At 30.7% G+C, this 72,089-nt stretch overlaps 3 protein-coding genes across 5 annotated transcripts in view; 1 reads left to right on the forward strand and 2 right to left on the reverse strand.

Moving 5' to 3' along the window:
• Positions 1 to 1,688: 1,688 nt before the first annotated feature.
• LOC129976129 (retinaldehyde-binding protein 1-like) lies at positions 1,689 to 20,250 on the reverse strand. Of its 2 annotated transcripts, none has more exons than XM_056089530.1 (6): positions 20,187 to 20,235; positions 14,196 to 14,354; positions 10,713 to 10,955; positions 8,028 to 8,221; positions 5,355 to 5,465; positions 1,689 to 2,078 (listed from the first exon to the last, which is right to left on the reverse strand). In XM_056089530.1, the coding sequence occupies exons 2-6, from the start codon at positions 14,350 to 14,352 to the stop codon at positions 1,911 to 1,913; spliced, it is 873 nt and encodes a 290-aa protein (XP_055945505.1). In that variant the 5' UTR covers positions 14,353 to 14,354; positions 20,187 to 20,235; the 3' UTR covers positions 1,689 to 1,910. The 2 variants fall into 2 exon arrangements, with proteins under 2 accessions (XP_055945505.1, XP_055945504.1); XM_056089529.1 differs by having other exon boundaries at positions 1,690 to 2,078; positions 14,196 to 14,358; positions 20,187 to 20,250.
• An 8,478-nt stretch (positions 20,251 to 28,728) lies between these two features.
• On the reverse strand, positions 28,729 to 39,212 carry LOC129976487 (uncharacterized). 2 transcript variants are annotated; one of them, XM_056090095.1, is made up of 5 exons: positions 39,018 to 39,212; positions 34,324 to 34,628; positions 32,864 to 33,074; positions 29,737 to 29,878; positions 28,729 to 28,957 (listed from the first exon to the last, which is right to left on the reverse strand). In XM_056090095.1, the coding sequence occupies exons 2-5, from the start codon at positions 34,617 to 34,619 to the stop codon at positions 28,767 to 28,769; spliced, it is 840 nt and encodes a 279-aa protein (XP_055946070.1). In that variant the 5' UTR covers positions 34,620 to 34,628; positions 39,018 to 39,212; the 3' UTR covers positions 28,729 to 28,766. The 2 variants fall into 2 exon arrangements, with proteins under 2 accessions (XP_055946070.1, XP_055946071.1); XM_056090096.1 differs by lacking the exon at positions 39,018 to 39,212 and adding an exon at positions 35,116 to 35,201.
• A 24,601-nt stretch (positions 39,213 to 63,813) lies between these two features.
• LOC129976493 (alcohol dehydrogenase class-3-like) overlaps positions 63,814 to 72,089 on the forward strand; it is a 13,957-nt gene continuing 5,681 nt past the window's right edge. Inside the window, exons 1-4 of the mRNA XM_056090100.1 lie at positions 63,814 to 63,939; positions 67,147 to 67,248; positions 69,812 to 69,953; positions 70,604 to 70,691. Of these exons, the coding sequence (XP_055946075.1) occupies positions 63,928 to 63,939; positions 67,147 to 67,248; positions 69,812 to 69,953; positions 70,604 to 70,691 (344 nt within the window). The 5' untranslated portion in view covers positions 63,814 to 63,927. The remainder of the gene's footprint in view (positions 63,940 to 67,146; positions 67,249 to 69,811; positions 69,954 to 70,603; positions 70,692 to 72,089) is intronic.

Consider the following 72,089-nt stretch of genomic DNA (forward strand, 5'->3'; position numbering starts at 1 on the left):
GCTCACTTCTGCTCCCTAGCAGTTCTTGGGGGTAACAGCTAATGCAGTTCCTCTCGGATCACTTCGCGATCCAAGTTTGCTTCGCTCGCTCACCATCTACTAAATCACTTTAGTCTAGCAACAGATGTATTCACATCCAATTTCTTCCAAAATATGATAAAACAATGAAAGAAATAAAAAATGTGAAGCAAAAAGTACACTCGCAAAAATCACCTGCATCAAAGTTCTTTGTGTGCAGAATTATATTCTCTTATATGCTTCCGATAGTTTCGATTGAATCACTGATCAGCGAGTCTCTCAAAATTTCCAGTGGAATCAATAGATGTTCTAAAACAATTTTTTATCATGACAACATTTCGTGTATTTGGCACTTGAATTTACTTCTTTTTCCCAGTAACGTGCTTGGAAAAAAGAACAGAGTCCTGACTTAGTCCCACAATTATGCTCTTGTAGTTCGGAAACTTCGCTCCGTACACATAAACGTTTAACCCTATCTCGTTCATTACGACTGGATCTTCTTATGAATGATTCTTGAGCATTTTCATTCGATCTGACTTCTCTTTTTCGACGATTTCGTTTAAGCAGCGATACGGTGCGACTTAAACTCATAGTAAAAAATTTTGTCCGTTTTTTGACCGTTCATTTTTTTTTTTTTTTTTTGTTTAAATATTTTTCAAATCGATGCAAGTATAGCGTTCGCTTGATATCTTATCAAACCGCGTGTTGGTGTTCCCGGACGAGGTCGAAGTGTTGTCAAACGGGGATTAACAAATTCGGCCTGATTTTAAGTCCATAACGTTTGATATATGTATATTCAGTACAGATGATATCTTCTTTTTACCGATTTCAATTTTTTTTCTGGGAAATTCTCCTCATTTTTATTAGTAAATATTTTTTTCACTAAAAGAATTTCTAGATGTAAATTGAACGACTGACTTATCACTGGCGTAAACAAAATAAAGGAAATTTATCTAACAATCCACCCCCCCCATCCCTTCTCTAGCAAAAATTCATCATCTTTCAGTTTAACTGCTGATTATTGTATCGTCTTTTAGTCTTCTATTGTTTCACATTTTAACACTAGATTCTATTGAATCACACATGCACACGCACACACTCATTTGTTATTCATTTTCATTTTACTTATTATATAAGACTTCACATAATTCACATAATACATAATATTTTTTGAATAAATAGGCTTGTTTAATAAAATCGTATGATATTATTTTGTGTGCAACTAACCGCTAGAGCATCCATCATTAGGACAGAAAAGAAATACAACCTATTTCTTAGTGGAAGGGCTAAGTAATATATTTCTTAAATTTTCTTTAAAATTCTGAACAATTTATTTAATAAACTTCTAAACTATAAAATTTTGTTTTACACCTCTTTCTTTGTTGGAAAAAAAAATGAGCACCACTTCTTCCCATTTTCAAGCCATTTTTAAGACTTAACTTTCATAACTTTTAGGGTTCACTGTAACTTTGTCTCATAGGTCTGTTTATTTTATAATATTTCTTTTTAAAAAAAATCGACCCAAATGTAGTTATATACTATAAATCAAAGCGAATTGTATTCTCATCAGGATAGAAAAAATGTTTTACAATATGTAAAGTGTAAGTTTTTTTTTCTGTATAAATAAGACTATGTTAACACTGAATAATGTTAACTATGTTTCAAATGTATTTTGACTTATAAAGTTTAAAACTGTGATATTTGCGATAAGAACTCTGCATGTTGAAAATTATTACAATAAGAAAAGATTTTAAGTACACAATCTGAAGTATTTAAATTTTCTGAAAGAGTCACTAAATATATTAAAAAGAAGTAATAAACGTGTCTTTGTGTTTCTTAAAATAAAAAATAGTATGAGAAACATACATTAAAAAAAAAAGAAAAGAAATATTTCAATAACGGTTGGGTTGTCCACATAAAGTAAATTTTTCTTGATCCTTGTTCGCTCTTCTAATCCAGTTAATCGTCTCACTTTCTCGAACATTTCCTCCGAAATCGACGGGCAAAACGCAGCGTGGGAAGTAATCGAGAAGCTCTTCTTTATTCTTATGAAAATGTACCTGAAAAAAAATGCAAATATTTTCATGGGTTTTTTTTAAATATTATAATCATTGAAGAAAGCAATTTTAAGGAGTAAAAAAAATATAATTACAATATTCTATTGCGTGGTGTCTGAAAATGTGATTTGCAACATCAATGGAGTAACAATTTTTTTCTTAAAATTTTTGAAATTTTTAACATTTTCTTGATTATCTGAAACAATCAAGAAGACATTTATCATTCACATTTCTCAAAAATTCAATTCATTACACTGCTTCATTTTCTTATTTATAAAAATTTGCAACTTTTGTTTTTCCTGAAATATCTCAACATTTCTGAAATATAACATTTTTCAAAAATTCAGTTCATGAAGTTTGATTCATTTTCTTATCTATCGAAATTTGTACATTTATTTTTCTGAAATATAGGACACTTAGTGCATCATTAATTGTTAAAATAATTTAGCGTCATTAAGTTTTAGTATAAATGAAAAAAAAATCCAAAATAAGCCAGAATCACATAGGAAAGTCTCATTGGGAATCCCCACCCCCCAAATGATCGACAGGATTCATAAAGATGCAGAAACAGCGAGTAAGTGGAAAGCGGTACTTTATAATTGGACTATGCTTTAAATTTCACAATAATTGCAAACTGAACCATACGACTCCATACTTCTAAAGAATGTCAAGAGACATCTTTTTATCCATGTATAAAGTCTCATTTTTGCTTTACCAGCCCGATATGACTTTAGATGAATTTTTAGAAAGCATTTTAAGTAAAATTCTGCGTATTCTCTGTCTTTCTAAAAATATTTTTAATATTTATATTACTACTCAGTGTAGCTGACAATCCTTTTCATAATGCACAACCACATAATGAGTCATCTCAATCCATGTCAATACCTCTATCACCTGTTATGCCCGGAGGTTAGGAATTTCGAGTTTATGAACTCCGTGACCTTCCTTCAAATTCCCATTTTCTTCTGTTTGCTTCTTCGGACAATAACCTTCGACTCTCCCCTTTATTAAACAGACAGGAAAATCAGACACATGGTGGCCACTCGTGACTGTTTGTGGCAAAATCTACATCATTTCAGGTGCTTCTAAATTTTTAATACACTTTTTATAAAGATGTCTTGATAAAAGGATGATTAAAATAGTTATGCATAGAATATTCATATGTAGCACAGTCATCTCTTCACATACAAATTGACTTCACTTCCTCATTAGATGGCACATCTTATTTGGGACAATTATTTTTATTTTCATCCATAGAATAATATAAAGGCATTTGAGGTAAGGATACGTTTTCAAGTGATTTTTACATTTTTAATTAATTAATAACTTCTTTTAATTGCAGGTTAAAAATTAAAAATTGAGTAATAGAATACTCGATTCAGATCCGTCATTGTACGCGAAGGGGTTCAGAAAAACGAATGTATGCAACTGAGAGGATGAAATTCATTTCTTGGGAAGAATAACAGCTTGCAATAGCTTCGAGGGAAAAAAGTATTTCACCATGCCAAAAAAAGAAGATAGGAAAGCTCATATCTAAGATCTAAATGTGTGTTTTTTTTTTTTAATAAAATGCATTGATATTTGCTTTTCCGTCTTCATAGTATAGTGGAAGTATCGTCATCGTTTAAATGTCTGAATTCGAGATTTTGACGAATCTTCACATTTTATACCACCTGGAATGCGAATAGAAATATCCGTCTGTCTGTGGCAAAGATAAATGAAAAATCCTTTGAGCTAGACGGCTGAAATTTGGTATGTGATCTTTGCACCAAATTTGTAGAATTCTATCAAATTTTGAGTCAATTCCGCTCTGACGGAGTCCGTCTGTCCAAACGCAATTAAACAAGATAATTACAAAACGAAGGGAACTAGAGCGGGGAAATTAAGTACACACATTCAACATTTATAGTATAAATTTCTGTCAAATTTTGAGCTACATTCAACCCCGGATGGATTGTCTATGGAGCTGTACTTTCCGAAACATACAAACTCGATCATTCAAAAACATAATTTCTTAAATATTATAATAAATAAATATATTAAATTTTCTATGAGATTTTTTGACCACAAATGAAGCTGTGAATCTTCAATCGACTGCGAAAAACGTGTTTAAAACGAAAATTTGATTTTTGGATACTATTAACGTATGCCAGAGATTCATCGCCAAATAACTCGCCAAGGATGTCACAATAGATTGAGTAAAAATGCTGAATTCCCGCCAAAGGTGAATATTTCGTAGCTATTGCGCACGAATGCCTTGTAAGGCGTTCTCTGGCATGACACGTTTCTCAGAGAGTGTACGAGAAAGTTTGAGGGAAACCACTTTTCACTGGTTTTAATCCTAAATGCATATTGAAAAATAAATACATGGGGAACTTAATATTTAAGTAGTCCATTTTTCACAAGTAAATATTTCATAAAATAGTAAGTTTATACATATATTTATAAAATATTTTCTTCAACCTTCTTAGAAACAACATCTTTGTATCTTTTCAGCCTTCTATATGGTTCGTGTCCGAACTATAGTCAATTTTTGCAGCGCGCGTGCCCTTATTCGCCTCAGATTCGAAACGCATCTTAAATCCTGCTCTTTGTTGCCATTCGTATAAAAATTATTATAGGTCGGGAACTGCGTTAAAAAATAGATTTTTGGCGAGAACATGGAATAATTTTTAATTTATTATTTTGGATTTCTGAAAACTTTCTTTTATAATACTTTTTGAATTTAGTTTCCACATTCATTTTATATAGCTTCCATGGCAAGAGTATGCAGTTGTTCATTTAAGATGATACGGCATTCAGGCGGAATCTGTGTTTCTAGCAATATAATACAAGCGAGAATGAAATATAACTAAATTTTTTTTCTCCAAAATGATACCTCAGAGCGAGAAAATATCAAGAGGCTCATAAAAAAAATCGACTCAAATATTAACCATCTTTTCAAGGTCAGTAAAAGAAACTGAGAACAGTTTTTTACAAATAATTTTGTAAATTTTTAATAATGAGAAATGGGTTTCGAATAAAAAAGAAGATAAATCATACTTACTTTCCTTTAATTAAAAGTCAAAAATGAGTTATGTGTTATTTTGATGCCAAATGAGAGAAATGGTGCTTGCCTCCCTGTCGGATTAGTCTCCCACCCCCCGTCGGCAAACCTCTGTCGCCATCCACGCTCTTTATGCTTTATCCGTTTGTGAAGAAGTTTTTACTACTCTATCAGGCAAAGTATGTAAGACTTTCCTTATTAACTTATTTTATTATTTTATGAAATGAACTTACTCTGCTTTTTATTTTTTCTGTTAAAATAGGCCTGAGGAAACGCCAAGCAATTTTCATGAGAGGGGATTGGGTGATGATATGCACTGCCTTATATCTTGCTGGAGCAGAATTCTGGAAATAAAAAAAAAATTAAAGGCAAACATTTCATATATTCTTTAAATCTTACATATTTCATTGAGAAAGTTCAATTTTTACAGCTGAAAATCTATTCTCCCCAATTTTAGATTAAAACAGACGAAATATTTAATATTTCTCTTCTTTTCTTATATAGAAAATATGCAAAGAAAAGGCATTTTAATCGTCCAAGTATTCGAGCTCAAAGTTTTGACGTCATAATGCTTCAGCTCCTTTTGGATTAATTTTTTTTTTATTTAACTAAACGTTTCATACTTATAAATATAAACTTTGTAATTGATTTTTCATTTTTTTTTTCCTGATGTGCTACAATTTTCGAATTTTATAGAGTTGTGCCAAAGCACTCATTTAATATTTTCAGTTACTGGACCGACCTGACTCATTTTGGTTCCACGCGAGGGTCATTACACCTTGTATTAACCCTTCAGCTGCGTATCCCGCGATTTCCGTGGCTTGGCAATCAGTCTATTTTCTGTTGCATCCCGCATTTTAAGCAGTTTAGACCGTTCATTTTTACGATGACAGATTTTTATTATATTATATAATTATCGTGTACATTTAGTATAAATTCACTTTCGTTGAAAAATATCTGGACTTATTTGCAAACATCGCCTCTAAATAGTGATTTTAAAGAATGGCGCAGCCAGAGGGTGAATATTGAGTAAAAAATTATTAGAAATACTGACTTCTAGGACATGGATAATGTTGCATTGCTACACCGCCAACTTTTTCATTGCATAAATTCTTTCAATCATTCTTTTTATTCTGTATTTCATGCCTAAATATGCTTACAATCTGAGAACAATTCCACATTAAAATGTTTCGAGTTTCAACTGAAGAGCGAGATTGCAAGTTGGGTGAATATAGGGTGTGTGCCTGCAGCGGCGTTCCACCGAAAAAGAGATTATTAATATTCCTCTCTTGAAAGAAGTAATAGGTAGGGATTTATAGCAATAGTAGCTGTTACCCCCTGCTTCCAGATGTAAAGAGCAAGAAATTTCATCTACAAACACAAGAGCGCGCACTAAAAAAAACTGAAGTGTCAGTCAGTTAGTACTCACAGAGCAGTTTCGATGATTGAATTCAGTCCATATTCATGTTTCTAAAGTTCAAATGTAAACGGAGATTTCCCGCAATACTGAGTGATGACTAAGTAAAAGACCCATAGAGGCGACAACAGAATGTTATCAATGAAGTTTGTAGATATTGGAAGGCTTCATTACTTAAAGAGAAACTTGAAGATTGGTTTTGTTTGCAGTTATTTTTCCCAAAGCATTTCTGAAGGAGAGATAGTGTTTAACTAATTGCAGAAAAGTCCTCAACTTGGCCCTATAATAAAAATACTTTCTTCACGAGAGTATCAGGTGTTCAATATCATTAATGCTATTACATTTGTGACAAAAGGAATAATCTTGGAGGTTAAAACGATTCAAAAGTCCTGGTATTATAATTTTTCTGTTATTTAATCTAGCCAAAACATCTTTCGTCCTGTCAAAGAAATACTGCCACTTCTCTTTAATCTGTCTCTGTCTGTCTATCCGTCTGCATGCTTGTGAACTGATAACTCAAAAATTACCAAAAGAAAGTGTAGCACATGTAAAGAAATGGATTTTTTTCTCGTCTGTATTGTCGTTTTTAAACATTATACATAGAATTCAAAACTTTAACTACCTCATCGGAATGGATTAGCAAATCTAAAATGACAGAACTTTCAGTAAGTTTTTGCTTTCTAGTGTGAGAAGTAAAGAGAAAGTATTGCAATCGTAAAACAAATTCAAACTCTGCCTGTGACAAAAAGGAATGAAAAATGGTTTCAGCCAAACAGATGACATTTAGTGAGCGGTCTTTTTGTAGATTTCTATCCAATTTTGAACAAAGTCCGTTCAGAAATGTCTGTCCGACTGTTCGAATATAAGTTAACACGATAAATGCAAAACAAGGCTAATGAAATCGATACAATTCGGGACACTTATCTTATTTCTATAGAGTAGAACTAATCAAATTTTAATTCAAACCCAACAAAGGACACATGGTGAATGTGAGACGAAAATCTCTCCATCTGTAGTTTGACAAGCATGTAAATATTATAACTCAATAAACGCAGCGACATAAATGTATTAAATTTGTGACTGCAAGCGTCGTTCTATATCAAATTCCGGTGTCAATCGCTTGGGAAAATCGCTGCTTAAACACAAATTCGATTTTCGAATACTAATAACGGCATGTCAGGATGTGATTGTCAAAATCACTGGCCACGAATAACCCGACAGATTCAGTAAAATTACTAAATTCATGCCAAAGGTCAATAATTAGTAATTATTGTACGCCAATGGCACGCCAGGCGCTTTCTGGGATAACACCTTTATGAGAGAGTAGGCGAGAAAGTGTTTGAGGAGCCCATTCCAGGTGATTTCAAAAGATAAATATGTGAATTGAAGAGATAAATATCTAATAGGAACTTTAAGAAGGATGAATCGCTTGTGGTAGCTATGCTATTCTACCACTTAGCATTTCAAATGAAATAATGCCGCAACTCACCACAGTACCGTTATAAAGCAGCAGCATGTTTTGGGGTGTGATGTACTTGATGTGTCTCGTCGAGAGTCCTTCCAGATCGTACAGCACTTTGAATCCATTAATCTGATTCATCGGATCGCGCAGAGCTTGGATGAGGAACATCACTATTATTTGCTTTAACTGTTTAAGCGGCAGTTCCGTGGGATCCCATTTTCCTGTCCGGAAAGATAAGATTTTATTTTTCTGGATGATGCTCTAATATTTACAACCTATTTAAATTTTGTTACATGAGGGTGAATGAAAATGGAAAAGGAGGCACAGGATGAAAGGGCGCAGTTTATTGTTAAAAATAATTGCCAAAATGATTCGATCACTCGTCCCACTGGTTTATAAAGCCGTGGATATCTTGTTCGTAAAAGTTATTTGCTTGATATTGAAATCAGTTTCGAAAAGTGGAACCTGATTTTGTTGTCCGAAGGAAAATAAAAGACTTTCTCATTGATTTTCTCAGCTTAAGAAACATTTCGGAATCACTTGATGGATTGCGTCGATATACCGGGCGTTGCAAACTGTCCACCCATGCAATTCATTCAGTTGTGAAGGACGATGCAATGACTTGAAGTAAAATAAGCCGCGATGAAGCAGAAACGCTTTTGCTCATCCGAATGATCGACTGGGAGAGTCATTCGTATTTCCACTTCATTCATAATGCATTTCTCGCAACCCTAAACCTTCTGCCCCTGAAAAAACGAATAACGTCTTGTTGCTCTTCTTCAGTAACAAAGAGGATACAGACGCATATAAAACACTTACTGACTGCCTGCTGGACGACACTCGGTGGCGGATTAGGGCATTTTGTGACCTCGAGCTATGAGGATTAATTGAATTTCGCATTTTAACATATCTTTTAACTTACCATCAAGTTTATATATTACTTTATGCTATTTTTTTTATTATTTAAGTAGCTTTTTGAAAGTGTACATGTTATTATTTATTTATTACTAGTTGCCTCAAGCGACCCGCTTGATAACCAATTTTTGCGGTTCACCGGAGATATTGGTTCTATTTCATTTCTGTCAAATCATTTAGGTGAAATTTCACGTCTATCAAAGCGCCAGACATTAAACCCGCGTTATTAAATAAGTCTTGCATGCGTTCTATTCATCGTACATATAAACTATTCTGATGGAGACCCGTTCCAAGACATCACAGCGCTGTTATGTCCGATTCCTATTTATTATTTGTAGTATCGTCACTTCGCTTTTTTATTCGTCTTTCAAACGACATAGATATGAAACACGATGCTCCTTCAACTTTCAGCAATGGAATAAAATCCCGCGATCAAATATTGGATGAAAAAAAATGAAAACAATTTTTGTTTCATTCACATATGGCTTCATATAAGGTTGTCATGTAAAAACAAAGAAAATGTCCAAATTCTATTGCAAAAAAGATGGGAATAGTAATTGATTTATTTATTATTATTTTTTACGTGTTTCACCTGATCTTTTGCATATTAAACGAACGTGACGTGAAAAGACAGGAAATAATGCTTTTCATTTCATTTCTCTCTGCTGACTTTTAAAATAACAGTCAGACAATAATATTGACGAAATAGAGCGTTTTTGAGTCCTAAATATGTATCTTTGCTTTTCTTTCTAAATTATGATTCATTAATAGAAAGGGGGAAATGAAATAAAGGAAATATCATTTATGAATCATAATCCTTATATTGGATTTTTGTCAATAGATGTCGCAGATGGTATTTAACTCTTATTTTGTAATATAGATTTAAGCAGAGATAAGTTAGAACAATTTGTATTTGGAAAAAAACGAAGAAAAGGAAATAATAATAATAGTAAAGTCAGGGTGCCGTGATGAACGTTGTTTTTATCTTATTCAATTCAATCTAATGTTGTTTTTGGTTTTCTTGCAGGTATATTGCATTTTAATTTATTTAAAAAGTTGTTCATTTAACTGGGCCACTCGGAAGTAATGTTAGACCACGTAAATAGCATTTTGCATATGTAAATGAAATGAAAATTTGAAACATATGCATTTTCATTTTCATTTTATATGTCCATTTGCTTTTCCTAAAAGTAATGCAGTTATAAGTTTAATAGTTTATTATGAAATATAATCATTGGTTTATTAGTATTTAAAGTATTGTAGTATTAAGTCTATAGATGGCCTGCTGCGATATTTTTTGGTGTTTTTTTTTTTTCGATAAAATTGTACTTTTTGTTTCAACATCATTTTTAAGATTGCATAATAATGCTGGGTAGCTCACCCCCTCCTCCCTTTTGACTCCGCATTTCTTTTGAGCGAATAAATAACCATGTCATTGTTTGGGTGGAAAATAACATCTGCAAAACATCAGCCATTTTCATAAACTTTTAATTTATTTCTTAAATGAATGGTGGAATTTATTTTATCTTAGTGCTCTTACTCGGGGGGGGGGGAGTAATGAGTTGTAGATGAGAAGTCACCAGGTAACAATTTGAGGTTTCTTCGAATGTAAATGCAACAACATGCAGCTCAGGTGTTGTCCTCGTCATCTGACCGCGGTTAAAAATGGCAAGGTCCGTCCCAAAATATAACTTTAAAAAACGGGATGTTAATATAACTAAACTAAACATCTTGTAAAAGCAGACGTCCTTGAAATGTCTGCGAACTATTCATATGAATAACAGAAAATATTTTTACCAATTCCAAAATAAACCAGTCCGCATCCATCTTGGCATCTCACAGGTAATGGGTAAAAAATCTTGAATGCAGGTGAATCGAGATATTCCTCTGGTACACCCCGGAACAAGTCGCTTTCTGACTCCATCAGTTGTTGCAACTTTAGAATCTGTTGCAAGGCATCTTTAGTTCGGTATTTATTACGGCGCAAATAAGCGACCAAAAAATCGTCGTGAAACTCATCTGCACTGGTTTTCGGGTTTCCTAAATATTAGAAAAGAAGAATTTCAACACATTTCATAAAGAAGACCCATTTATTATTCAAAGCCCGCTTTTAACACGATTCTTTACGATTTTTTTTTCTTTCAATCAGATGCCTTTGGATTGGTTGCTAAGATTTTCAATTAAATGTTTTATGTAGGTCACTGATAATGATTTCCTCACAAAAATATTTTTAAAATTCGCATTTTCGTAAACTTGCAACACGCACTCTTTTAAAGCTTTAATCCTTTTCGTCCATTGCGCCATGCATCTGTCATTTTTCTGTCATCTCACCTAAAATTGGAATTTATTCTGAAGCAGAAGCGAGTCATTTCAACTATTACAAAAATTTTCTTACTGAAATTTCTTAAAAACTAATCACATTTGGAGATGAATCTATTCTCTGAAAATACTGGCTTTTTCTGGTTATTAAACTAATAAAACGAAATACATTTATTATTTTACCTTGTTATTAATTCATATTAAATTAAAGGAAATAAGTATATAAAAATAATTATCGGGAAAAATAAAATATGTATATGTTTCCTCCAAACTGTATATTTCAGTTACTCCATAGAATTCTTGTCTTTTTCATGAAACATCATATCGTGTGAAATAACGGATTTCATATTTGAACGACGCAAGTCATAAGGATTTCCTGTCTGGCAACGGTTAAGTCTGATTTTGAGCTGGATGACAGTTTCTATTAGTCTCCATAAACTTGAATTCATCTATATTTTTTTCCTCTCTGACTCAATGAAAGTTTCGGTAATACTGTAAGTCCTTTTTCCAGCATTTCTAATAGTATTTTGAACTAAGTGAAGCGTTGAATGAAGTGCAGGTACAAAAGTGTTCAGTGAAATATTCTGAAACACTCATATAATGGTTTGTTTACATTTGACTGTTGTCACTCGTGTATAATGTCACTATGAACGAACTAAAAAGTTTTCTACACTATTTCCTTCTGAAATTAAAACTTTAATGGCAAAATGTAAAAATTCAGAAAGTTTTTTAAAAGCATAGTTTAAATAGAAACATTTTTATTTTCATTTGAGAATTTATTTAACTTTTATATCAAAGGAAATGAATTACAAACTCGGGAGAGAAAATTTAAGATAAATGAATATTGACGTTAATAGGAAACACCTTGACACCTGACTCGTCTCTGGTCAATCTGTGATTCTTCGGAGTGCAGGGGTAAAAGAATATTTACAGTTGGATCTCGCTTAGAAAACTGGTATGAATTTGGAATGATCTGTGACGAATGATTGATAGAGAAATTTTATCGAAAGTTTTTAATTATTTGGAAATGGTGCAACAGAAGCAATGGTCAACTTTGAAAATGAATATAAAATAAGATATAGTCATGATAAAACTCTAAGTTTCCGGATTCGAGATCAGCGCATATATGATCTTGCAATCCTTTCAAGATGATACAAAAATAATAATATCCATCAATAACAGTTTAAAGGATTGTTCCTAGACTTTTTCCTACATTGGGTTAAAGCACACTCTGTAGAATGAGGAGGGGGGAGGGGGGTATGAATGTGCAGATTTTCTGGCCAAGCTAGTTTCGCACATACATGGGCAAACTGAGTAGATACCCATACTCATATTCCTGTATCCTGAATAAGAATTTAAGAGAAGACATGATAGGGAAATAGCAAGCACAATGGAAATCTCAAAATATATCGATTCGGCTTTGTTCCATTTGTAATGAGTCAACGTCGTTTCGGAGATTTTTATTTGAATAAACTATTCGTGCCTCACGAGTTTTTTTCCTTTAAATATGCCATTTTTTTAAAGAACATCTATTGATGTGGCGTTGGTGATTTGACAGTCAGAACACACTTTGTATTTAAATGTCCTCGATATAAAGAAATGAGAGAAATTTTTTCTCGTTTCGGCTTTTCAAGTTAAATATATTTTAATTTAATGTAAAGTAAAGAGACGAATTCAGACTTATCGATTAAGATTTTGTAATGAGGTCTCTTGTGACCTGGTGCCTTTTTTTGTATAGAATCCTATTACCTTGTACATACCTGATATTCGTTTCTGCTGTTTATTTTAGCATAATATTAAAATGAATGAAACTTACTATAAGCTTAATTTTTTTTAATATCAGGGTTGGTGGAGGCATTGGTTGTGGCATTTGTTTAGTTTTGGATGTGCTCTGAAATTAGTGTTCGGTAAATCTATTAATGGGGTTTAATGTTTGTTTGTCTCAGTGTCCTTATAGAGCGAGGAAAAGCTAGCATTCTTGAAACAGGTATCTCCACCCCTACCTACTTCTCTTTTTGCTTATTTCTCAGCTGACCTTCCATTACGTCCAGTGACTCAGCGGGTGGAGGGATCAGCAATGGAGGAAAAATAAAGGATACATTTTTGTATCAACAACGAAAACGATTTCAGCTTTTTTACAATGAAATATATTGTTGTAAAATAAGCTTAAAGATATTTTTATACTAATTAAGAATGTATAAAAAACAGTACAGCAATTACATGATATAACTGAAAAAATATTTTTTTTTTTTTAATTTGAAGGTGGCTTAGTACTCATTTTTGTGCCATGAAATTTTCTGGAGTATGCGAGAAAACATCATACTTTTTTACTTAAGTTCTAATTAACCAAAATTCTGATTAAAATTCTAAAGAAAATCGCTCCGCAATGCATATTCCCCTTTTTATGCAAGCCCGCCCAAAATTTTGTGGTTCTTAGTCTGTCGATGATCTGCCCTGAGGTGCTAACACACACGCGTGCCCATCTTATTGTTCGTAGGGAAAGAAAGTGTGCATGAAAATATGTATTTTGAATCCCACACACGTGACACATTTTTTAGGAAATCGAAAAACCATATGAAGCATGGGAAAAAGGATATACGTGTTAAACGTAAAATGAATTTGAAAGTTCATTAAAATAGTTGAAAAAAACTGGGCAAATGCAATGAACACACTTTTCTTCATCATTACATAAGGTGAAACGCTATAAGTTGTATGAAATAAAAGCAATTAATGACATCAGAGAAACATTGGGATAATTTTGGTCATCTCTTATTTGTTACAACCATTAACAAAAAATGATCCAAGAATTAATTTTTAAAAATAAGGATAACTACACTCATTTGGATTTTTTATTTTTCCTAATACTTTTTTGCTTCATTCGTTACATGTTAATGTTCGCAATCCAATGTTCGCAATTGAGCGCTTTCAGTATTTCAAGTAAATTGAAATAAATAAACGTACTTTGAAGTAACCCTCGAAGTTCCTGGATTCCTTTTATCTTCCGTTCAGGAGTCTCGTTCAGCTCTTCTTGGCATTTCTTGGCGGCAAATTCAGGCAAATAATCAATTTCGAGAGGAAGGAATTCTTTCTCTTGTAGCTTTAAGGCTCCGGAATTCATATCTAGCTAAAGAATTTACGAACGCCTTATTGATCTCGAACAATAATAATGATCAATATCTTTCATATACACGCTACATATATGTATATGAATAATATTGTATATGAATGTTATTGTAAAACAACGCATAAGTTACAGTAAACTGATGAGAAAATGCTCAATAAATAAGCAAATGCTGTATAGTGTAGTAAATTATCAGAATAAAATATTGACTGCGAATACAATAAAGAAATGAGAGTGTAAAACAAAAGGCGTGACTTTCTTATTGATGATTGCCATCATCGCACGGGATTGATTATCAGTGGAATTAGGGATTGCAATACCGGTATACCGGGATACCGAATACCGGTATTTTGAGCCATTTGTACAATTTTGTAATACCGGTATTCACAAGTTTAAATACCCGTTTTTCGGTATTTACTAGAAATTTTTAAAATGGTCTCCACTATATGTTCAGGTATCGCGAACATAGCAATATAGTATTCGTTTTTGTTTTCATGTCTCCCTAACGGGCGAAATTAATTAGCTAATTAACGGCTTAATTAATTGCTTAAATCTAAATTAGCGAAACATGGATTATCCCTGGAAGAAAATATTGTATCCATAACGACTGATGGAGCAACAATTATGAAAAAAGTTGGAAAGTTGATTGGTGCAAATCAGCAGTTGTGCTATGCACATGGAATTCAATTAGGAGTAATAGATGTATTATACCAAAAATATAAAGAACAGAAGAATCCAAATACTGTGGATATAGAAACTTCGGATTCCAACTTTGGAAAGAGTAAGAGTGAGAGTGATATTGACAATGAAGATAATGACAATGTAATTGTGGAAGAAGATATTGCTAATGAGGATGAAATATTAACCTATCAAGAATTGCTTCCTATAATTTATAAAGTTCGAAAAATTGTTAAAATATTTAAACGTTTCCCTATTAAAAGGATATATTACTAAAATATATACTAACTGAAAATAAAACAGAATATATGTTAATATTAGATTCTAAAACACGTTGGAACAGTTTACTCCTAATGAAGGAACGATTTTTGAAACTGAAAAAGGAATTGTCTCTTGAACAAAAATTAGAATGAGCGAGAAATAAAAAAAATTTCAACGAACCAAAATACAATACAGAAATCAGTTATATCCAAAACCATCCGACGGGAAATCGATGTATTTGAAGATGAGGGATTTAGAGGCAAATACTTGGAAAAAGTATATCGTGTATTGCTAATACCACCAACTAGCGTAGATGCCGAAAGAGCGTTTTCGACAGCTAGTAATTTTTACACAAAATTACTTTTCAGGCTTAATGACGTACAATTGATGCATTATGTTTTTTAGATCACATTTCAAAAATTTGTAATAGTAACACAAACTGAATAGTGACATTTACACTTTTTTGTGATTTAAATAAATAAGATGTTTCTTTACGTTTTTGTGATTATATACTGTTATAATTTCTAAGTTACAAATTATTTTTTGTGATATTTACACTCTCTAACAAAACTGTCAAATAAAAAAAGAAACACCTGTGTTTCTTTTTCCAAAATTTCTAATACCGGTATTGAAACCGGTATCCCGGTATTAAGATCTAAAAAATACCGAATACCGGTATTGAAATTTTGGTTCGGTATTGCAATCCCTAAGTGGAATAATGAATGTTACCGAAATCAAAACCAGAAGAAAAGGAGGATAGAATTTTTTGATCTTAATTACTTATGCTACTGACGTGAATAATTCGCGCAATCTGTAGAACGCTGCACTTAAACAAATTTACTTCACAGAAATTTCCTGTTTCGAAAAATGTTTGTTGCAGCTGATTACTATGCAGATTTTTCCTTCTTTCTTTTATACGAGTATTGTAATCGTCAACAAATTCGAACTCTAGATTTTGACATATCTCAAAGTTCCAGACTTCCTTCAGGTCGGAGAAAACACATTCTTGGCACTCTGCCTGACAGCACGATCATTCAAAAACGCTTTCAGCTAGAGGAATGAAATTCGATACGTAGACTTTACGTCCCATTTGTAGAATATTATTAAATTTTGAAAAAAATGAATTCTGAATAAAAAATAAAATTTAACCTGCACGAGAAAATTACACGTGTATGGGAAAGAATTAGCTTTTATCAGCAAGTTGCCAAATTTATAAAATTAAAATGAAATCTGCGATCGCAAATTTCAAGTTATCATGTGAGAACATTATTATTTTTGAGTTATTATTTGTCTTAATTAATTTAATTCGTTAACCAGTTAAACCGGTTTGAAACGATCACGAGACTTCTCTATCCCGCTTTCTCTCTCTCTCTCTCTCTATATATATATATATATATATATATAAATTATTTTTTTTCTAGCTGGCAGTTTTGGAGCTCGGCTGATTTTGAAATAACAGCTATGATGTCATAGTTCTACGTCAACCTTTTAAAAACGCATCTGCTGTCAAAGAAGCATACGTAATAATAAAGCAATAGTGGTAAAAGCAGGTCAAAATTTTAAAAATGCGTCTGCTTTCAAAGAAGAATACTTAATAATAATAATGCAATAATGGTAAAAACAGATAAAAGAAACATATTAGATTAAAAGAGGATGATGAAAATTGCCATTTATGCTTTATTCATTGCCTACGCGATTTCGAGCTTTCAAACCCCCTAACCAAAACAATATCATGTTCTCACGTGATAATAAATTTGTGTCTCCGGTTATCCAAATGATAATTACATGATATTAGAAACAACATGATAATTAAAAAACATAAAGAGCTAAATAAATAAAACTGGTATACAGTTTAGCATCTAAAATGTGGATTTCTAGCGATTGGTGACAGCGCGGACCGAACTCGCAATGTTTGGGTTTGTAGCCGAGTAACAAGACCACAAGGCAGAAGTAATTACTCATGTCTCGAAGCTGTTATCTGGCTTATAAAGCGTAACCACATTACTGCTGGGATTCACTAAAGTACGTCTTTATATTAATTGTAGTTTCATTATTTCCACTTTCATTTAAAATTGAATTTTACAGGCATTATAAAAATTTAGAGAGACACGTATTATAAAGAAAAGGCCTGCATAATAGTATAATTGAATAATATGACTACCAAAATTTGAAGCTTACAAATATTTTGCTGAAAAACCTTTTATGAGAAAGAGTTACATAAAATATTAATTGAACATTTTAGTGAGCATTAATGCTGGCGAACCAGCTGGTCGCCAAAGGCGGCTAATACCTATAATAATGTTCAATGTGTATGTGCGTTTGCGCTCTACAGGTAAGGCCATTTGATCTACAGCTACTAAATTTGGCACATTTATACCTTGGAGGTCGAAAATGTTCACCTCTGAGAGATTTTTTAAATTTTTTAATTCGAATTTTAATTAATTAAAAATGAAGCACAAATTCGATGTTTTCCGCTATAACTTCCGAAAATATTATCGCTCAAAATAATTTTTACATCAAGTTAAAATTCAAAAAATAATATTTTTTAAATTTCTAAAACATTAAAAAAATTAAAAATATAAGTAAAATGTTACTTCAACCCTGGAAAAGTGTAATTTTCAGAATGTGCTTGTGGGAAATGAAATAAATAAGACTTATAATATTTTCTAAAAAAGAAATGCAAAGCAAAGCTTTCTATGATTTTTACAATATCTACATTGCTCATTCAATAAATCAGCTTTATTTAAGGCAAACGTGGTGCAATATATATCCTTTCAATTTAGGGTCCAATGACAAGTTTTTAAATCTTTAATAATAAAAATACATGTGTCAAAATGGTCTAAATGAAGTAAATAATTACTTTTTGTGTAACCCGAGTCTATGGATGCTCTAATGAATTACAAATGTTTAGTTTTATGTGGATCCTCTGCTCTGTGAATGATATTTAACAAAATATTCTTGAGGCATTCATATTTTAAATAAAAAGAGTTGTATTCCAATCAATTAAATCAATCACGAAAACTGACTTTTGAAAATTTGAATATCACTATTCTATAAAAGCGGACGATTTTAAACCACTTCATCGACTGTCTCAAAAAACTTACGCCAATAATTTCCCAGGCTTTCTCAAGAGTGATTGTTCTAAGATTATAAAAATATCGTTTGTTCTAAAATGGTAATATTCCAACTTCATAAACCAGTCAGATTTGATCGCAGAAAATAGAAACATTTATTTATTTATTTAAAATCTGGCGTGTCAAGGATATTTCGACCAAGGAACTGTCTAAAAGTTAAACTTTATAATTTTTAAAGTATACTTATAGACCGAAAGAAAATAATATATTATTTGCCATGTAAACCCTTTTGAGAGTAAAACTAAAAACCGAATATTACGATGAATCAGAGAAATTCTTATTGAATCATTCTTTGAAATACTCCATAAAAGAAGTTATTCTTTAATGCACATAAGACTTCAATGCCGTAGGACTCTGCTTTCAGTTCTTATATTAAAAAAATATATACTTGCTTGGTTTCAGGAAAAAGGCTTTTATATTAATTGCAATTTAATCATTTTTACTTTTATTTAAAGTAGAAATTTTACTGGCACTGATAAAAAATTAAACAGAGATACGCAGAACGTCTTAAAGCCTCTATAATCGTATGACTAAATTATATGACTATCAAAATTTGAAGTTTAAAATATTTTTTCTGAAAAAACCATTATGAGATGAAGTTACATAAGATATTTGATTGAAAATTTTAGCGAGCATTTATACTGACGAACCGGCTGGTCACCAAAGGCGGCTCGTTATACAATAAAAATCTAGAAATAAAAGCAGAAAATGCAGTTATGACAAGCTGGGAGGCTTTTGAAATAATTTAAGATTATCTATATATTTAAGTTCATTCATGAAACGAAGTAACTAGTTCCCCAACCATAATCATTAGTAGGATTTCGCAAATTTTTATTTTTTAAGAAAGCTCTTGATACTAAAATATGCCATCAACCATCATCTGTACCCCACTCTCTAATTTTGAGAAAAATTGCAAAATAAAACTTTGCATCACCCCCTCCCCATTACCCCATTATCAATCAAATATTTTATATTTATTAAGCAAATATAATTTAAAATAGTATTTTCGTTTGTTCTGATAATATAAATAATAATTATCAACAGTTCATAAGAAAGATTGGCATCACTAAATTAATATTATTAATATATTAAATGAATTGCAGGTTACCGACGGTGATTAGCAACAAATTATTTTACAATATTTATGAAATTCTGTAATACAATAAAACCTTCATTTTATTCAGAATTATATATTATATAGTTTTATTTTTAGAAAAATTCACGGAATATCATATTTTACAATAAAATACCAGAAAGTAAAGTGTTAAACAAAATTTCTCTCTGACTTACAATAAGCCAAATGACATTGTATAAAATATCGATAATGAAACAAAAAATTCTCTTTCTAGCGCAAGAGCAGATATGATAGAAAAGAAAAAAGACATGCTGTTGAAATTTAATAAATAAATAAAAATAATGAATAAAAAATTTAAAAAAAGAATTTCAAAAAAACTAGTAAATTATTTTTAAAAAATCACGATTCAATCGTTACAGAGAATTCATCTAACGATATCTAAAATAAATGAAAAACAAAGATTTAAGACATATTACATACGAATTACAGAAATAAAATTATTAGTAAATTGTAAGAGTTTAAAACTAGTTAAAATTAGTTACTTTTACAGTAAAAATCGTTTTCTCTAAAAGGCAAATATATAAACAATTGAAAAAAAGGGGTGCAAGATTTTTTGAAACGCAGTCAAAAGTCGTTCAGTAAAAACATATAAAATAGGGTTTGATACTTAATGCTTACTTTACCTTTTTAGTTGCTTGAATCATACAAACTGTAGCCAGCCTAAAATGTAAGAAACCCGGGTTTTTTATGAATATTTTCCCAATAATAAACCAATAATGTTTTCGGGGTTTTTTTTTTATTTTTTCTTAAACTATTTTAGCAACTGATCTTCTATGAATTTTTTCCTTTTACGTAACTTTAAATTAGTATATTTCCTCAAACTTTGTAACATTTTAACAATCGAAATTTCAGAAAACCGCTGATACTATCAAATATGACATTATATCTTATCTGGAAAGAGGAAAACATTTTGCATCCTAATTTTGTATTTCCTTCACATGGACTTATTTAGGTATTTTACTTTAAATTATTATTACTAAATTTATACTATTAAATTATTATAGAAATCATCTAGCTGTGTCAACGAGACAGGTTGCTTCACAACAAAAGAACATTTGTCAAATAAAATGATAAAAAATTTAATTTTTCCTTTAGGCATCGTGCCTACGCTTCACACGGCATCGAATTATCGTTTCTCGTACTTATGAGCTAAAATTAGATCTTTTAAATATGCTCAAATTCCATAAAAATATCCACAATACTTCAGATATTTTTTAGATGTTTAATTGAACAAGTAAGGCAACACATTTCCTAAACGGAAGGTCTAATAACATCTAATTAATATTCTGGAAAAAGTATAATAATTAAAAGGTTAAAACAAACACCCTATTACCCTGTATTAAAATGAACTGGACTGGTCTGACAAAAATAGGAAATGAAAGTGAATTTGTAACTAATATTGCATTCCTGCGTCCTTAAGAGCGAAGGCAGATAAAATTATTTTCTCCCATTAAGTACTAAATTGCTATTTATAATAGTTAAATCGATGTACCAATCACACAGCATCCATCACTGGTGAATTTATCAGATTTTTTGCCTCACATGAAACCTCAAACTTTAGATATTTCATCAACGGTCAACTGCTTTCCCCTACTCGCCATTTTCAAGAGATTGAATAAACAATACTTCACTCTGCATTCTGAATAGGAAAACCAGGTGATGGATTCCGTGGTAGTCTGGTGGTGCCGGTTTCGGAAACGGAGGGATCTGGTTCCAGACCCGATTTCACCGAAGAACCGATGTACAAGAGTGTCTGCTGCAAATTATATCCTTCGGGGCTAATGGTCCTCTCATTAGAGGAATGCGGAAGTTTGGAGAAAGGACTGCCTGCTCAGGTATCGTCCTTGTCATCTGACATTGGTTCAAATTTACGAGGCGAGTCCCAAAATTGTCTAGTGGGGCTTTAAAACTGGATGCTAATATAAGTAATCTAAAACAAAACAACAGAGTTCCCCATTCCCAATCACTATGCTGATTTCGGAAAGTTTTATTTGAATCAAAATCTTATGACCCCCTAGATAAATCACTAAGGGTTGCCAACCCCCCCCCCCATTCTACTTTTCTGAGAAAAATTGAAAACATACGACTTCAAGGTACATTCTCTAAGAAGAGAAATCTCATCCCTATATCCAAGCATTATATGCATTCGGAAAATATTTGTTCTATATGAATGCTACGATGTTTCATTGGTTATCCATCTTTTTCTTCTTCATTTTGAAAGATATATGAAAATAAAGCTCTGTTACAGCCCTTAGTTTCAACAACAACAAAAAATCGCCAGTTTACACAGCCAACTTAACAATTTCACCACTTTCATGTATAGTTAAGCAATCAGAATGCTTCATTATTATTTTGTAACTTTTACTTATAATAGAGTAACTAAATTTACTTTCTCTATGCTTCGTAAAGTAATGTAATCGTCAAAATTTTCGAACGAAATTTTGTCAAATCTCTACGTTTTAGACCTCTCAGAATTCGAAAAGCAGATGTTTGGAAAATGTCTGCTTGTCTTCCCGTAACGAAAATAACTCAAAAATGCTTTGAGTCAGAACGGCTGAAATTAAGTACACAATCTTCATATTATATTCGTAGATGTCTATCGCATTTTGAAGGATATTCAATTAGAGTAAGTCTGTCTGTTCGGTGTACGAATATAAGTGAACATAATAGCTACAAGACAAAGAGCGATTGATGGATAAAATGCAGTACACATACTTAACATTAATAACGTAATCACCTATCAGATTGGTAGCGAAATCTGATCAGGTGTTGACCGTCTGTCGAACTCTTTTTTCAACAACATGTTACAGCAAATGCTTAAAAACCCCTTAATTTAAATATATCAAATTTGGTATGTCGTTTTGTGACTATCATTGCAGTTCTGCGCCAACTTTTTGTTTCTAATGGCTGGAAATAACGTGTCTTAAACACAAATTCCATTTTGGGATTCTACTCATTGCATGCCAAGAATTCATCGCCAAAAATTTCGCCAAGGAGGATATGATAGATTCGGTAAAAATGCTAAATTCTCGCCAATGGTTAATATTTCTTGATTATTGCACGCCAATACCCTAGAAGGACATTCTTTAGAAGAACACCTTCATTGGAAAGAATGCGATAAAGTTTGGGAGAGGTCATTACCCTTGATTTTATTATATTTTTGTTATAATAGGATGATTGATTGAGAGGACCAAATTTTTCTTATTAATGCTAACCTTCTACAGCAGCTATTTTAACGATATTAACATATTCATGTCGGCCACTTTTATGAAATTCCTCTTATCCAAACAAAAGGAAGTATTTTGGATTATACTGCATAATAATGATAGAGCACTGATTGGTTGGTTACGTTTGCAAAATGAATGGGTTGAAAATGGACGAAATCGGTACAGAATAGAAGAAATCTGTCCAATTGCTGTACCACAAGGCACAAATTTTGTTATATATATATATATATATATATATATATATATATATATATATATATATATATATATATATATATTAATTTGCAAAACACCCATTAATTCTACAAAGTATTCACATACTGGCTAAAACTTGATCTTTAAAATTAAAGTTTTCATTGAACAAGAGATTATTTTTCGTTGACATAAAGGATTATTTATCATTGACACATATACTTATCATTCACTTTTAAAACAATTTACACTGCCAACATAGAAAAAGCAGCAGGAATAGTAAACCACTTTTTTACAAAACGGCTGTTTGTTTGTCTGTGAAAAAGAGAACACAAAACGCTATGAGCAAGAAAAATGAAATTTGGAATACTGTCTTTAAACCGTACTCTGTTATCTTTCAGAATTCTGTCTATCCGGCTTTTCGAATATATGTTAACAGGATAACTATAAAACAAAGAGATCTAGTTATATGAAATTCGGAACGCAGAATGAACTTCTATTGTCTAGACACCTATGGAATTTTGAGCCGAATGTTACAAATCGTTAACCGCCTGTACTTTCAAAAACATGTAAACCCGATGATTCGAAAACAAAACGACTTCAATATATCATATTTCATTTGTCATTTTGTGACTATAACTGTGCATGTTTCGTGTCGAATTTTCGTTTCAACCCGTTGAGAAAAATGCATCTTAAAAACAAATTCGATTTTCGGATACTATTAACAGCATGCTAGAAATTAATCGCCAAGTAAGTCGCCAAAGATGACACGATAGATTCAATAAAAATTCTAAATTCACGCCAATGGTTAATATTTCGTAACTGTTGTATGGCAATGCCATGCAAAGCATTCTCTGTGATAACACATTTATGAGAGAGTATGCGAGAAAGTTTTGGGAAGACCACCCACACTGGTTCGTTAATAGAGCTCCTGATTCGTTGTTCTGAATGTCCTTGCTAAGTTCTCAAAGATGATATATATCAAAGATGGTAAATATATACAAAATATTAAAAAAATAAAAAAAATCTAAAATAGTCTTCTTACCTCATAATGTAGTCCCGCTGCATCTGTGAAATAAATAGAGCTTCAAAAAACTCCTTTCGCAGGAAGACTGAACCTTACATACCCAGAAATGGTAGTGGATGTAATTTTAATAAGAAGAGATAAGCAAAAAAGAAACAGAGATAAGTGGTTAGTTATCAGAGCCATCTGATACGATCGTCGGAATCTTCAGGATTGCTTAGTCAACTAAAATATAAACAAAGGGTTCAGTGTGGATAGGAAAGGGGAAATAGGAGGAAGGGGAAATAAAAAAGTATCAGTACTGTAGAAAATTTCACAATTTTTTTTAAAAATTTGCTTTTTAATAAAATATGCTTTAAATGTGAGTTTTCCATTCTATCTTAAGCGAAAATTTATACGTATCTTAACTTTTCTCTCAGCACCGCTGATCCAGAAGGAATTTTTCGGAACTCTATTCCGATACTTTTTATTAGCATTTTAATCTTTTGTTTGTGTTGAATTGGCATGAAGATATTCATTGTTTATATTATAGTTAATAATGTTCAAAATTCAAAAGTTGTACTGACTGAGAAAATCGTAACTATTAAAACTAAAGTCTTGAAGAGCTTTTTTCTTCTTGAATAGAGTCATGTAAGCAGCACAGAAACCTCCTGATACTAATAGCACGTGAAAGCTACAGAACGCCAAAGCTTAAACAGTATGTGTTATTGAAATTCCTTTGCACCATGGGCATTCATTGATGGTGAACCCTATGTCACCTTTCCATCCTCTAAAGTTCAACATCCCCCGCGCATGACAATGTTTGAACTACAATAATAGATTTAACCCCTTAATGTCAGTACCTCTGAATCTCATGGATGTCGCACATAATCCGCAACCATCTAAGAATATTCTTTGGATTCTTAACTGAATCAGCAAGAGCATTTTCTCTAAACGACAAATGTCATCTAGTTAGATAATGAACAAACCTAAAGAATGAAAGAATTAATAATTGTTATAAAATATATGAGCCGATATATGAGCCCCTACGTCTATATGCTCACCCAATCAAAAGGAAATTTCATATATAGTTTGTTTGAAGGTATGCATTCGAGGTTATGATTTAAATTCATAGAGCTACCACGATTATGGTTACAATGAAAGTTTTCGAAATTTTCGACATACTTTTTCCCTATGCAAGTGCATTGTCGCATTCTTAATTTAATAGGAAGTGTCCCAATACTTTTTTGAGCACGTCTTTTTAATTGATTTCTTTTATTTTCAGTTATAACCACAATTGCATTAATGTAAGAGTTTTGTTGAAATTATTATAATTTGTATATATAAAAATAATATTTGCTTCTTCGTTTTGGTTTCATTTGTATATTTAAGTAACATTTGATAAAAATCTGTGAACTTGGTGTGTCCCAACACTTTTTTTGACAGGCTGTGTATCCCTTTTTAGAAACTCTTTGAAAGTTTCCATTTTGTACAATAGTACGCTGATATATTCAGATAAATATATTCAGATAATTTTGAATAGCATTTTCTCAGAATTAAAAAAATAATTGATTTTTGTTCAGTACACACTCTACAGATCTTTACCAACGAATTCAAAAAGGTCTGTCTTTAAGTGACAAATGATGAACTCGGTTACATATGCACAGCTATATTTATGCAGTTGCCGGTCTAAAAAAATATCTGAAAAATTCTCTTTCAGCAGTCAGGATGAATGAAACATGAAGAAAAATTGTAAAGATCTTATAAAAATGAAATTCCGATCACAAGTAAAAATGTATCTTGGCTAATATTTAAATAGATTATACGATATCATCTTTTAATAATCTGAGACTCATTGTGAGGTAGCCGTTTTGAAATTTTAAAAACAATATAAACAGTTTTGAAAAATAATTTTTATTAGTGTATGATCGCATTTTTGAAGCCTTTATACTATTTCAATAAAACTATTTGAGGTTTTTGCATATGTTTTATTTGCCTATCTAAATTCACATTGATTTCTCTCTGCCCTGAGAATTGATATTAGAACAATAATGGTAACAAACGTCAGTCATCTAATATATAAAAATAAATTTTTGTTTGCTCGTTGTTTTTTTTTTTTTATGCGCTGCTGTATCTGATTGCTATGAAACTTCGCCAACTTATTGCTTGCACTTCCGCTAAGGTTAAAGACGAGTAGTATTATTAGCATTGATTTTGAAAGCAAAATTTACAAAAAAAAAAAATCGTCTTGTACCTTTCTATCGATGGAAATATTCTTAACAGAAAGTGGAATGGAGAAGATGTGTTCATTTTACGCATTCCCATTATTCCCACCGGCATGCTTTTTTGATTTCAAACGACTGCAGTTCCCCATTCGACTTGCATTCTCGATGACCATCAACAAGGCGGAAGATCAAGTAGGAGGGATTGAACCTAGGAAATCCATGTTTTTCACATGGCCATTTGTATGTTGGATACTCACGAGTCGGACAGTCAAGAAATTTGTTTTTACTGAAGACTTAAAAACAAAATATTTTCTACCCTAAAGCAATTGAATAATAAAGTTAAAAAAAAAATATATCATTTATACTGCTCCTTTACATATCAATCAATTTCAGTGAATGTATTCATTCTGGAGGAGAAAATAAATATTCTTTCTACCATTCCTAATTAAACAAGATAGCCATTTCAAATTCCGAACGATATTTCTAACATTATTTCTTCTGCGGCAGTAACGCGCCGGGTACCAGCTAGTATGCAATGAAATCCGAATTGTTTGATCATTCGCTGTTTGGGAACCAGATTTGGTCTATTTGGTAGATCATTTTTTATTTGAGATCATCATCTGTCTATATAAATGACACCCACATTATATTTAAAGAAGTCACGTATTTGGTACTGACTAGACAACCGCATGAAAGATGTCGCGCGCTAAACAATCAATTTGTATTCAGAAAACCCCTCAAACTGCAGTTGCTTTCTTTTTTAAATGAAAGTTGTACAAGGCCTTTTTACAATCTTTTGTTTTGCACTTATTCTTCATAGTTTTAACAAAATTGAAATCTTACTTTTTAATCTGTGTTATTCGTATTTCAATATTGTAAGGTCAAATTATTGTATTATGGAGCATCAAAATGAAACCTAGCCATTTAATTTTTTTTACAATATACTGATATTGAAGAAACTAAATAAAATCGGCTTTTTCATGGGTTTTTTTCATAAGTATTAAAATTTTTTTAAAAAATCGAGTTTTTTTTATGGCGTGTGAAAATTTTATTCAAACTGGAAAATCCTATTGGCAGAAAATTTCCTTATAACTGATATTTTGTTATTACGCGACAAAAAGACGGATTATCCTTAAGAGTCATTTAATGGAATTCGCATTTTTTTTTACACTTTCTCAAATATGAAGTATAGTAATAGACAAAAAAATCGAACTCGAGATTTTGGAGAATTTAGATCTCCCTGAATTCGAAAAGCACATTTTTGAAAAATGTCCGTCTGTCTGTGACGCAGGTAACTCAAATGCTTTGATTTAGATAGACGAGATTTGATGTACAATCTTCAGAACAAATGTGTAGATATCTATCGACATTTAAACAAAATCCTTTCAGAGGTAGTCTGTCCGACTGTTCGAATATAAGTTAACACGATAACTACAAAACGAAGAGAGCTAGATAAATAAAATTTGCATCATAGATTTAGCAGCTCTAGTATAGACATCCAACTCATTTTGAGCTAAATCTAACAACATGCTGACCATGCGTCTATTTTCTGAAACATGTAAACTCTATAACCCAATGATTTAGATATGTGAAATTTGGTATCCGATTCTGTGTCTACTAGTATAGCCCTATGTAAAATTGTTTCAGTCGGTAGGGAAAAACGTTTCTAAAACAAAAATTCGATTTTCTAGATACTATTTACCGCATGCCAGAGAACAATCGGCAAGTTCAGTTGAGTTATACTTACGTCTCGTTTTAAAGCAATACTCGAGCTATTTTGGGACGGACCTCAAACCACGGTCAGTGGAAGAGGACGCCACATACGCTGGCATCCTCCTCTCGAAACTTCCACACCGCGCCAGCTGGAAGACGTTTGGTCCCGACGGATTCAACATCCACTAGACCCAGTGACACGACGGTTCTTTGGTGGAATCGGGTCTCGAACTGGAAATGCTCCGGCTCCGAAGCCGAGATCTTACCACCAGGCCACCACAGTCCCAGTGTAACCGTCAAAATAACTGGCCACGGATCATGCGATCTATTCAGTAAATATACTAAATTCACACCAAAAGTTAGTATTTCATGATTACTGTACGTCAATACCATTTTCTGGGATAACATCATTATTATAGAGTACGCGAGAAGGCTTTGGAGAGACCACCACCTCTGGATGTTTTGACGTAGCACCCTCTTTCAAACGTTCAAGAAGTTAGACTTGAACTTCTAACATTGTTGAGTTGATCCTTTAGTAAGACTTCCACACCATGCAAAAACAGAATGCAATTGGCCGTGATAAATTAAATAGAAATTTGGCGTATACACGAAGATAAGCTCACCTTCCCATTTCCTTGCTTTTTCCCCATTAAATCCAAAATTAACCTAAAAGGTGTAGAATCCACGTTTTCCATTTCAGTAACCAAAGACTCGGACTTCAAATTATTTTCGCATGTATTTCAGAAACATTCAATTTAAGATAAAAAGTTTAAAATTTTATTAAAATTATCTGCTTTAAAACATGCATAAAAATACAAAGCAGTTTAAAATGTTCCACTAGTCTTAAGAATTGGAGCATGAATCGGATGGAAGTTCGGAGGGCTTTTTCACAAAAATGGACATCTCGGTCGATGCGTATATAGAACTTTGCTCGCAGAATTTAGTTAGATAAAGATGCGAAGCCGCCTCATTTATTTCAGTAACCAATTCGGAAGGCACAGAAAAAGCTGCAGCTACGAATTTGAACAATGTGTCTGAAATAAAGCAAGAAAAAAAATCGTTAGAAATTCTCAAAATACTGTTAAGGTTTTATTACTATATCAAATGTGAAATTCCCGAATCATTGCCATTTTTTCCTATAAGAATTCAAATTTGTTTTATGAATGGGTTAGTCTTACTACGTTCGATTTCTTCATTTATAACCCTCTCATTGGAATATCTTTCAAAAATCCATTTATTGACTCAGCATGATTGACTAGCCATATTGATTGCTAAGCCTATCTGAATATTAGGATATGAACTATGCAATGATATATAAACAAACAAGGAGCGCAGGCCTTAGAAATTTTTGAAAACATAATTTTACGTATGCTTATACTTTAACAAAAATAATACGTGATTTGTGTGACTAAGGATCAAACCAATAAACTATAAATAATACACAAAAGCATCCAAATTAAGAAATATTTTTAGAAGTATTTTTAGAAGTATTGCATTAACTTCAATATTACGTACACAATTTCACGTGTAAAATCGCGATCTTCACAGAGAAACACGACAATTATATGCAAAAATAAAATGTCGCCAATTTTAAATATGACATTCCCTAATAGGAAGATTACGATCATTTCCTTAAATGAATAATAACATCCTGTACCGATTTGAAGAAAATGTTCAATATATCCTAAGATATTTGTGTGTGTTTTTAAATTTATTTTAAGTGTTTGCGCAATCTCTTAGAATTAGATATTTTATAAGCCAAATATCTCTGAAATGTGTACCGTTTCTGTAAGCTAGTATACCAAATACTTACTTTCAAATAATCCAAAGTGTTCGACAGACATATGGTCCTTTGTTTCAGTTATTTCGATGACTTCAAATCCAAGTCTTCCGAGCATTTCTCTGTAGTCATCTGATTTAATTTTGCTTGAATATAATTCTGTGATGTCTGAACCCTGTAATTAGATCAAGCTTTGAAAAAGAAAATGAAAATGTAAAAAATATAGATTTATCATAGATAAAAACCAACATTTGTTTCGATAATTGTAAAATGCGTTTCGATACCAGTTTATGGGCATTCCGATTTGCGAAATTCAACTTTTAAAAATCAATAGAAAATTTCTTCTTTGATTAAAAAGGAGATGGCAAAAAATGTATTTCCAAGACTCCCCCCCCCCTCTATTTTGGAAGTTCCCCACGGTGCCTGCTCATATCATTATGCAATACACTGAAAACAATGGAGCGTCCACGATTTCAAAGTGGATGCTTTTATTGATTGATGAATTTCTCTATTTTCGGACAGATTTTCAGGCCGAATCAAAACGTGGGCTGAATACGAGGTTTAAGCAAATAAAAAAAAAACCTAAAAAATTAAGGTATCAAACTTTTGTTGGACGTTCCGATCTGCATTTAATCACGAAAAGCGCGTGCGGAAACCATTCATGAGAACTGACATTTTTGTAGTAAATTAGTTCATTAGATGGCGCCACTAAACATCACGAAAAGTGTTCCGTTTGCTTTGCGATTTTTATTATGATTCTCTATTACAAAGGCCAGCACATCTAGGTCGAGAAATCATGCAGACGACTCAAATAATGTAATTTTTAATTCTTGGAGATCAAAAACATCGAAATTTCCAAGAATTCATCGGAAATTTCGGCTATAGCAATATTTTGAATATACTTTGTCTAAAAAAAATAAGTGAAGGACAAGTAATTAAAAAGATAGCGAAAAAACTTTAAAATGAAGCTTTGATCTCAATATTTAGATAAAAGTATATTTCTTATATGTTATTTTGTCAGCGATTTTCCAAAAGAAGCATAACTCTAGATACAGTGAAAGCTATCTGTAAAGATATCCCACTTTGTTTATGGATCCTATTGACTCAGTATGCTTCGTATATGCAAAATCAGTCTAAGAATCACTATTACAATGGTTGAAGAAATAACTCCAGATTTTATTGAATTACCACGTTTCATTTCTCCCCGCGTGAGGAGATAACACATTTTTGATTTCTGTCTGAACACGGTCATTCAGACGCTATTTAAAACAGGTGGATGATGTAGTAATTCTGTAACTACTAAAAGTGAGCTGGATGGATGAATTTTCTACATAGATTTAAATCTACGGTGTAGATAGGCGATTAAACCAAATCTTAAAAGAGTTTGATCTTTAAGATCTTTAAGAGTCTTTAAACGAGATGACTCAAATTCATGTAGTCTTAAATAAAAGCAATTTTGTAAGTAATTTCAAACCAACTGGTGCGGCAGGCTCTAAAACTGATTAATCGGTTTCTAGAATCAGTCGTTCATTTTACAGTAACGGTACTCGGATTTCAATACGAAAAGAATGACTCATCATTACATCGGAGTCCGTGGACACGAGGAATCTTAAATGGTCGTTATTATTACCAGAAAAAAAGTGGCATTACAAGTACAGATGTTTAATGAACATTGAAACTGACAAGGTAAATATTTGAATCATAAAGGACGTTTCATGATCACTCGGATCGATAAAACAGTTTTCCCATCGAATCACGTGTAAATAGGTTCCATTAAAACTTATTGAATTTATTCCGTTTAACTATTTAATTTCGCCTTGAAACATGGTATTGAATAGTTTTAAGGCAGAACGAGCTATTTAATCCAATTAAAAGTTTCAATGGTTATGATATGAGAAAACACTTCAATCACAGATATTGACAGAAATTTTGAAAACCTATGTACATCTTACGACAATCAAAAAGTGCGGATGAATTTTATAAGTTACTTCAATAAGTTGTAGTCGGTGTGATGCATCCGTTTATGTAACAGCATATTGGACAGCTCTGCAAAGTGCTATTTTCTCTATCAATGAGGTTTCTCTCGAGCATTCTAATAAATTATTCAGTTTCGAATTTTAGATCAATACATGAAGATAGTCTTGAGTATTAGGATTTTTAATCCATATTAAATAAAATATTTTGCATTTAGTACAAGAATCCATGACTTTTTACAAAAACAATGTATTTTGAATATCTGCATATAATTTAGAAAAACTAAATTAGATTTTTTCGGGAAATTTAAAAAAAAATTAAAATATGTGAAGTGAATTAAATTATATCTCAGTGACACAAGTCATAACAATTCTGCAATAAAAATATTTTTTTTACAAATTTTATTTTACAATGCAAATATATATTTTGATAGTCTTTTTAATGGTAGAACTATTAATACAACAGTCGTCTTGGCATCATTTTACGTAACTTCCATCTTAAGTCTGATTCCAGCACAGCTATTGCCGTATGTAGGTCTTTTCTACAAATATTTATGAAAAACATTTAAAAAAGGGATTTTCAAATGCTTTTTGCCCTTCGGAACAGCCAAGTGAAGTTCTATTTAAAGGCATGTAGTCAAATAGCTTCACGATGCTCTGTTAGGTTAAATTTACAATGCCGGGATGTATCAACCAAATTGATCATCTGAATTGCCAACTCTAGTTAGTTCATCTTAGCTTCTCAATCCAAGACACGGACTACGGTGGCCTGGTGGTAAGGTGTCAGCCACGGAACCGAAGACTTTCAGGTTCGAGACCCAATTCCACCGAAGAACCGGCTTGTATGAGGGTTTGATGCACGTTAAATCCGTCCGGGCCATACGTCTTCCCGCTGGTGTGGCATAGTGTGGAGGAGGGAGGTGCCAGCTCAGGTGTCGTCTTCGTCATCTGGTTGAGGTTCAAAATTACGAGCCAAAATAGCCTTAATGTTGCCGTCCCAAATAGCCCTGGTGTTGTTTTAAAATGGGACGTTAATATAAACTAAAATCTCAATCCAAAATCTTTACAAACAAGGTGGAGGTTGAAAGAGATCACCATCTAGTGGATTATTACATTCGAAGAAAACTATTTCAGGGTTCTGTTAGGGTTGGTAAGTTTGTCATACAACTGAATTATCAATACATTACCTTGAAGTAATCCTTATACTTGTCATCCATTTGCAGGCTCTCTAAAACATGGTAGATTCCCAAATCCGATGTGAAGAGAAATGCAGCCTCCCCTCCAGATTTCAATAATCGATAAACATTCCTAAATACTCTTTCTTTGCTGGGAATCTGATGGAGAACGTGAGTTGAAATGATTTTGTCGATTTTTCCTTCATACTGACGAATTTCTCTCCTGCGAATGCAAGTAATAAAGTATGTCATCTAAGACCAATACACTAACAAATCTTTAACAAATCTCGCACATAACTTTTATATAACATATTTACTTTTATAAAATCAAATAATTTCATTTCTCTGGTTTTCATATTATGTGTTTATATTCATAGTGCTATTTTTTCTCATCCTTTTACTCAAAATTATGTACTTCTACTTTTTAACTCTTTGTGCTTCACAACTCTTTCTCAACATAAGTTGTAATGAAGACAGACAAAAACATTAAAAATAGATTTTTGGTTATCCTGGTAACGTATACCATAGTAAGTAACACCATAGTAAGAATAAGTATTTCTTAGAAACTTGTTAAATTCCAAAAACTCGTCCAAAGTTACTTTATGGATATTACCTTGAACAGGAAATATTACATATGTACATGAGAAAAAGTTATATAAAAAAGTGTTTAAAATATTGAATAGTAGAAAATTTAGTAAAAAAAAAAAAAAATCAAAATCGTAAAAGGATGAGACGCAGATAGAAACACTCAATTCCAAATTTTCACAATTTAAAATTTTTAAAGAATATTTGAGAATTTTCTTTATAATATTTACTGGTTGCTTCCTTAATATTTTTTACAGCTCCTCATACTTTTAAATTCTTCGCTTTGGTAAAATAAATCCGATCACTGTCACTGAAATGTCCTTTTTTAAAACGAAATTGGACCGCGGTGAACGGGTGGCAATGTTTTGGCTTCGGACCCAGAGGGCTTCATGTTCGAAACCAGATTCCACCTAAGAATCGTCGTGTACGCGGGTCTGGTGCTTGTTAAATTCGTCGGGGCAAACGTTCTCCAGCTGGAGTAGTGTGGACGCTTGGAGAGTGGGTGCCAGCTCAGGTGTAGTTCTCGTCATCTGGTTGCGGTTCAAAATGACGAGGTACGTCTCAAAATAGACAGTGTTAACGGGACATAATATAACAACTTCCAAACGCTATTTTCTGGGGGGGGGGGGTCCCATCTTTATCATTACGGATTGCAAAATATATTAAACATTCTTGACTGTATATTTTTTTCTTCAAATTTATTACCAGATAGTTCCCTTGATACGAAATAAAATAAACCATCGATTGAGTTATCAAATATTTCAAAATTACATTTCTATTAACTAGATGGCGCAGTTGTTCACATTTCAGACATCCAGCCACGTGGAAACCAGTTGAAATTAAAGGTAAATACAGATTAAATGGCGTTAAAGAAAATACATTTTTACCTATGCCTTATATCCGCAAGCAAGTGTATGATTTTATCAGATTTGAAAGTTATTTCATCAAGCTGTTCTCGGTTGCCGTCAAGAGCAATAATGGATTTGACATTCGGAAAATCTTCGAGAACGGTTCTGGCGCAATTCAAATCTTTGCCGCATCCGAGGTCCATCACTGTAGCTTCTGACAAATCTTCCCAACCGAATTTCGAGGCGCAGAGCTTCACGAATTTTATGGTCGTTTCCAAATTAAGGGTTAACTCTCCAGCTTCCGAACTAAGGGTTGTCTCTCCGGCAGAAGCCATGGGTGACCGCTGAAAAACATTAAGACAAGGAAAAAGCATCTAGAAAACATTCGAGCAGGGAAAGCGGAAGTGAACAGTCAAACAAAATCTAAAATTAGTTGGTAGAAAAATAAAGCACCGCGGAATTTTATTCAAGATCGGATTTATTTCGAAAAATACAAAAGAAAAAGTCAGTCAAGTTTTATTCAGTCGTATTTCTTTTTACAGTTTTCCCGAAGACTGCTTTAACATGCTAGCTCTTTGGCATTTTCGCGCAAAAAGGAAATCCATACGATAGAATCTCTCTTAGCTTGAAACTGCTGGAATTAAAAGACGTCAGGCAAAAGATTTTTTTTTTTTTTTTTACAAGTAACAGTATTACAGCACAAAAGGATTCTTCCCCCAACCTCCATTACACATACACGCCTTGAAACGGTAAATTTTAATAAACTTAGTTTTCATAAAAAAACATTTACATATAACATTGCTCAGCAGAGGGGGGATACACACTACTCACCTCAGAAGGGAAGGGTTGCGGTGGTTAGGTATCTGCTTTGGAACCAGACGGTTTCCCTTTCGAGACCCGATTCCACCGAAAAACCGTCGTGTAAACGGGTCTGGTGTACGTTAAATCCGTCGAGGCCGAATGTTCTCCCGCTGCTGCGGTATGGTTGATAGACGTTTTTGGTGTTGCCAGTTCATTTAGTGGCAATGACGAAATATTTCACCGCAAGTGTTTTGAAATGAATAATATGCATGTTGAGTTGAGTAATGACTTTTCTAAAATCAATATTTAATTTGATCCGATCTAAATTTACTAAACTCCGTCGTCATTTCTACCATGCAAGTTTTACTGACGCAATTAAGGTTGAAATAACCAGAAAAAAGATGAATGCACGAGGTTTCTTTAAAATTTTATTTTTACAATACGCGCGAATAAAGTAACATTAAAGTAAGCATAACTGAATGAAACGGATAAATTACTTGTTTAGAGAAGTATATTTTAATGACTTTCCGGTAACGGATTTTTTTCCGTATTTTAAAGAATTTGAACCTTACACATTTTAAAAAAAAGCAATAAATATCTCACTTTGAGAAAATTGTAAAATTTATAATAAAGATTCTTTCTATGCATTTAAATAAATCCAGGCACACGTTTTAGGTTTAGATCTCTTAAATAAAAATCAGTTTTCATTCCGACAAAAAAAAAATTTAAAGCATGTGAATAAAAAATATTTCCAGTAAGGTAATCTTTAAGTAAAAAATACATTAAAGTCGCTCATTTCGGCTTTTTTCAACACGATTTCCATATGACTGCAATTGAAAATTAAGGAAAATTAAAATGTTACAGGCATTCCAATTGATATTGAAAGTTATTTTAATAGTATGCTTAATTTTTAAATAAACACAAACCATTTATATTTTTATGAATATATATACCGAATTGCGCGATTAAAAAGAATTAAGAGTCCATTGTAGTATTACGAGTACAAAATATTTCATTGTGAAAGCAAATTATCTATTTTTAAGCATATTTTAAAGAAATATTAGTTAAATTTCGGAACTTGAATTCGGTTTGTTCTCATTTCAGTAGTTTTCACCTCAATGAAAAACTGAAAAAAAAATCTTGAAGCGAGCTCGGTGTCATTTTTAAACTCAAAGAGAGCTGCGAAAATTTTGAAATTCAATACATTTCAATTTTGAACCACTTGTTACTTTAAATATTTAACATATGCATTTCGTTACTTACCGATTTAAATGAACGATCACGTTTAGGGTTTATACAAAAACCGACTTTTTGAAAAACCGGTTTTCAAATTCGATATTTCCAAAAAACCCGGTTTTCGCTGGTTTTCGAATTTTTATGAAAAAAAATTGAATAGGGAAAAATAAAATATTTTTCTCTATTCTATTTCTTTTTAATTTATATAAAATAACAAAAAACGAAATCAATAAAGTCAAAGTCAAAATATTAAAAACAAAATTAAAGATTACATATACATATTACTTACACAAAATAACGAAAACTCAAACAAAAATTTCAAATAATATTTATATTATTTTCACTCATTTTAATTTCTCCTAAGAAAATAGGATTTTAAAAAACATAAAATATCCACTGAACGGTGGCTAAGTCTCGTTCTTATTTTGGATACAATATTGCCTGAAATTGAAAATACTCGTTCACTAGTTACTGAGTTTGGCATCAAATTAGAAATCTAAGTTTTTTGTTCTTTTATTCGTTTGTTCAAATAATGAAAATTCAGCTTTCAGTGTCTTTGGATTTGTAAATTTTTCTTCAGGGTCTTAAAGAAACTAAACAATTATATTATTTCCGACAATTATTTTATGAACTGCTTTCAAATGATTATGTAGAGTGCTCGTAGATGATCCTTTGCAGCTCAACATTTTATTGCAATGATTTTTGCAGCTGAACATTTTATTGCAGATTGCCTTGTCTATCCCGAACTTTTTGAAACTATCCCAAATTTCCGACTTACTCATTTTTATCTAAAAATGAAATTAAAATTATTGAATAAATATTTTTGACGTTTATTTTACAATTTTATTATTTTTACTATTAATATTAATGTAATTTAAAATAATCCAATCTACACATTTTCTAAGAATTTTGGAAAAAAAAACACTTAATTCCAAAGCTTGCTAAAGACAATTTATGCTAAAACGTTGCGAAAGAATATGGAATATTTTAACACCCTGTGCTTTATTTAAAATTCCATTAAACAGAAGCCAGAACTTCTTATTTTACACTAATTTTTGATAGAAAAATTTATCTAATAAAATTTAAATTTTAAAATGTAAAATAGAATATATAAACATAAAAATTAAACATACTTAATACTTACGTTATTTTTACCAAATATAACAACTTTATATTTTTGTTTCCAGTTTTCACCTTCACAATATTAAGCAAACCTGTCGTGACTCGAAACGGATCGTATTCTGAGACCACATTTCTACAATTCCATTTCATTAAGGGGTGAGACGCGGAACGATGAATACATTCGACCTTGGATTTCTCGCATTAAATACTTTTTTAGTTCTATTTTTTTTTTTTTTTCTTCACGTGTAATGTCATTTCTGACTGCATTTTATTTTAACTGAATATTTCGTATTGATACGGCTAGTTCAAGTGATGTAAAAAAGCTTTCAGGAGTACGAAGAAAATTTTATACGATATCATTACATACTGCGATCAAGAAGCAGAAAACGGGGAATTATTTATTATTTTCACACGTTCTTTGAAAGTTCTTCTTGAGTCAGTCAAATTACTGACGTTTCTATTAGCACCGACTTCATACCGATAAACAAAACATCCGACGAAAAGCAAGAGATAAACTTTATCAAACTTTTGTTTCACCTAGAAAAAAAAATTGAAAAGGGATGTTCATGAAAAACAAATTGACGAATTCGAGGCTCAACTGTGCAGTGTACAAGCACTGGCCAACGCAATTTGCAACTTTGAAAAAGTGTGTTTGCTGCCCGTTGCATAGAATGAATAGCAAATCAAATAAGTTCAAAATTAATTTTTACATAATAATATGAATTCTTAAAACCAATTTTCTTAATTCAAAAACCGGTTTTCAAATGTGACAAATTTACTTTAAAAAACCGGTTTTTTAAAACCGGGTTTGAAAACTGTCAAACCCTAATCACGTTTTAAAAATTTTTACGCACACGCGCTTTAAAAATTCCGATGCACACAAATTATATTGCGTTATCTCATTATTTGATATTTTTAACAACGTAATTTATTTATGAAAGATTTATAGGGTATAAAAAATGAATTGCATTTAACCGCTTAGTATTAGCCATCATAAAATAAAAAAATTGAAAATTTCCCTATGAAAGTCTTATTTTTAAAATTAAACTAAAGTTAAAACTTTCTAGTTGCAAATATCTTTTGGTCTTAAATTCTTTCTTTTCCTAGATTTTAGTTTCCTAGCAGACGATTTCCAGCAGGCTAATAAACTTTTGCAATAAATTGTGTTTCTAATCATATGCAATATTGTGATAAAATTTAACACTTCAATATTACTAATTAATATTTTTATGTAGAACGTTCCAACACGATTTCTAAGTCACCCGAAATAAAAAGGACCCGAAATTATTTCAAAACAAATCACTCATTAAATAACAAGACTTTAAAATCCCATTTACATTTCCGAGTAAAAAAATCATAACTTTAAATGCAATTCTAATTAAAGTTAAGAAAAGTCAAAACTGATATACGTCATTATTAACCAACTTGACTTGAAATTGGGCATTTAGAATTAAGACATTGTTTCAGAAATGTATTATTTAAAAACTCGTATAACAATATTAGATGAAAATTATCAAAACTTTCAGAAAACTAAATCAACTATTTCATTTGTTTAAGAGTATCGTTCTACTTACTTCACTTTTTTAAAAATAGTTTTGCTGTTTTAAAACAATGTCAAAAATATCTGGATTAGAAATATTCAACATATTTTTAATACCAGGCTTTAAATAATAAAGTCACAGTTAAGCTCATTGTGGAATCCATATCAATTCAATAAGCACTGCGTCCGAGCATCAAAATCTTGCATAATAATAATAATAAATAATAATTGAATAAAGTGATTGCTTGGTTATTACACTATAGAATAACAGCACAAAGGTGAGTTCCTTAGTTTATATAGTTAGATTAGTGAATGCCTAAATAACAAGAGAACTATTTTTTTACTCTTCATTTTGAACCGTATTCAAATAAACAAGAATGCTTCATTTTTCTACTCCTCATTTTGAACCGTTTATTCAAATAAACAAGAATGCTTCATTTTTCTACTCCTCATTTTGAACCGTTTATTCAAATAAACAAGAATGCTTCATTTTTCTACTCCTCATTTTGAACCGTTTATTCAAATAAACAAGAATGCTTCATTTTTCTACTCCTCATTTTGAACCGTTTATTCAAATAAACAAGAATGCTTCATTTTTTTACTCCTCATTTTGAACCGTTTATTCAAATAAACAAGAATGCTTCATTTTTCTACTCCTCATTTTGAACCGTTTATTCAAATAAACAAGAATGCTTCATTTTTCTACTCCTCATTTTGAACCGTTTATTCAAATAAACAAGAATGCTTCATTTTTCTACCAACTTGCCTCTCGCTCTAGCTCACACAAGATGACTCAAAGCAGATCTTTCTTTCATGAGTACGTATCTGGAATCCTTTACTCCAACGTTTCGAACCCAAGATGGATTCCGAATTAAAATTAAAATTTATTACTTAATTAATATCAGAGAAGCGTTTGTACTTTCAATTTCATTTCATGATTACTATTAAATTTTCTATATTTTTCAAAGATTTCAAACTTTTGCGTGCTAAACGAATGATTAGATGAATGGACAACCTTCAGGAATCATCAGAACATTTCGCTGGACCAGAGGAATGAAACTCAATACAAACCCAAGAAACTATTCAATAAAACTGTTTAAAACATATTTTCTGTGATAGATTGTTTTCCGATCCATTTTATAGATGTCTCTCACAAATTTCTTCTGTCTGGAATAAAGGGCAATAGGAGCTTCTTTAAAGATTTCAGTCTTTGAAATGCAGGGACGGATTCAAAATTCAATTGCTGCATGTAATCATCACATGTATAGGTTACCACATATATAGGTTTGATACTTGTTAGATTTTTTTATAGACAATGAAATTTTCCACTGGTTGTAAAAATTTCAGTTGTTGATGTGCATTCATATGTCGTCCTTGTCATCTTGACCAAGCTTCAGAATGATGAGATTCGTCCCGAATGAACCATCATCTAATTTTAATGTTTAATTTTGTCTGAAATAAACTGAACGCTAGTAATAGATTATTTTAGCTATATTAATGTTCCATTGGGAAGCGGCACGAGGCTATTTTGGGACGCACTTTGAAAATTTGAACACCAGTCAACTGACGAGACAACACTTGAACCGGCACATCTTCTCCAAATGTCTGCACCACATCAACAGGAGAACAATTGTTCCCCAACGTCAGATTTAACTAACACCCAGCCTGTAAGCATGACGGATCTTTTGTGGAATCGGGTCTCGAACGTCAAACCATCCTGACCCGAAGTATTCCAAGTGAACATTAGGCTACTACGACCCTTCGCTGGTCATATCCAACTCTGTTTTATGGAATCGAAAGCATCTTTACAGCAAATAAAAGCTGTCGTTTAGAAATTTTATATGAGTCTGAGATCTTGACCTTTGGACTTACCCAATTAGACCAAAAATAAAACGCTAGGTAAGTATTTGTTTATTTCCTGTCTCCGATGTTGATAAGAAACTTTTTTAAATTTGTATATTGGTCACTATGACTTTTACTATATTCTAATGATGCACATTTACTATATTCTAATGATGCACCCCTGGCCCCTACATTTGAAAGAATTGTACGAGAAATAGAAGACGCTATAGCAAAATTCGAATGCAAAGTGGACACATCCATTAAACTTCAAGTAAAACAAGGATGATTAATATGATTTATCTGAAACTCCCCCTTTTCTTTTCAGACAAAATGACCAGCAGAATCACAAAGAGATGGCCGTTATTTTGATATCTACCATATAAAAGAGAAGTGTTGGAGAAATAGTTTCGTCAGGGATCTCTCTCAGAAACCATTCTAATCTGTATATGTTCCATGAAAGAAATTTGAGAGGTTGAGATATCGAGACGGGATCATTGAACCATACGTCGCTGCCTTGAAATGACTTTCTTCTGATAGACGGTAACGAGTGACCACGCCGACTTCGGCTAGCTGGAGGATCATGGTAGGAATGACCCACTCGATCCCCAGACTTGAACTTCAATCCAGAACAGAAATTCCCTTCAGGCATTTGTCGGCACACTTCTATCCTTTAAGAAAGTCCCTCGATCTATTTTTAATTTGACAGCTCCCATCTAGGATATTTCTGATCGGAATAAAATGCGAATCAACCAAAATAATTTTCTGTGAATATTCGTAAACTCGCCACGATTCATTTAGGTTTTTGTTTTTCCTTCTGACCTAAATATAGAATCCTATTTAGAAATTTTCCAAGGTATATTGATGTTCATATTCATTTTTCTTCTTTCTTCCTTACTTAAACCAATCTTAATCTGAAACGACCCATGTCATAACATTCTGAGTAAAAATGCACAGCTATGAATCTTTTCCTGGATATTTAATCACTATGCGTGCATATTTATATAAACTATTTTCTTTCTAAAAACTAAGATTCTCTTTCTTTATTCAATACTAGCAGTCGACCCATCTTAATGCACGTTAAAATTTTAATAATTAAATATTTTATAGAACTCCCATTTTAATTGCTTCTTCATTAAAATATTTTAAAACTTCAAGTTTCAATTCACTCATAATATTATAAAGGCCTTCAGCCATAACGTAATATGTATCTCTCTCATTTTCTGTTAGCTCCCGTAGAATTTATGCTTTAAATTAAAGTGGAAATGATTAAACTGCAATTAATATAATAATATTTTTTAAATATGAGAACTGAAAACAGAGTCGCTGAGAATTTAAACCTTATGGGCACTAAAGAATATTTTTCTTAATTTATATAATATCTCAAGAAGTTTTCAAAAAAATTCTCAGATTCATCATGAACAGATCGATTCATTAACAATGTTCAATTTTCAATGCATCAAACACTAAAAAAATAAACAGAATCGTTTGAAATAATCTGTCGAAAACATATTAAGCCTTAAAAACCAAATCAGTATCTGTTGAAAATAGTTGTCAACAATTAGAACACAATGCGCATGCGTGAATTTTCAACGCCAATTATGGTTACACAAATGCGTGAATTTTCTACTCCAGTTGGGGTAACACTATGCAGATTAGAAATTTTTAATTTCCTTTATTCTGTTTTATTTTTATTCAAAAGTACTTCAGAATGAATCTGAAAGATCGATTCATTAACAATGTTTAATTTGAAATGCATCAAACATTAAAAAAGTAAACAGAATCGTTTGAAATAAGAGGCCGAAAATTTGTTAAGCCTATCCTCTTTAGCGTGGGAAAAAAACTGAAGTCTTACTCATTTGGGATTTGGGGAAATGAAAAGATTTTTTTGGCGGGAAAGTTAGTTTTTAATTAATAATTAAAATTCTAATTAAAAATTCAAAAAAGGGTTCCCAGGTGCACATTCCCGACTTCCAAGGTATGCATGTGCCAAATTTGGTAGCTGTAGGTCGAACGGTCTGGTCTGTAGAGCGCCAACACACACACACATACATTGAGCTTTATATAAGTATAGATTGTCATAAAATAATGAAACACAAAATTGTGTTATTTATTGAGTAGGCCAAACAATGATTTTTTCCCCTTTGTACTTACTGCATTTAATATAAAAAAGTATTTACCTCGTTATCATAAACTGAATAACGAAACACATAGCTCAAATATTTCAAATGTTATGCAATTTTTTTTTTTAATCTTATTTTACCTAGATGTGACAGGAAAAAATCCTTCTGGAACTTTTCTGAAAAATTATTTGTTTTGAAAATGAATTCGTTATCACCTTGAAACCAAATTCCGTTTACTTCGCATTTTTATATCTTATTGGCGATTTCCTGCATTTTTCAACAAAACAGATTCATCGTGAAAATGAGCTTCCTTATATAATTAAGGAATACAGTTTTGTAAATATTTTCATTGCCATTACATTGAAAGAAAACTTAATTCGCATGAGTGACAAATAATTAAAAACCGTTGTCAAAAACACTTTTTTATTATTTTACTAAAAAGCATTCTTTTTTATCTCCTTAAGTTTCAACATTTTATGCACGAGATCGCTTCGATTACAAATTCATTTTCAGGCAGCAGTACCGGTACAAATTCTACAATTGAATTTTATAATAAAAAGTAGATAATTAAGTTCTAATCAATGAATAGAAGTGAGGTATCGAGGAAGCTACAGTCTACACATGCCAAACATCGAGTGCACTAGGATACGAGAGAAAATCGAAAAACCAAACATAAGATTACATCCATATCTTTTATCTGATTATATATTTTTTCCCTTTTATACCATCAAATTGAAAAAATACTAAAAACCAGCGTTAAAAGAAAAATATATTAATGTAAATAAATTAGCACGTAAAATGCAGTTTCAACAAACCCCAGAGAGAAGAGTCAAAAACTTCGCAGCATTTTCTCTAATATATATACTTCTGTATTATTAACCGCATGAAACTGGCAATTAAACGATATGAAAGAGCCCATTCGTGTGCAATCTCAGTGAGTAATACTAAAGTACTAGAAGACTGAATGTGTATTTTGTGCGTCTATCATGCGACCGATTAAAACTCAATTTTGACACAAAACTGAACATTGATGTCGAAAATTCTGGAATCAAATTTCATGTTTGTAAGTCATTAAGTTCCTTTTATTTTAGTTAAATATTTAAATGTTTGCCGAATGCCAACAGATCCATTTTTGAAATGAGTCAAAGACTTTTGTATGACCCTGTCTATTTCAAATAAATATTTATTATCAAATAAATGGAGTTTACCGAAAACACAAATATATAAAAAACCACCTCTCATTTTCCTCCACATTTAATCTATCATAAAGAGAAAAAGAAAATTTGAATCATGGCACAGACGAAAGGGGGGTGAGAATCAGATAAAAGCCTTTCTATAAGTCAATACAGAGTGCATGTATCAAGCGAAAGCTTATTTGTTTAATTTGATATAAGAAAGACATTACCGATTATTGGTTTCGCAATTATAGACAATTTTAGACCGTTTTATTCATGGCCAAAAAGTCCTGTCTAGTTCGCAAATATTTTTGTGTGTTTTTCATGTAAGAATGCCTTTTTTTTCTTACGTCTGACCAACTTTTCTAGATAGTCTATTTGCATTAAATTATGCCTTCCTATTCGTATTAAAATATTAATGTATAAAAGATAGGCAAAAGATAAAATATCGATTTTAATTAACTAAAAGGGCACAGAATATTTCTTTAATGTCGCCATAACTTACATCAATATTCCCGATAATGTAGCAAGACTACGAAGATTCGTTTTCATTGTATTTTTAGTACTAATTTATATTGAAGAAAATTAAATCTCTAACTTAGAGAATAACAATTTGCTTTCTCACACTATGGTTTGATGGTCTGCGACGAACAATATTTCTTCAGATCTAAAACTGCATGGAGAAGGCTTTAGAATTGAAAACTTAAAACTATTATTTTGTAATGCTTCGTGGAGACAATAATTGAAAATCTTCGAATCTGGAAATAAAAGATTAAAAATTGACTTTAAAGCAGGATTAATGGAATCTAATTCGTTCCGGAATGAATTTAAGTTTATATTCACTGTCTTTACTTTATTAGGAATTGATATAACAGATAATTCAAATGTATACAGCTATTATCCACACATAGGCATGAAAAAATCTGAAAAGCAATGTATTAAATCATTCATCGGATGTACCACAAGAGTCTTGTTTTGCACTGCTTTCATCTCGAAAATAACTATCAGCACTTTTTACATACTAGTTCATGCACCTGACAGGAGGAAAGAATCCACTAACTTAATGCTGACAGTTTTGAAAGCAATTTTGTATGCCTCCGTCTATAGAAAACGACGGCAGATTTCGAAAGGAGTGTATGATTTGGACAAAGTGTTCAAACACCTAAAAGCATGCCATTTCAAAAAATTAAATTTTGGATTCATTTTTCTTTTTGTTCTCGTTTTTGTAATTATTTTACCGGTTACTAGTTTCTGCTTAGGCTACAGCAGAGAGAAAATTCATGTCGTTTTTCATACAAAAAACAAAAATGCTTTCAATTTATATGCTCCCTACATTATTGAAATTTTACAATTATCTTTTTACTTTACAGAACGAGGAATTATTTGTTTGTTTGTCGTTTACTACTTCTTCATTTGCAAAATAATTAGAATTTTCTGCATGCATTTCCGTGAAAGATTTGAAAATCCTCTTTTGTCTGGAGATTTCAAAAGTAATGTCACTGGTTTCGAAGAAGTTTTGAGACTTATAGAACACTTTGACGAGCATTTTTCTTTTATCGCTTTTCTTTCCGTCGTTAAATCTATGCTGTCTGTATTTCGTGCGGGTTACAGTTTAGCATTCGATAACAGCTTGTCAATGACTTTCAACCTTTTCCTGTTTATTTCCTTTCTCCTCTATTTATTGTGCTATTTGACAATAATGATATCGGGTTCTCTGACCAACGAGGTAGAATTAAATACGCATAAAATGATGCAAAGATCATTTTTGAAGCACTGCAGCTGTCATTTGAGATTCAGAAATCTTAAAACTGATTGTGCTGGAGGAACCTTGACATTATGGAATATCTATGTGTTTAGCAGATCCCTTGTAATCGCAAGCATGGCTGGAATGGTGACTTACAGTATCTTGCTGGGCACTTTAGGAAAATAAGATTATAGTTTCTCTTATAAATACTCATAAATCAAACAATATGCTTACTTATTTCCCAAGCATGTCTTAACACGTTGGATTATAAAGCTGCATATTGATACTATTTTGCACTTAAAATGAATGAAAATTAGATAAGCGAAAAAAAAAAACTGGATTATGTCAGTGAGCAATATTTTTTTTTTTAATTTTGTAACTAATATAATGAATTTTAGTATTTAATATTTAGGAATAAATAATTTTTATCATTAGGAATTCTTCACTGGAAATGGACGATTGAAGTTTCAGATGATTCATCAACTGAGCACTATTCTTTGACCTAAAATATTTCATATTTCATTTCCTATAAAGAAGTAATATTTATTGTTGAATCAGTATTTTAAGGTTTTATTTATTAAATGGTTTTAATTATTATTATAAAAACCATTATTATATATATATTAAGGTTTATATTATTATATAAATTATATATATATTAAGGTTTTATTTATTATAAATGTACTGGAATTAATTTGAAATTATCTTGAATTGTTTGCCTTTTTAAATTTTCCATGGAAAGACATGCACTTATTACTATAAAGTGCAGACTAATATGGGAAAATTCTTTCAAAATAATTACAGAATAATGGTAATTTTAGAAGTGGTTCATCATAAGGAGCCATTATTATGATTAATTGAAATCAAGAACATGAAATCATGAACAATGAAATTTATTAGAAAATACCTTACATAAAAGTATTTAGTACTAATATTATATATATTATATAATATATGTAGAGACATGTTAACTCTGGCTCGAAAAACAGGCCTCTACTAACCGGATTATATGTCAAATCAAATATCTCTCACGGGCCCTAGGGGAAAGCCCGGTAGAGATTAAAGATTACAGATGTCTCATATTACAAGAATCACTCACTAATTTAACATAAACGAATTTCATGAACTGGACGAACGGCTGGGACGCTTTACATCGATGAATGCTATTACAGTACTGAATACAGTTTTAATGGCGGGAATCAGATAGCTTCTTATTGGCTGTTGAGTGAGGCGCCGCCAGGATGACGCTCCGTACATCACACACATATATATCATATATATATTGAAAGCTCTTAAATATGTCATTTATTAATTATATATATATATGTGTGTGTGTGTGTGTGTGTGTGTGTGTGTGTGTGTGTGTGTGTGTGTGTGTGTGTGTGTGTGTGTGTGTGTGTGTGTGTGTGTGTGTGTGTGTGTGTGTGTGTGTGTGTATCTCATATTAAAATTAATGGTATTTTAAATTATCTTTTACTTATCTTATTATCTTATTCTTTACTTTTATTGCATGATTCATTTCATATTTGTAAAAATTATGATAAATCACTATTTTGTATTGTTAAATCTTCTGTATCTTTTATTTCTTTAATTTAAATATTAGTTTCGTTATTTTCTATTTTACTTAATTATTACTTTTTTTTACTGTTTAAACTTTGCCGTTGCTTTTAAGTTTCATCTACGTTTGTCTTTTCAAAATTCTGTTATTATTGTAGACTTCATAATTTTGAAATTCTCATTGACTGTAAGTAAAATTCGAATTATATTTTATAGAAGATATTAAAAGATAGGGCAAGTATGAAAGCCCGTACTACATCCGATTGATTTTTTCGACCTATCGACAGGTTTTCGCCCGACTGTTTGTAAACTACACTTACATTCTCTCTTGATTAGTCTCTTTCCTAAGATCAGATTTCTTTAGATTCTCTGTCTTAAATATATAACTAGGGATTGCAATACCGGACCAAAATTTCAATACCGGTATTCGGTATTTTTTAAATCTTAATACCGGGATACCGGTTTCAATTCCGGTATTAGAAATTTTGGAAAAAGAAAGAAAACACAGGTGTTTCTTTTTTTATTTGCCAGTTTTGTTAGCGAGTGTGAATATCACAAAAAATAATTTGTAACTTACAAATTATAACAGTATATAATCACAAAAACGTAAAGAAACATCTTATTTATTTAAATCACAAAAAAGTGTAAATATCACTATTCAGTTTGTGTTACTATTACAAATTTTTGAAATGTGATCTAAAAAAACATAATGCATCAATTGTACGTCATTAAGCCTGAAAAGTAATTTTGTGTAAAAATTACTAGCTGTCGAATACGCTCTTTCGGCATCTACGCTAGTTGGTGGTATTAGCAATACGCGATATACTTTTTCCAAGTATTTGCCTCTAAATCCCTCATCTTCAAATAAATCGATTTCCCGTCGGATGGTTTTGGATATAACTGATTTCTGTATTGTATTTTGGTTCGTTGATATTTTTTTTATTTATCGCTAATTCTAATTTTTGTTCAAGAGACAATTCCTTTTTCAGTTTCAAAAATCGTTCCTTTATTAGGAGTAAACTGTTCCAACGTGTTTTAGAATCTAATATTAACATATATTCTGTTTTATTTTCAGTTAGTATATATTTTAGTAATATATCCTTTTTATAGGGGAACGTTTAAATATTTTAACAATTTTTCGAACTTTATAAATTATAGGAAGCAATTCTTGATAGGTTAATATTTCATCCTCATTAGCAATATCTTCTTCCACAATTACATTGTCATAATCTTCATTGTCATATCACTCTCACTCTTACTCTTTCCAAAGTTGGAATCCGAAGTTTCTATATCCACAGTATTTGGATTCTTCTGTTCTTTATATTTTTGGTATAATACATCTATTACTCCTAATTGAATTCCATGTGCATAGCACAACTGCTGATTTGCACCAATCAACTTTCCAACTTGTTTCATAATTGTTGCTCCATCAGTCGTTATGGATACAATATTTTCTTCCAGGGATAATCCATGTTTCGCTAATTTAGATTTAAGCAATTAATTATGCCATTTATTAGCTAATTAATTTCGCCCGTTAGGGAGACATAAAAACAAAAACGAATACTATATTGCTATGTTCGCGATACCTGAACATATAGTGGAGACCATTTTAAAAATTTCTAGTAAATACCGAAAAACCGGTATTTAAACTTGTGAATACCGGTATTACAAAATTGTACAAATGGCTCAAAATACCGGTATTCGGTATCCCGGTATACCGGTATTGCAATCCCTATATATAACTAACTAATCTTCAATTGAGTTTCAATGGATTTGCATGACGCTTTATATCACAAAAAAGGATTTATTTTCAAATACAATTCATTTCAGAATACGAAAATATTGAAAAAATTCCATTTCATTTCTCAAACCATTCATTCACTTTAAAGACTGAAAAAAAAAAAAAAAAAAAAAAAAAGATTATTGTACAGATGAAACGAAAATCATCAAGGGAAAAGAGTTTAAAATATTAGAAGCACTTAAAAATACATCAATACGTATTTCATTTTGCAAGAGTGAACTGATATTCATTTTCAATAAAAAACGACTTATCGATTATTGGCTTTGCAGTATATAGAATCTAAAGCTTAGTAAAAGAAAGCTACATGTATTTCTTCCCCTTTCTTACACAATAGCAGTTTACAGAAAAGCTCAACTGTCTGATTTATTAAAATGTGATTGCATAAAAAGAACTGCAAAATGTAAAGTATTGATTTCAATTAACTAGAAAAGGCACAAAATATTTGTTTAATGTTGCTACCACACATATTTCAATATCCATAAAACTGTAAGAAGTCTATTATGATTTATTTCAAAGGTCAATAGAGCGAAATTTCGCTTTCATCAAATTATTTAATAGTTTCCAGCAATAATTAGAATAAAAGAAAATTAAATTTGGAATTTGGAAAACGAGAATCTGATTTGGGCACTTTGGTTGCTAGAAGCCGAAGAAAAATATACCGTCAGATCTGCGATAGAAGGAAAAAGATTTTAGAGTTGAAATCTTAAAATTATTATTGGACAATTCTTCTAAATTACAACACTTGGAAAGTTTCTCTTATGAGAATAAAAAAATAAAAATGTGCGTTAACGTAGGATCAAAGGGACCTTGCTCACTGGTGAATGAATTTAAATTCATTTTCACTATCTTTACGTTATTCGGCATTGAGGTGCCGGATGATGCAAATGTTTGCCACCATAATCCAACAGTATGCGATAAAAAAAAATGGATTAAATCGTTCATCGGATATGTCTCAAGGATCTTGATTTGGACTGCTTTCATTTCGAAGACGATCTTTCGTACTTATTACGTCGCATATGCACCAGACAGGAGGAAAGAATCTACCGACTTAATCCTGAATGTATTGAAAATGATTTTGTGCGTGTCCCTATACAGAAAAAGACGACAAATCTCAAAAGTGATATGTGATTTCAATAAAATATCAGAACTCTTGAAAACGTATAATTTCAGAAAATTTCATATTCCAATCAATTTAATGTTAACTATTGTCCTCGTGTTTGTAAATATCTCGCACATTTCGAGGATCTATTCTGGCAACCACAAAACAATTCAAGATTTTTATCTCGATGAAAATCCCTCCATTTTCCTTGCTCATATTTTTTCCGTTATTCAGTGTTTGGATATCTCTTTCTACGCTGCAGAATATGGAATTCTTTGTTTGTTTGTAGTTTACTATCTCTTAGTATGCAACATGATTCGAATCTGGTTTTCGTGTTTGATTGAAAAATTGGACAAATCTCTTTCGTTAGGAGATTTAACAAAAAATGTCTCCGAGTATGAAAAGATTCTGGGGCTTATCGAACACTTTAACGAACAATTTTCATTTATCGCTTTTCTGTCGGTAACCAGATCTATGTTGTCTATATTTCGAGTGGGTTATGCTTTAGCTTTTGATTATAATCAGTCAATGATCCTTTACTAATATTTCTATTTTCTTTTCTTTTTATTATGTTTTTTGGCAATACTGATATCGGGTTCCTTGACGAACGAAGCAGAAATAAACACTTATAAATGGATGCAAAGATCGTTTCTAAAACACTGCAGTTGTCATTTGAAATTTACAATGATAAAAAACGATCGTATTCAAGGTACCTTGACCTTATGGAAGATCTATGAGCTTGGCTGGTCTTTCATTGTCGCAAGCATTGCTGGAATGCTATCTTATGGTATCTTATTGGGCACCTTAGGAAGATAAACTACAAAATTTTTTCATTAATTCTTACAACTTAAAAATATATTAATATTGAATCTTAATATTATCGAGCAGAGATTTTTAGCATCAAGAAACCCCAACATCATATAATGATACCATATTATAATTTTAAAATTGTAAAAATGAAATCCCTGAAGAAAGGCTTCCTAATCTCTTCAATTTCAAATATAAGAAAATTTTGAAATTTAACCTTGGTTATTTAAAAATAATATAATATTCGACGAACGAAGTGTTTCAGCATGTTTTTTATCCTTATAAATACTTCACTGAAAATGTATGCTCTTTCTGATATATATAACGACTTCATTATTTGATGTATTTTTAGTCTGACATAATTTATTATTTTATTTTTAATTAAAAAAATGAAACTGATATTAGAAACAGTATTTTAATTCTTAATTTATTGCACATTCATTTCTTTAATTTTAAATTATATTGACTTTTGATTGTGTTAATTTATTGTGTGTGAGAGAGAGAGTTTTTATTTGTAAGTACCTCATTATTACAGTATTTTAGTACAAGAGCTACCCATTTTGAAGTAGTTTCTGATTTGACTACTGAGAGTTTTTTAGCTTGTTTTAGGAGATTCATAGCTAGGCGGTCAAAACCCTCAATCATATGGAGTGATAATGACACTCATTTCAAGGGCGCAAAAAATATTTTGGATTCCAATGTTTCCAATAAAAAATATTTTGGATTCCAATGTTTCCAATAAAAAATATTTTGGATTCCAATTTTGGACAATATTTCATACAAAAACTATGGTATGATTTAATATTTCGCAATGAATACTTAAAAATATAAAAACATAAGTCACAGCACACAGAAATTTTTGAATGCTGGAGATGTAATTCTTCTTGAAATGAATGGAAAACGACTTCACTGGCCATTAGGAATTCAAAATGATGTCCCTCCCTAGAGGAGATAGACATTTCAAGAGTTGTCAGAGTAGGAACAGCTAACAAGGAAAAAAATTGAGAAATAAGTAGTTATAAAAATTACCAGATTCTGAAAAATAAGATTTTCTCAGCAAAAGGATAAAAATACAAACACTCAACTTCCTTTAACTCCAATTATTTCAGATAAAGATTCCAATGAAAATAACGTTTTTATAACCAAAAAAACTCCTCATGTTGTCACTAAAACTAGTTGACTTGTTAAAATTCTCAATAGGCTCCATTTATGAATTTTGTTGCAATTTCAGATATCCCATAATATTGCAAGGTGGGACATTATATATGTGTCATACCAGTAACAACTCAACTCATCATAAAGTAATTCAATTCAGTTTTGTTTTGCATTGCAGTTCATGTAAATATGATTTTAAAATTTTATGTAAATATCAGCAATGAAAGTATCTTCTCTTACTAAATCCACGATAATTATTGAACCTTTAAACACTAGTGAATGCAATGGTTCTTTTCGTATTATATTTCTTTGCTTGAAAATCATTTTGCGATAAATTATTACAAATAGAGTTGACAGCTTTTGTAACAAGGAACCCTAAAACTCCATCAACCCATTAATAAACTGTTACCAAGCCGTAAGTAAATGCAAGAACTTTAATAAAATCTCACATCAACGGACTTGGAATACAATTATTCGAGAAACTAATAAACATAAAATCAAGTTCAAAATTCTAATGGGGCTTGCGTCTATCCGATGTTGGGTACTTGGTCAAATAAGACTCATAAAGGGTTTCAGACAAGAGCATTTATTGACAATGGACGAAACAAATAGTGTGTCCATAAAATCTTCATGTACACACCAAGTTCTCAAGTTCTGGTTTCATTAGCATGCTCACTGATCACAGAATGAGACAGCAAGTTGCTGACATCACAACGTCGCCATCTATCGGCAGTTACATTTCTCTTCTCTTCACAACAACAATTGTATTCCAACACGATTATTCACACAGTAATTTCTTTTATAATAATGATTCATTTTAGACAATTTTATTGCTTATTCGGTAAATTATTTTATTTTCTGAGATGTAATAATCAGATTCCTTTTGTTGATTCATATGGTTGTAGAGGGCGCTCTGACACACTTCCTTAATTGGTAGAATAGATGAATGGCCTGTTATTTTTTGTCGTATAAATCTGATGATTTGGATATTATTCTAATACGTTTATATACATTTTTGAAAACCTTTGATAATATTCTGAAACATGAAGATTAAAATTTGTGTTTTAGACAAATTTAGAAAATATAACGTAAAAGTAGCAATAATTTTTTATCTGGCTGGCCCGCTTTACATCCGATGAACGCTAGCACAGTACTGAATTCAGTTTTAATGGCGGGAATCAGATAGCTTCTTATTGGCTGTTGAGTGAGGACGCGAGCGCCGCCAGGATGACGCTGAGTACATCACACACACACACATAGAGAGAGTGAGAGATTTTGAGAAGGTTATTGAAAGCTCTTAAATATGTCATTTATTAATTATACATATATATATATATATATATATATATATATATATATATATATATATATATATATATATAATATGTTATCTCATATTAAAATTAATGGTATTTTAAATTATCTTTTACTTATATTATTATCTTATTCTTTACTTTTATTGCATGATTCATTTCATATTTGTAAAAATTATGATATATCTCTATTTTGTATTGTTAAATCTTCTGTATCTCATTTCTTTAATTTAAATATTAATTTCGTTATTTTCTATTTTACTTAATTATTATTTTTTTTTTTTTTTTTTTTTTACTGTTTAAACTTTGCCGTTGCTTTTAAGTTTTATCTACATTTGTCTTTTCAAAATTCTGTTATTGTAGACTTCATAATTTCGAAATTCTCATTGACTGCAAGTAAAATTTGTATTATATTTTATCGAAGATATTAAAAGATAGGGCAAGTATGAAAGCCCGTACTACATCCGATTGATTTTTTCGACCTATCAGATAGATGCTGTACAGACAGGTTTCCGCTCGACTGTTTGTAAACTACACTTACATTCTCTCTTGATTAGTCTCTTTCCTAAGATCAGATTTCTTTAGATTCTCTGTCTTAAATATATAACTAACTAATCTTCAATTGAGTTTCAATGGATTTGCATGACGCTTTATATCACAAAAAAGGATTTATTTTCAAATAGGCTTCATTTCAGAATGCGGAAATATTGAACAAATTCCATTTCATTTCTCAAACCATTCATTCACTTTAAAGACTGAAAAAAAAAAAAAAAAAAAAAAAAAAAAAAAGATTATTGTACAGATGAAACGAAAATCATCAAGGGAAAAGAGTTTAAAATATTAGAAGCACTTAAAAATACATCAATACGTATTTCATTTTGCAAGAGTGAACTGATATTCATTTTCAATAAAAAAAGACTTGTCGATTATTGGCTTTGGCTTCGCAGTATATAGAACCTAAAGCTTAGTAAATGAAAGCTACATGTATTTCTTCCCCTTTCTTACACAATAGTAGTTTTCAGAAAAGCTCAACTGTCTGATTTAATAAAAATGTTATTGCATAAAAAGAACTGCAAAAGGTAAAGTATTGATTTCAATTAACTAGAAAAGGCACAAAATATTTGTTTAATGTTGCTACCACACATATTTCAATATCCATAATACTGTAAGAAGTCTATTGTGATTTATTTCAAAGGTCAATAGAGCGAAATTTCGCTTTCATCAAATTATTTAATAGTTTCCAGCCATAATTAGAATAAAAGAAAATTAAATTTGGAATTTGGAAAACGAGAATCTGATTTGGGCACTTTGGTTGCTAGAAGTCGAAGAAAGATATATCGTCAGATCTGGGATAGAAGGAAAAAGATTTTAGAGTTGAAATCTTAAAATTATTATTGCACAATTCTTCTAAATTACACTTGGAAAGTTTCTCTTATGAGAATAAAAAAATAAAAATGTGCGTTAAAGTAGGATCAAAGGGACCTTGCTCACTTGTGAATGAATTTAAATTCATTTTCACTCTCTTTACGTTATTCGGCATTGATGTACCGGATGATGCAAATGTTTGCCACCATAATCGAACAGTATGCGATAAAAAACAGTGGATTAAATCGTTCTTCGGATGTGTCTCAAGGATCTTGATTTGGACTGCTTTCATTTCGAAGACGATCTTTCGTACTTATTACGTCGCATATGCACCAAACAGGAGGAAAGAATCTACCGACTTAATCCTGAATGTATTGAAAATAATTTTGTACGTGTCCATATACAAAAAAAGACGACAAATCTCAAAAGTGATATGTGATTTCAATAAAATGTCAGAACTCTCGAAAACGTATAATTTCAGAAAATTTCATATTCCAATGAATTTAATGTTAACTATTGTCCTCGTTTTTGTAAATATTTCGCATATTTCGAGGATCTATTCCGGCAACCACAAAAAAATTCAGGATTTTTATCTCGATGAAAATCCCTCTATTTTCCTTATTTATACTGTCTCCGTTATTCAGTGTTTGGATATCTCTTTCTACGCTGCAGAATATGGAATTCTTTGTTTGTTTGTTGTTTACTATCTCTTTCTATGCAACATGATTCGAATCTGGTTTTCGTGTTTGAATGAAAAATTGGACAAATCTTTTTCGTTTGGAGATTTAACAAAAAATGTTACCGAGTATGAAAAGATTCTGGGGCTTATCGTACACTTTAACGAACAATTTTCATTTATCGCTTTTCTGTCGGTAACCAGATCTATGTTGTCTATATTTCGAGTGGGTTATGGTTTAGCTTTTGATTATAATCAGTCAATGATCCTTTACTTATATTTCTATTTTCTTTTCTTTTTATTATGTTTTTTGGCAATACTGATATCGGGTTCCTTGACGAACGAAGCAGAAATAAACACTTATAAATTGTTGCAAAGATCGTTTCTGAAACACTGCAGTTGTCATTTGAAATTTACAATGATAAAAAACGATCGTATTCAAGGTACCTTGACCTTATGGAAGATCTATGAGCTTAGCTGGTCTTTCATTGTCGCAAGCATTGCTGGAATGCTATCTTATGGTATCTTATTGGGCACCTTAGGAAGATAAACTACAAAAATTTTTCATTAATTCTTACAACTTAAGTTAAGTTAATCCCTGCTCAATTTTTAACTCCTACCCGAATTTTCGTTGAGGCAAATGTAGCTTATCATTTAGAGAATATTCTATGTGGGAAAGAGGAAACAGCTCTTCAGTTTCAAAAATATTTTTTGCAGATAACTACATAACCAGTTTTAAAATTAAGGAAGAGACAGCCACATTTATTTCTGAAGCTAAGGAACTAATGTCTAGATTACTTCTGAAACAATTGCAGAAGAAACACGCAAGAAATTGATTCCAATAGTTTGACTTTCTATAGATAATGAAAACGATGAACTTTCTTCTAACCGTGTTGTTAAAATTTCAGAAGAAAATATTACTAAACGAACATTGTTATATAACCGAATAGGTTTCACCAGTCCGATTACTCTGATTCCAAAGATCATTCTTCAAAAAGCATAGAAAATAAAAGTACTATATTGTGATGATATGCTTCCACTAGAGATATGTAATGCATTTTGGCCTGGTACAATAGTTGCTGAAAAAATAGCAAAATTTCATGAGGATTCATTTCATATCTTTTTAAATATTATCAGATAAATCTCACTATTTCAGTAATGCCAGTAAAATCTCTTTTGCAGTATGGTTTTTTTTTTTACATGATACCAACAGAGGAAATAACAACTCCTCGATTAGAACTATTGGACGCTCTCATTTTATCCCTCTTACAATGCCAGGTGGCAGATGGACTTCAGATTTAATGAAGTATAGTACTTTTCGACTGATTCGCTCTTTGTCTTAACGTGGATCAAAAGTCTTCGAATACATTTGTAAGAAACAGGGTCGCTGAAATAAGAAAGCAATTCTAGTAACCGGCATTTCGAGCCAGGTCATATGAATCCTGCAGACCTTCCTTTAAGAGGTTGTGATGCTAAGATTTTACTGAAGAGCAGTGGGTGGGAAGGTTCAGAAGGGTTATGGAAGTCACAAGAATACTATCATTTGAATGAGAAACAAATTGTCAAAATTTAGTTGAATCGGAGAAAAAGAAAATAACCAATAATGTGGAGCATGGATCTGTTCACTTTACTGACAATTTATTTTATTTCTCAAAACAAACGAAGATTTTAAAAAGGCTTGCTTAGATACTCCATTTCATTAAAAACTTTCGCCTTAAGAAAGAATTAAAGGAACCGAACTTATCCATGAAGAAGTTCAATCAGCTGAAAACTGCTAAAGCTAATTCAAAAGAAAAGGAAGGTTTTGCAGGAAGCAAGATGAATGCATTGAAAAATATGCAAACATTCAACTATGATGCCAACGTTATTAAAGTTAGAATGAAGCTCATACTGGGTGACGAAGATGAGAATTTTAAATGCCCAGTTTTTTTGCTCGCTAACCATGAAATTATTCGTCGCCTGATTAAACAGTTAATTGTAGATTCTCATTTTCGATTGAGTGAAAGTTACTGGATCATTTCTATCAATAAAATATCAAAACAAGTAAACTCTCGTTGTATTGCTTGTAAACAATTTTAAGCCAAGCCTGCTGAGCCTTTCACATATATTGAAGATAATTCAAACTTTTTAAGGCCATTAATGCCTGCTTGTTTCTTGCACTGCATTCGTAGCAGTGATATAACTGATTTGACGATAAAAGCCTAAATAGAAGACAATGTTTCATACAAAAACTACGGTATGATTTAAGATTTCGCAATGAATACTTAGAAATGTAAAAACATAAAGGTCACAGCATACAGAAATTTTTGAATGCTGGAGATGTAATTCTTCTTGAAAAGAATGGGAAACGACTTCACTGGCCATTAGGAATTGAAACTGATGTCCCCCCTAGAGCAGATAGACATTTCAAGAGTTGTCAGAGTAGGAACAGCCAACAGGGAAACAATTGAGAAATCAGTAGTTATGAAAAATTACCAGATTCTTAAAAATAAATTTTCTCAGAAAAAGAATAAAAATACAAACACTCAACTTCCTTTAACTCCAATTATTTCAGATAAAGATTCCAATGAAAATAACGTTTTTATAACCAAAAAAAAACTCCTGATGTTGTCACTAAAACTAGTTGACGTGTTAAAATTCCCAGTAGGCTCCATTTATGCCTTTTGTTGCAATTTCAGATATCCCATAATATTGCAAGGTGGGACATTATATATGTGTCATACCAGTAACAACTCAACATAAAGTAATTCAATTCAGTTTTGTTTTGTATTGCAGTTCATGTAAATATGATTTTAAAATTTTATGCAAATATCAACAATGAAAGTATCTTCTCTTACTAAATCCACGATAATTATTGAACCTTTAAACACTAGAGCATACAATGGTTCTTTTCCTATTATATTTCTTTGCTTGAAAATCATTTTGTGATAAATTATTACAAATAGAGTTGACAGCTTTTGTAACAAGGAACACTAAAACTCCATCAACCCATTAATAAACTGTTACCAAGCCGTAAATAAATGCAAAAACTTTAATAAAATCTCACATCAATGGACTTGGAATACAATTGTTTGAAAAACTAATAAACATAAAATCAAGTTCAAACTTCTAATGGGGCTTGCGTCTACCCGATGTTGGGTACTTGGTCAAATAAGACTAATAAAGGGTTTCAGACAAGAGCGTTTATTGACAATGGACGACAGAAATAGTGTATACATAAAATGTTCATGTACGCACCAAGTTCTGGTTTCATTAGCAAGCTCGCTGATCACAGTATGAGACAGCAAGATGCGCTGACATCCACAACGTCGCCACCTATCGGCAGTTACATTTCTCTTCTCTACACAACAACAATTGTATTCCAACACGATTATTCACGCATAAATTTCTTTTATAATAATGATTAGTTTTAGATAATTTTATTGCTTATTTGGTAGGTTATTTTATTTTCTGAGATGTAATAATCAGGTTCCTTTTGCTTTTTCCTATGGTTATAGAGGGCGCTCTGACACACTTCCTTAATTGGTAGAATAGATGAATGGCCTGTTATTTTTTGTCGTATAAATCTGATGATTTGGATATTATTCTACAATGTTTATATACATTTTTAAAAACCTTTAATAATATTCTGAAACATGAAGATTAAAATTTGTGTTTTAGACAAATTTAAGAAATATAACGTAAAATTAGCAATAATATTTTATCTCTCTCTATTTATTGAACAGTTTATTCACAAGATACTGTTCATGAATGATCAGTTCAAGTCATAGATCATAGTTCTACAAAAAAAAAAAAAGCATTCTAAATATTTTAAATTCAAGCATATGAGATATATTACATTTAATTTACTCTGAAATAAGTATTTATAATTCTACCACTATATTATTTAAAACAAAATTTGACACTATAAGTACTTCTCATTATTAAACATCTTCCAGCGATGCGGTTGAGGGTTTCGTTTAACTGAGTGTTGACCGCCTCTGGCGGCAATATTATAGTCCGGCACCAATAGGCGCTGGCAATAGTTATTCCATTTGGATTACAGTCTATGAATATGATTCAGAAAATTACATTATAACAAATAAAAGAAGAAAAAAAAAAGAAATTGTAAAATCAGTTACTAACAGAATCCCTAACTGCACGCTTTTTTTTATGGACTTTAAAATTAATATAAATTGTGAAAACTGAAATTTAGATTAAAATGTTTTAAGTGTCTTATTTTTTGATGAAATTATATAAAACTGATAGTGAAAATTTTGATTAAACATTAAAAAAAAAACTTGGGAAACATTTTATGCTCCAAGTTCTTTTACATAGTTAAATCGGAAGCCCATTCGGAAGGCACAGAGAAAACCAATCATGTTTATATTATAATTCATCATTTTCCTTATGATTCTTGATTGTGCGGAAACAGATGGAGGCCTGAACAATTATAGTTGACAGGATGCTAATGTTTTCCTGATTTGTATCAAAATTAACTCTCTAATTGCGTCATTTTTTAAAATCACTATTTAGATGCGTTGTTTGCGAATAAGTTCTATTTTTTTATATATTCAAAGTGAACTGATATTATATGTTACACGATAATAATGATATAATTAAAATCTGTAATTGTAAAAATAAACACTCCAAACTGCGAAAAACGTGGGATGCAATAGAAAATGTACTGATTGCCAACCCGCTGAAATGCGGGATAAGCACTTGAAGGGTTAATCTTCTGAATGTGATACTTTACTTGCCACAGTTTTCAGTATTTCGATACAGACAAGCGACACTTTGGTGTTGTTCTAATTGGTTTTCAATGCAATCCTTCCCTTAGTTTTATTCTCTTGATACAATCTGTTGTTCACTGAAGCGTACAATAATAAAATAGCAATTTTTAATCAAATAACCAATGATGTCTAGCTCCCTTCTTCTCAAAATGTCTCATTCATCATGAAGAAATTCAATTACTTGAGATCAATTGTCAACTTTATGGATAAAATTTTATTTTCATTGATTTTTTAACCAACTTAACTATTATTGAAATTTTATTGAAATTTAAGATGAACGTATTTTATATATCTTAATGTTGCTTCCCGTAAGCGCTTTAGATTCAAAAATCGCAGGCTCCATCATTGCCGAATCAGCATTGATTGTTTTATTTTTATACCCGTCAACAATACAATTAATATTTTCAAAAATTTAAGTTTTGGATAATATTTTTAAAATTTTGTCATAAAATATCTTTGATTCGGCTTTATTTTTCTTTCCAAACCTTGAATTAGTGTATTGGGAAAACGTAACGTCATTCCTCCGCCACACGAATCCTCCCAAATATTCCAATACAAAATGTATAAATATTCGTTCCATTACATCCTAATGAGGAATTACTAAATGCAAATACGGTTTAGTAATAAAGTACAATACCAACAAATACTGCTATGAATTAATAATTTTTGATCATGCAACTTTCATCCATATTACCAGATGTTTGTCGCAGTTCATTGGCCGCCCGCCAGGGCCTTCAGTAGTATTTATTAAATAATATAAGCTTGTAATGACTGAATTCCGTGGAGTGAGCGAAAAAAATTACTTTCATTATTAGAAATTTTGAGCGTCAGCGGGGAGAATGGAAAGTTTGCGACAAAATAGTTTTCCGAAATGAAAACTTGATAAAATGCATAATGATTAATGTCAAATAGCCATCTGATTTTTTTTATATTGGAAATTACTTTGTTCTATAGCATTGTGAGATTCGGAAACTTTCTTTTTGACAAATTGTCCTTTTACGGGAAACTAACCGCAGCAATGAAAATTCACCTTTTCAATTTGATGAACGATCACAGCGCCCCCTTTCTTAATAATAGGAACTTACGACTTTTAGCCCTGAAGTTTTGAACGAAACCCAATGAGCATATCATAAATTCCGAACTTTCATTTATTTTGATTGATATAAGCTGATTGATAACTGTTTGTAGATGGGCCCTCCGAATAGATCAAAGTAAACTTTAAACTATACCTTTAGAAACGCAAAAAGTTTTGAATGAAATAAAGTTGTGAATTTTATGTATAGTATTCGTGCAAAATGAAGTGGATGAGTAAATTTGCTTAGGCGGTAAATGGGGTATCCCTATACGCAAAGGACATTTAATTATGAATTGCCTTTTTAATTTAAATTATTTTCTGTTAAAAATTGTTTTGATACTTATGTAAGGGAATGACGCTTTTTTTTTTTTTCTTTCAGAGATGTATAAACGCAGACATTATCGCAGATAAGTTTCAAGTATTATAGAGGAATTTTATATGCAATCTATTCATTGCAAGCGCACGAAACCTCGTATGACATTATTTACAAATATTATGCATCTTTTAAACAAATTATTTTTTTTTCTCTGCAAAATAATAGTTTGGGATTTTTTTAATCACGTAAGATATCACGTATTTTTTAGATTTTCATGTTACAAGACATGCATTTTTTTAATGAAAATTTGTTATAAAAATATTTAAATTGAAATATGTTTATTTTGATTATTAAGCCTATGCTTATATATCAATTTAATTTTGGAGTGATTCTTCTCACAATTACTTTTTCAAGTGTACCCTTTTTTTGTAATGTACTTGAACTTTATCGATAAATTTAACAATTTTACTGATTTGCCTATCAGTCGAGCAATCTCATCTCAATATAGTGCTGTATTTCATATTTCATCAGAACTGTTCTTATCTTCTTATAACTCTCAGAATTTTTAAAATGGTGATTTGTGTTACTGGGATTTAATTTGTAGAAAAGTGGAATTATTTTATACGCTTAATTTCAATTTAATAGAAAGTAAATTAAACTACTATTCACTCAGGTATGTTTTTATATTCAAAAGTTCAGAAAGAGATTCAGAGATTTCAATTAGGAGTTTGATAAACAATCACAGCGCTATAAGCACGATTTTGAACAAAATAATCTATTACCAGTTTTAAAAAACATTTAAAATCAGCTATCAGTTCGAAAATTAAATGTCTTGCCACTCTGTATTACTTCTAGAAAAGGTTTGTTAACGGATGCAAACGTTAGATCAAAATATAAGTGAATTTTAGATGAAATAAATAAGTGAATTTTATGCAAGGGATTTATTTCTGGTAAAGTATCAATGTAAGATGAAGTGGATGAGTAAATTTGACAAGATGGTAATTGGAATAGTGCTATACGCAAAGCATTATTGTGTATTTATACATTTAGCTATAAATTGTCCTCTTAATTTAATTTATTCACAGCTTGAAAAAAAAATTTAAGGGAACGACGTTTTTCCAAAGTTATGTAAACGCAGACATTATCACAAAGATTCAGAAATGTTATTGAGGAATTTTACATACGATAAATACTCTTCAGGGGATTCCAAACTTTGGAATTCATAAACGATAGCTACTCTTTTATTATTATTATTATTTATACAGAATGAAATTGCACACTCTGCTCCCATCTATGGAAAAGGACATTGTCAAAAGTATAGATGCCAATAGGGTAAAATCGTGCACGTTGGTGATGTTGTCCAATGAATAAGTTCGCAATGTAAACTCAGTTGTACCACATTACACTTTATTAGAATAAAGACCTCTGCACGAAAATAAAAACAATGAAAAATGCATTGAAAAATACTACAGAATAAAATAAATGCAGGGTTGTGGAAGTTAAATTTCCGCTACTCAAGTGACCCTGGAGACCATTCCGCTAGTCCGAAGAAAAAAATATAGTGAAAACTGACAATTTAGAAAATGCGTCCGAGATCTCAGAAATTAATAATAATAATTGTATAACGTATTAGTTTAAATTAATTAAATATGGAAATTACGACCTGCAGTATTGAAACCGAATATTAATAAGCATAACATTCTTTTTATATTTTACCCTATTTCAATATTCTAAAACAATACTGTCTTACCAAATTTCCCATAGTATGCAAAACTGTATGCTACTTGAGATCCTGACAATTTCTTGATTTGCCCCTTTTACGAATAAGAATGAGATTGGAAGAATAAGAATGCATTGCCAAGTACTATTTAAAAGCTTAAAAAAATAAATAAATAAAAAAGAGAAAGAGAGAGAAATCTGGCTTTTTTGGGGGGGAGGGAGGGTTGAAACTACAGTTTTTTTTTTTTTTTTTTTCCAAGCAGCTATGTGTCTGGTCTTGGAACTTCTCAACACAAAGTTGTTTACGTCGTTCTTTCAGCCCCTCCTCTCTCTCTTTTTTTTTTTTCGTTATATGTTTGTCGGCTTGTTGTGATTCGTTTAAATAATTTCCTTAAAATAATCATTATCATGGAAGGAAAGGTAATTTATACCAAGATTTCTTTAAAATTTTTCTTTATAATAAAATTAAGTATATTTCTGAATTTCAATAAGCATTTTATCCAGAATGTTGCAAAATATGTAATCAGAGGTTATAGTTCAGTTTCCCGGCATTTTAAGATGATATTCGTCTGAGGAATCGGAAAAATCTAAGGATCTTTAATTATATTAAATGCTTGGTAATTATGAATAATCCTCTTATTTTAGCTTATATTAAATCATCATTTTGTTTTTCTTGATTATCCTCATTTTGTTTCTTAAAAATAGTTAAATTGCAGTACAACTGAGATGATAATTATTTAAATTCATTTCTTACGTTTTCATAGGAATAATTATTTATTTCTCAGGGGAAACTTAAAATTAAATGAAATTGGGTGTAAAAATCATTAATAGTTCGAATGAATGTTGTGAAATAAATTGTTGAATACCTACAAAACCACTTTAAAGTTTTGTGTACAGATATAATTGTACTGATTTGTTAACAATAGCTGTCGTATTTTAAGGATACCACAATTTTTTCTCTGAAAGTGCTAAAAATTTATCTTGATAGTTGATAGCATTGATCTTGATAAATGATTTTACAGTTGTTAGATTCCTAGATGTTCTTTTAACCAAAATTTTATATGTATTGAACCATCATTATCAAATCACAGAACCAGATATGAAATATAAATGATGCATCAGGATATGAAAATCTGATTTATATGTGTTGCATAGAAATTAATCATGTAAAAAGGGAATTGCTATAACCAGAATATCTGTTAAGAGATGGATAATTTTCACTTAGTTTATAATTTTCAAGTATGTCCTTGTTATAGCTGTTCCCAAATTCAATTGCTAAGGAACCAAGATATATTCATTGAATGGTTATATTATTTATAATGGAATTTATGATTTTGATATAATCCTACGATCAAAGTAAATCCATGGGCTGCTGTAACATGGAAATATCTTCTTTTTTTTTTTGTTGTTACTGTACTTATTTATGTTGAGTATTAAATGTCATGAGTAATTGTGTTCCAAATTAAGAAGTTTTCAGTCATTGGAAGATTGTTCATCAAATCATAATAATGTGATTTCCAATGAAAAAGTACTGAATGAAAGACTGTGTCCAACAGAATCATCATTACCCTATTTTTGCAGAGAATAAAGTTGATACAAATTGACATTTAAAAATTTTGCTTAAATTTTGTGGCTGTTCTTTATGTTTTGTATGATTTATTTGGAAGTAATTTTATGTAATACTTTATTGCACTTACTAGCAAATATAATTGAAAACCCATATCCTTGCTGACAGAAAGATTATGACTTTGCCATTATTTAGCTTAGTCTTGAAAAATACAATTTCTTCAAGGTAAACCACTTTGAAAAAATTGAGATATTTTATCAAAATCGAATAGGATTTTGCAAAAATGTCACAGATCATCATATATGAATATGCATCTTTATTGTTAGTTAATTTGTAGAATATCAGCTGTAATTTTTATATTTTATAACATAGCAGAATAATAACTATTTTGAGTTCTTAATTGTATGTTTTCTAACAATTTCTTATTTGGGGCTTTTATTGTCAGAGCTGTAATTGCTGGCAATATTTTTAACTAACAAAAAAGATGTAGTAGTTATTTTTGACCTCGCTTAATAATCGATTGTAAGAATAGCTGGAAGAGCTTTCATCATTTGCTTATTGTTCCATTTTATAAATGTTTTCCTGGACATTTTGTATTATTGCATCTTTATATTTAAAGATGTATTAATGTAATATATGAGTTGCCTGTTATGAGAATTATATGAGTATGACTTTTACCATTAATCTAAAAGGTTGCCATAAAGATGTAATATTTGTGCATTTGTTTCATATTTTTATGGACAGATATGTTGAGCTGAAATTCTTTGCCTAATATTCATCATCAATTTTCATAAACATAGTTCTTAATATTAAGTAATCTGTATATTTGAAAAATAGAGGGTTGATGATACTCAACTATTATAACTTTATATTTCTTCATAGAACTAATATGTACAAAGTTACAATTATTTTATAGAATAGAACTGTTTGTTTTTCAAATACTTATAATATTAATACATTGATACATTCCATTCTAATACATGATATATAAAAAATTAACATAGATGGTGTAGTTTTGTATTAAACTTACTAAATGTAGCATCAACCTGTTAGCCCATAGAAAACTCTCACACGTTCAGTCTTTACTTCCAATTTCCGAAATAATTATTTTGTTGAGTTGAAGAAATCATATATTTAAGAAAGTATTGCTTGAAATAAAAATTACATTCTTTTTTTCATGTGAAAGTATATGCAAATCTTCTTTGTATACTATTTTTTATCTTGGTGAGCAGCCATCTTTAATTTTTTTTTTTTTTTTTTTTTTTTTTTTTGCTGTCTTATTATTAAAATAGATCAAATAAATAATTTGTTACAGCATGTTTAGCAAAGTAATTTTAGTCTAACAGTGTGTTCTGGTAAAAACAGAATATGTTTTTTAAGAAGTTGATAAAAAAAATCATATCGGTTGATAAAAAAAATCATATCGGTTGATATTTTATTCATTGATGAAAATTTTGTATTAATTTGGAAGTAAGGATTGGTGCCTGCAGAAATAATGAGTGAACAGAACCATATGAAGGTCTAGCAAGATTTGCTGTACCAAGGATCCTGGTGAAGATATCCTTAAAAATATAAGTGTTTAGTTGGTATATTCTTAAATGCAAAAATGAAAAAAAAAAAAAATTAGCTTTTTGTAGTTGATTAAAAATTATGGATTAAAATAAAAAAATAAATTTTAAATAATAGTCATCTGTTTATTGAAACGATATATTTTTTTTGTAGTGTACAAACTTTTCTATCAGTATAGTTCATTATTATTTTTCAAAAATGCATTATGCTTACTAAACCTTCTTTCAAAATTTATTAAATTTGTGTAAAAAATACATTAGTATAGTTTTTTTGGGAGAAAGGAATCATAGAAGGGATGAAAAATTAACAAAATTAGAAACATATAGTTTGGGGGTGTGGAACACAACTGTAGCAGTTCTACATTAGGTGTAGGATTAGCTCATTATGGTGCTTAAATGAATTATTAGGAGTTTTGAATTGGAATAAATCAGTGTTTGTTTATAAAGTTTATTCTAGGTTTGGTTTAAATGTAAATTATTCTTGTTTAATAGCCTATTCAATGCAAAGCTGCTGTTGCTTGGGAGCCGAAGAAGCCTTTGTCTCTTGAAACCATTGAAGTAGCTCCTCCAAAAGCTGGAGAAGTAAGAATTAAGGTAAGACAAATAAAGTTTTTTTGTGTGTTTTTGCATATATATATATAATATATATAAGCACATTATATTTTTGAAGCAGAGTCGTGGCCAAAGAGAGAGAGAGAGAAAACACAATGAATTTATAAATTTTGTTTTATCCCATCCCAGGAGGCATAATTTATGTATATGAAGCGCAGACAAAATTGATGTCCGTTCATCAGTGATACACGAGCAGAAAAGAAAAGAGCGTACAGTGAACAAAATAGTTTCCTGTGGTCATTGTATACTATGAGATTCTGATAGGGATTTCTTTATATGTGTCAATTTAGGCAAGGGAAATCCAGATCTTATCTAAGAATTTGCTTAGCTTGACAGATTATTTATCCCTTCCACCGGAGTGTGAGAACTTTTCAATTTCAGCAATTTTAGATATTATGTAACATTAATTAGATTAAAAAGGTGGAATTGGATCAGGAAATAAGATAACATTGAAGCATAAAGTTAATATAGGTTAAATTAAGAGAAAAATTGAGAAGTTAAGATTTAAATTATATTTTAGAGATATCATTACATGCATTTATGCGAAACATGTATTGTTTAGTAGTTTCATGGCCAAAGAGATGGAAGATACGTTGAAATTTAAACTTGGTTTTTATTTTATCCCATTAGGCATAATTTATGTACAAGTACGAAGCGACAAGGTACGTCAACTACAGCGCAAAACAAGAGTGGAGAATGTTTTTCCCCTGTGATTATATACTATGAGATTCTGATAGGGATTTCTTGATATGTGTTGATTTTGGAAAGGGAATTTAGATACCTTTTAAAAGAATTTGCTTAGAATGACATATTTTTATCCCTTCACTCGGAGTGCGAGAGCTGCTGATTTAAGCAATTTTATAGAGCTTGTGTAGAATTAATGAAATAAAAAAATCAGGAAATAACAGAATATTTTAGAATGAAATTAATATGGGCTAAATTAAGACAAAACTTTAGAAATTAATTAGAAATGAAATTAGATTTTAAAATATCATTACTTATATATTATAATATAAATTAAGTTTGGATAGAATATTCTTTTTTCAATCCATTAAATTATTATTTATAACTCAATTTTTATATAGAGTTTTATTTCCCTTGATTTTGTTATATTATTGGAATTAAAAAATATGCTTTACCAAGAAACAATAGTGTCAAAGTTACATTTTATATTAAAAATCTTTAAAGCTGTAATTTAAAATTATGATATCTCATTTAAAAACTGTTAAAATCAAATATATTTTTATGTATAGTTAGTACAAGAGATATATCATTGAAACTCGATTTTTAAATGCTTTAAAATTTAAATACAATCCTCTACTTGATTTGTGAAAAACTTTTAACTCTTTCTAGTCTTCTTACAAATAATTTTTTTATATTTTTATGTAGGGGTTTAATGACTACATACTATTCAGATGTTATTTATGGCTGCTGTAATTTTAATTCTAAATACTTTAAATAAAATTACTTAAATTTCCAAAAAATGTAACATTGACTGCTGTTTTTTTAAACATCTTTTTTTATTATTATTTTAGTATTTACTTCTTAAAGTTAGTTTATATTATATCTAGTTTGAATTGTATTTTTCATGTATTAGAAACCCTATGAAATTTTGAGAATTTAAATAAAATACATAATTTATGATTTAAAATGGTTATTTATGTTTTTTCCTAGAATGAAATTTTTATTGAGATAAACTTCATGTTCTACTTATCTTGTATATATTTTTTCATTAAATGAATTGAAAGTGAAGGAAAATGTATTCACTATTTTGCATTGTATGATATATGCTAACTGTTATTATAATGAGAGATAGAATAGGATATGTTTACATTTTGCTATACACAAATGAACTAGCCATATGAACGATAACTAGCAAGTTTTGAATGGAAATAAAATAATATGGTTTCAAATTAACAAACAGAAAAAAAACTCATCTAACACAACAAAGACTGGGGTCTACAAATAACCCTTGAAATGCATTAATCTTATTTACTTCATATCACCTTCAACAAATTAAAATTATCCAGAAGTGATAAATTGGTTTCATAATCTAATCATACACATTTTAATGAAGATTTTTAATTTTTATTATACTGATACTTGGTCTTTTAGCTGAAATCAATTCATTTATTGCATGTTACAAAGATGTACTATTAAGAATCATTTTCTGTACTTATATGATATTAAAACTCATTTGGCAAGTAAATTACATATTTGTGTATATGATAGAAAAAATGTTCCAAATCATTCATTAATTTACACATTTTATCAAAATTATAATCAGTTAATATCTAAATTGTATTTGGATGAACTTTTCTGTTTAGTTGCCCTTATAAAAATGGGGACTAAGCAAGAATTAACAAGTCTTATTAGTGATGAATATTTTTTTATACAATCATAATGTAAACTTGTACCCAAACTTTTCTTTGTAAAGAATGGTAATAATTTTAAACATGTAAAGAATTTATTTCTTGTTATTCAAGATTTTTAATTTTTTTCCTTTCATTTGTTTCAAATTAAAGTAAAATAATTGCATTTTCAGATTCTTGCTACAGCTGTTTGTCATACTGATGCTTATACATTAGATGGTTTGGATCCTGAAGGTATCTTTCCATGCATTCTTGGCCATGAGGGAGGAGGTATAGTTGAAAGTGTTGGTGAAGGAGTCACTTCTGTAAAACCTGGTGAGATATTTTACTGGGAATATATTTTTGATGTTATTTAAAAAAATATTTGCTTATAACATATTAAATTAATAACTACAGTACTAATGTTGCTCGCATTTTGTGGGCTTGTATATTGTATAAATATGTAACTGCTTAAGTTGAGCTTGTTAATGTCAGTTGCTTTGCTTTCTTTATTCCTTTTTTCTTTGGAATATTCAGTTTTTTTTTTTTTGTTTTTTTGTTTCTTAATGCAATTTGGATAATTAAAGTTCTAATATCTTTGCTTCTTGGCTTTAAAAAAAAGAATTCTAAATTTTATATATTATATTAAGATATTGGCAAAAATTATTGTGAGTTTTTTCCTTTCATTTTGTTAATTTTATTAAATGTATTTTTAAGAATGTTTATATTTTGCTTTGTGCTAAGCTTCAAAGTTAGTTAGTTGATTTGATATATATTTTCAATTTCAAATACTGTTAAATAAGCTGAAATCAATTTATGTTGAAACTTTAGTTTTTGCATTATTCTATAAGTCATATTTTATTTCTATTTTCTAGAAGACTTTTATTAATTAATGTTTGTTCAAGTTCTATGTTTTTGTTCTATGTTTTGTTCCAAGGATTCATATATAATTTCTGATATATGATATTTAAAGTATTGTATTTTAGGTGACAATGTTGTACCACTCTATATTCCACAGTGTGGTGATTGTAAATTCTGCAAAAGTTCCAAAACCAATTTGTGCTCAAAAATTCGGTAATTGTTTTACTTATTATATAATAATTCCTTGTTTTTTGTCAATCCTTATCATAATAAACATATATTTTGATAAAGTCGGATTAGTCAGTGCTTTTAGTTTGTAAGTTATTAAAAATTAGGCTAAGAACATTTGTTTGCCTATTGAGCTGATAATCATAAAAGTTTGTTATTCAAAATCGTTTGACTGTTTAAAAGATTATTTTTAAAAAATTACTTATAATATTTAACTTAATACTTATAATATTTAACTGCAATTAAAGTTTTATTAATTATTAATATTTGAATGAAAATGGCATGGTTTTGTATTCTAATCTATTATCACTGATTGTTAAATTCCATTTACATAATTGATTTCATAAAACTATTTTAAAATTGATGGCATTGGTTGGTTTCAGTGGTATTTATAAATTCAAAATAAAATCATCTTAGTTAATGCAGAAAGTAAAAGTAATGATGCAAGGTAAAAAATAAATGAACAAATTGTGCAACCAAATCTGCTTAAATTTCGTAAGTTAGAAATTTCTAAAGAATATATGGTTGAAATTTCATTCATTTTGGTCTACAGAAATAGTTTCAAACTTGTGGAGTTATATCTTTTTGATTAAATAATAAGTTTTCTATTCATATTTCATACAGAAATCTGTAAAAGTTCTCATGAAAATTAACTTTGTATATTGCGTTTACTTTCTTGTATATGAAGTTTAGTAAAACTGCTATGATCAACACAAAATTTTAAATTCAGATTTTGACAAATCTTCATGTTTTAGATCTTTCTAAGTTTGAAAACCATCTCTTTGGTATTATGTCTAGGTCTGTGGATATAAGTCAAAAACGTTTTGAATTAAATGGATAAAATTGTTTTAGGATTTGGATTTCTATAAAATTTTGAACAAACTCCATGCAGAGAATGTCTGATAGTTCGAGTATAAGTGCACAGATAACTACAAAATGCAAAATACTAGATAGATAAAATTTAGTTCATAGGTTTAGCATCGAAAATGTAGATTTTTACCAAATTTTGAACTAAATTTGTTAAAGGGTTGATCATCCATTAATCTATTGTTTGACTATTGTAAATGCAGTAATTCATAAATGCATTGACTTAAGTTAATGAGATTCACTATTTGACTTGTGATTATGCTTTTAATTTCTGTACCAAATTTTGGTTTACGGTTCGTCTGAAAAAAGGCATGCAAAATATATTGTAATATGATAGATCTAATAAAAATGCTAGATTTACACCATGGATTTATATTTTATAATTATTGTTCACTGATGCAATGCATTGCAATTGCAGCTCTATCGATTATCCAGGAGATGCAGTTTCCTGGATACACTTTTATTGTTTTTAATACATAAAAATGAAAAGTCTGTATAAAAGAAAGCAGACTGACC

This window comes from Argiope bruennichi, chromosome 7, assembly GCF_947563725.1.
Source record: "Argiope bruennichi chromosome 7, qqArgBrue1.1, whole genome shotgun sequence".
Taxonomy (NCBI): domain Eukaryota; kingdom Metazoa; phylum Arthropoda; class Arachnida; order Araneae; family Araneidae; genus Argiope; species Argiope bruennichi.

What these genes read in the sequence shown, in the direction of transcription:
- LOC129976129 (XM_056089529.1), bottom strand. Translation starts at nt 20,207, where the DNA reads ATGATTCAAGCAACTAAAAAG. An exon ending in TGATTCAAGCAACTAAAAAG is followed by an intron (nt 14,359 to 20,186) that starts GTAAAGTAAGCA and finishes TAAATTCTTTAG; the next exon opens with CTAGATATGAATTCCGGAGC. An exon ending in CAGAAAAAATAAAAAGCAGA is followed by an intron (nt 2,079 to 5,354) that starts GTAAGTTCATTT and finishes ATTTTTTTTCAG; the next exon opens with GTACATTTTCATAAGAATAA.
- LOC129976487 (XM_056090095.1), bottom strand. Translation starts at nt 34,619, where the DNA reads ATGGCTTCTGCCGGAGAGACAACCCTTAGTTCGGAAGCTGGAGAGTTA. An exon ending in CTTGCGGATATAAGGCATAG is followed by an intron (nt 33,075 to 34,323) that starts GTAAAAATGTAT and finishes TTGCATTCGCAG; the next exon opens with GAGAGAAATTCGTCAGTATG. An exon ending in AGTATAAGGATTACTTCAAG is followed by an intron (nt 29,879 to 32,863) that starts GTAATGTATTGA and finishes ATCTAATTACAG; the next exon opens with GGTTCAGACATCACAGAATT.